This window comes from Antechinus flavipes, chromosome 1 (genome assembly GCF_016432865.1).
Source record: "Antechinus flavipes isolate AdamAnt ecotype Samford, QLD, Australia chromosome 1, AdamAnt_v2, whole genome shotgun sequence".
NCBI lineage: Eukaryota > Metazoa > Chordata > Mammalia > Dasyuromorphia > Dasyuridae > Antechinus > Antechinus flavipes.
The window spans coordinates 344081-416169 of NC_067398.1; the positions used below are offsets into that span (position 1 = coordinate 344081).

The 72089-nt window shown below is 40.4% G+C and overlaps 1 protein-coding gene across 3 annotated transcripts; it reads right to left on the reverse strand.

Moving 5' to 3' along the window:
- Positions 1-21725: 21725 nt before the first annotated feature.
- LOC127549222 (zinc finger protein 260-like) lies at positions 21726-38542 on the reverse strand. 3 transcript variants are annotated; one of them, XM_051977072.1, is made up of 5 exons: positions 38342-38542; positions 36707-36759; positions 30971-31097; positions 29998-30087; positions 21726-27051 (listed from the first exon to the last, which is right to left on the reverse strand). In XM_051977072.1, the coding sequence occupies exons 2-5, from the start codon at positions 36737-36739 to the stop codon at positions 25310-25312; spliced, it is 1992 nt and encodes a 663-aa protein (XP_051833032.1). In that variant the 5' UTR covers positions 36740-36759; positions 38342-38542; the 3' UTR covers positions 21726-25309. The 3 variants fall into 3 exon arrangements, with proteins under 3 accessions (XP_051833032.1, XP_051833042.1, XP_051833048.1); XM_051977082.1 differs by lacking the exon at positions 36707-36759; XM_051977088.1 differs by lacking the exons at positions 36707-36759; positions 38342-38542 and having other exon boundaries at positions 29998-30047; positions 30971-31068.
- Between the last annotated feature and the right edge of the window lie 33547 nt (positions 38543-72089).

The window sequence follows — 72089 nt, forward strand, 5'->3', positions numbered from 1 at the left end:
ATGTAAAGACCTTTGCACATTGGTTACATTTACAAGGTTTCTCGCCTGTGTGAATTTTCTGATGTACAATAAGACTTTGCTTATACCCAAAAGTCTCTCCACACTGCTTACATTCATAAGGTTTCTCTCCAGTGTGGATTCTCTGATGTGCAGTAAGAGTCCCATTTCTTGTAAAAGTCTTTCCACACAGGTTACATTCATATGGTTTCTCTCTAGTGTGGATTGTCTGATGTGCAGTAAGAGCTCCTATTTGCCTAAAAGCCTTTCCACATTGGTTACATTGATAAGGTTTCTCTCCAGTGTGAATTCTCTGATGTGTAGTGAGATTTGTCTTGTATTTAAAGGCTTTTCCACATTGGTAACATGCATATGGTTTCTCTTCAGTATGAATTCTCTGATGTACAGTAAAAGTAGTCTTATGTCTAAAGGCCTTTCCACACTGGTAACATTCATAAGGTTTCTCTCCAGTGTGGATTCTCTGATGTACAATAACATTGCCCTTTTTTGTAAAAGCCTTTCCACACTGCTTACATTCATAGAGTTTCTCTACAATGTGGACTCCCTGATGTCTAGTAAGAGCTCTCCTTTCTCTAAAGGCTATTCCACCTTGATTCTCTCCAGAGTTGATGACATCACGCATCACACAGATTTCTCTCCAGGGCAAGTCACGGGTACCATCACTCATGAATCTTTGCTTGTGACTTTCCACTACAGAAAGGCTTGGGTGTGCAGTAGTTTCCTTCATTTCAAGTCCCATCGTATCTTCTGAAACACAATAACAAAGAATAAAACAAATACAGACATGATATAGGAACATATATATTTATATCCCCTTCCCTTCATCAGCAGAACAGAAACTCAATTCTTTCTATTTTCCCAGGCAAAGACAAAAACCTAAATTGGACAGAACCAATCATTTTAAAATCCCATTAGTTTCATTCCAAGGATGACTGAATTTCTAAAGAGCTTTATGCACAATAACATTGGATTCCCACAATAAATCTGTGACAACACAGGATGTGCCTTCATTCTTATTTTAAGTACAACTCAGATGATCAGCTCAGAATGGTTGAGTGACTTGACCAAATCTCAGAAGCTCAGACTAGAATCAACACTTTTGAATGGGCATGTTCTGCCTACAATATCTGACAAATTAACTCCATTCTCCATTTTTCCCTTTCCAATTCATTATCAGCACTTTTAATCCTTTCTTCATAGACAGGTCATTGGCTGCATATATACTAAATACTCATATTGCATATATACTAAATACTAAATAATTATTTCATGACAATCCTACCAATAAGCATAACCAATTTCCCTTGTGAGCATTTTCCATTTCATTTTTTTTTTCTGTTATATGATTTGAGGTCACATTCAGAATGTTAACACTGTGCTTTTGTTTATCTGAGGGAGAAGTGATTTTGTTCGGATCCATTACTTTTTTTTTGAGACAGCTACTGCTCATTTGTTTTAGAAAAATTTATCATTATAGGCCCCCTGCATATCCTTGGAACAAGCACAATTATAAGAAATGGATGAAATTATCAACATTTGAAAATGTGTCTCATACAGAAAATGAAGTTCATCATCCTGTAGTATGGAAGGGCATGCTCCACTATTACAACTCTCTTCCTTTTAGAAATTTACAATCTCCTTGAAGGATTAAGAGAGCAATCCAAGGGATTTGACACACAAATTGGTTAATGGCACTTTAAGTGGTAAATCATTGTCTGATTTGATTATAAAGATAGTTATCCTCTCATGCAACATAGATGTGTATATTTCCTCCTCAAGAGCTCTCTTTCTGGAGTGATTTAAATCTATCATGATCAGGAATACACTGTATTGTGGGGATTGTGCAGTGATTACATTAAACTCTGACCAGTTCTAAGTGCAATATATTCCTCTGGTTTCTCAACTTGACATAAAATCTTTTCCAACATTCCAGGAAGGTAAGACTTTCATGGACAAATGGCCACAAGAGTGCAAAGACCCTCTAGGACTATCTCTTACTGGGCCAGAATAATTCTCTGACTGCTGGGTTACCTAGCAACTTCATCTCATCAAATCTCTAATCACCTGAGCAATATGTTACCTGAGCTTTCACTCTTGTAGCAGTGTTAGCAGGCTACGTGAAACCCAAGGCCAGGAGTCAGGGATAGCAGAGATTATGTAAACATCATGAGAGACCACACCCTTTCTATATTCTACCCTTTTAAAGGTTGTGGAAGGGACAGATTGGATGAGATGAAGTCTAATCCAAATAAACAAATAAATAAATCAGAATGCAGTTAGCTGTACAGTGGATAGAGCTTTTAATCATGAAAACCTGAGTTTTAATCCCACCTCATAAATGAGCTAGTCAATTTACAGGACCCCTGTTTGTCTCAGTGTCTTATTCTGTAAAATGAGCATAAAAATTGCACCTAATCCTAGGGTTCTCGTGAGGATAAAATAAGAGAACACAGTGCATGACACACAGTAGTCATTTGTAAAATGTTAGTCATTTGATTCCATTTTGACTATTCCATCCCCAGTTGTGCTCTCCTTCATTAACCATTATTATCTTCACTAATACATGATTAAGTGAGGCACTAAATTGATCCACTTTATCTGGCTCATGGTGGGTTTCTACATACTTGTTTGTATAGTGTGTGCTCTGCCAGTCTGTGGCCTCCACGAGAGCAAGGGATGACCCTTATATCTCTTGTTGTTCCTGGCATGCAGCAGGCACTTAAATCTTTGCTGACTTGAAGAAATTCTAGGAAATGTCTCACCTTGGAAAACCTAATCCTTTTTGGTACTTTCAGCAGAATTTCCTTGATCTAATTCCATACTTTTTATAGGGTCATAAATGATCACTGGAAGGAATCTACAGAGCCACAGAGCACAATCCACTTATTTTATAGATGGGAAACTGAGATTCAGTGACCCAGGAAGGTATTGTCAAAAAAAAATCTGAAAAAGAATTCCAATACTGGTCTTTCTCCCCCAAACCTATCAGTTATTTCTTAGTAACTTTTTTTTTTTGGTTGAGGCAATTGGGGTTAAGTGACTTGCCCAGGGTCACACAGATAGGAAGTGTTAAGTGTCTGGAGACAGATTTTAACTCAGATCCTACTGACTTCAGGGCTGATGCTCTATCTACTACACCATCTAGCTGCCCCTCTTAGTAAGTTCTAGAAGACTCTTATAACCAAAACTCACATACACCTGCTTCCACCTCACTCACCTGGAGGGCAGCTCCTCAGGCCTTCTTGGTCCAGCATCCATGGTGCTTCCCTTTGGTTAAAATAAAAGATCACATCTTCTCTGGGAAGTGGAAGTCCTGGGTATGGAAATCAGTTAGAGATGAAGATAGAAGTTTGTAATTTGCTTCTCTATTTTGAGATTCACCCCATCATGTTCACACATATCATTCTGTACTTACCTAGTAGTGCTTATAAAGCAAGTAACTCCAAATGGGATGTGTCACATTATCCTGTTGTCCTACTTGTTCTGAAAAAGAGCCAAACCTTCCTCCCCCCTTTCTCTGGATACAAATAGAATCTTTCCTCATTTGTTTTTTATTGTTAATTTAGATATTTAGAATAGTCAAAATAAGTGATCTGCTGGAATTTGTCATTAAACAATATTGTTGTTGCTGTATTTTAAAGAAATGACATGGCACAGAACCTGGAAAATAGTAAGTGAAAAGAAATGCTTATTCCCTTCCATTTCCTTCCCACCACTTGTGCTGGAATTGCAGGGAAGAAACATACTATAGTAGAGACAACAAAGTGCTTTGGGCTACAAATTGATGATTGTTAAAAAGATGAATATTCCAAATACTAGAGCCATCCCATAGAGGAACTGATTGTAAGGAAAAGCTGCCTGAGCAATTTTCAGAGCTTTGGAAGGCAAAATTTGCATCCAGATAGAGGTTAAATGAAATCACCTCTAAGATTATTTCAATGGTTGGGATGCTTCCATTCTGATTTGATCTTTGACATGCATCTGTTTAGATCTGGTAAGAGAGAGCTTCAGGAGCAACATAAGACACCCTCAGGGTCCTACCCAATAATGCAAAGACCAACACTTTCTGTTTCCTAATAACCTTCTCTCCCCCAAAACAAACTCAAGCAAAAACCCTGTATACTGGGGATTGAAGATATTCCCTTTGATTGTAGACTTGGAATTATCAGGGGAAGTATCCTTACCCAACGAGAGCAGGTTCCTGGCATTCTCCAGCATGACCTCCTTGTACAACTCCTTCTGAGAATGGTCCAAGAGGCTCCACTCCTCCTGGGTAAAGTGCACAGCCACATCCTTAAAAGTCACCACCTCCTAAACCATCAAAAGACCTAAGATGTAAAGCTGAAAAACACTTGAGAATTAAAAAGTCCAACCCCCCTCTTCAACTTACAGGAGGAAACTGAAACACAGAGAAGGAATTTGCCCAAAAGTCATCCCCTTTATGAGTGTCAGAGTCAATTCTTAAATCCTTGGTCACTAGAATCTGACTGAGTGTTGAGGAAAGCATTTTATAGGACCAGATAGAAGAAAGCTGAGAAATTATGGAATTATTATTATGGAGAATGGCTTCTGATGATTAGTGTCATAATGGAATGGCCTACTCGGGCCTCATAGCATATTCCTTCAATGGACTCCTCCAAACTCTTTTCCTTAGTAACCATATTGCTCTTCCAAGTCCATTTCATATTTCCCACTCCGTATGGCTACTTCATTTCTGCATTTTAGCAATAACTTCTTCTCCTAAATAAACCATCTTTTGTCAAAGGGAATGGTCATTGTGGATTTTTCACTTGTTTATGTTGAACTAGGAACTGGTTTCCCTGACCTTGTTAAGGTCTATGTAGAAGCCATATCTCACAGTTTATTTCCTTTATTTTATTATTTCACTTCTGAACAACTGAGTGTTAAAAGGCAATAACACTTTTGAGATTTCCAAGAAGATCACATGGATACTCGGGAGGAAGGTGCCAAGTTGGAAGAGGTGGAGCAAGGAAAGAGGCCTAACTTTGGAGGTGGATTCCACTGATTTATAGTCTATAAAAGATAAAGGACCACATCCCCAGGTATGGGGATTTAGGAGTTGTCACTCCAGAGAGGGAACTAGCACTTAGAGAAGTAGGATAGCATGGACATAGAGTAGAGAGATTTCTAGGAAAAAGCCCTGAAGTCAGAGGGATCTGAGTTCAAATGTTGTATCAGATACTTAACAGTTCAGAGCTGTGTGATGCTGGGCAAGTCACTTAACCCATAAAAAGAAAGGAAGGAAGGAAGGAAGGAAGGAAAGAAGGAAGGAAGGAAGGAAGAAAAGGAAGGAAGGAAGGAAGGAAGGAAAGGAAAGGAAAGGAAAGGAAAGGAAAGGAAAGGAAAGGAAAGGAAAGGAAGGAAGGAAGGAAAGGAAAGGAAAGGAAGGAAGGAAGGAAGGAAGGAAGGAAGGAAGGAAAGGAAAGGAAAGGAAGAAAAGGAAAGGAAATGAAAGGAAGGTGGGAGGCAGGGACGAAGAGAGGGAGGGAGGGAAGGAAAGAGGGAGGGAGGGAAGGAAATAGAGAGGGAGGGAGGGAAGGAAGAAAGGAGGGAGAGAGGAAAGAGGGAAGGAGAGAAGGAAAGGAAAAAGAGAAGAAGGGAGGGAGAGAGAGAAGGAGGAAGGGAGGAAGAGAAGGAGAGAGGGAGGGAAGGAGAGAGGAAAGAGAGAGAGAGAGAGAGAGAGAGAGAAAGAAACAACAGAGATTTCTAGGAAAATATAGAGGAAAAACAAAAGGACAAGACAAGATGAATATCTGGAGGGGATGGTTCCTGCTAAGAATCAATATTCCCCGAATCCAACCATTCTGGAGAGCAATCTGGAATTATGCCCAAAAAGTTATCAAATTGTGCATACCCTTTGACCCAGCAGTGTTTCTATTGGGCTTATATCCCAAAGAAATACTAAAGAAGGGAAAGGGACCTGTATGTGCCAAAATGTTTGTAGCAGCCCTATTTGTAGTGGCTAGAAACTGGAAAATGAATGGATGCCCATCAATTGGAGAATGGCTGGGTAAATTGTGGTATATGAATGTTATGGAATATTATTGTTCTCTAAGAAATGACCAGCAGGATGAATACAGAGAGGACTGGCGAGACTTACATGAACTGATGCTAAGTGAAATGAGCAGAACCAGGAGATCATTATACACTTCGACAACGATATTGTATGAGGACATATTTTGATGGAAGTGGATCTCTTTGACAAAGAGACCTAACTGAGTTTCAATTGATAAATGACGGACAAAAGCAGCTACACCCAAAGAAAGAACACTGGGAAACGAATGTCAACTATCTGCATTTTTGTTTTTCTTCCCGGGTTATTTATACCTTCTGAATCCAATTCTCCCTATGCAACAAGAGAACTGTTCGGTTCTGCAAACATATATTGTATCTAGGATATACTGCAACATATCCAACATATAAAGGACTGCTTGCCATCTAGGGGAGGGGGTGGAGGGAGGGAGGGGAAAAAAATCGGAACAGAAATGAGTGCAAGGGATAATGTTGTAAAAAAAAAAAAAATACCCTGGCATGGATTCTATCAATATAAAGTAATTATTAAATAAAAATTTAAAAAAAAAAAAAAGAATCAATGTTCCCTCTCACACCTGCTCTGATACACAGTATATTGAAAGGAAGATGTCTGTGGGGTTAGCTGACAGCCAGTGGCAGAAAGCACCCACAGCACAGAGCTCAGAATGGAAACCTTAGAGGTTAGATTGTATGTAGTATACAGGGATGAAACATAGAGAGGATGAGTAGAGAAGGTATGAAAGAGAAAACAAGAAAACAGGCAAAATAGAAAAAGAAGATAGACAATGAGTTTTGGAAGAGAAATCTTTTTTTAAAAAGTGGAGAAAAATGGATGAAATTAGAAAACTAATTAACAGGAGTAGTCAAAGAGCAAGAGAGGAAAGGGAATCTACAAGAGAACTAAAAGGACTAAAGGGGATGAAGAAATGTGGAATGGGATGAAAGCAAAAGAGATAACCAAATATTTTGAGAAAGTAGAGGTAAAAAGACTTCCGGCGTTTTCTTAATGGGATAAGAGAGGATGTGTTCTTTGGAACACATAGAACTTCTACAAAAATTCACTACTAGGATAGAGATCTTGCAGAAAAATGTAAAAAGGCAAAAATAATCATTGTTTCCTTTTATTCCTTAGTGAAACAAGAATGGAAACTGTTTTAGGGATCACCAACAAAAGATACAAACTTAAATGGAAATTTAACAGTATCATGTTAAATAATGGCTGAGTCAGAGAACAGATTTTACAAAAGATAACTTAGCAAAAGAGAATAAGAATGATTAATTAAATAATAAACAAGAATTTCTGGAATTCAGGCAAAGTAGTCTTTAGAGGAGAAACAAAGACTTACCATCACACATTAAGAATACAGAAAAAGAGAAGATTAATTGAATATGCATTATAAACATATTTGAAAAATAAACAAAAGTAAAGGCAGAAGAACAGATAGTGAAATTAGCAGGGAAAAAGATATATTGGAAGTAAAAAAATTAAAATGACAAAACTAAAAGTGGCTTCTTTGAAATGACTAATAAAATGGAGGAAACAGCTAATCTGTTCAAAAGGAAAGCAGAAAAATTCAGTAAATAAAATACCCAATGGCAAAAATAATATCAATAAAATTAGAAAAAATAAAAGGGATAATTAGAACATATACCATTTCATACTAAAGAAACTGAGAAATACAAGGGAAGAGAAATACTGCCAATAGCATGAAATATTCAAATTGTCAGAAGACAGGAAAATTCTATCCAATTTATAAAGAATTATTAGTAAGCACATTTTACCACTAATTCTCCCAAATAAGAAAGTATCCTTTTAAGAGAATCCTTTGAAGAGTCTAACAGACCCAATACTGAAACCAAGGAAAATCCAAACACAGAGAATAAATTACAAATCAACAAATAAACTTTGTCTCCACCCTCAAATTTTAAGCAATATCCTATCAAAACAGATAGAGAATTATTTAAGAAACCATTCTTTATGTTCAGGTGGGAATGCTATCAGGGTTGGAAGGATAATTGAACATTGGGAAAACAATGAACATAATCTCATTCTAAACCAAAATATCCAAAATCACACAGTCAATACAATAAAGAGAATGCTTTGGTCAAAGTACACCAGTCTTTGGTTAAAAATTTAATTAGGATTATAGACCTAGTGGAACCAGAATTCTTGGAAAAGTAAGAGCTAGAGTTAGACATGTTTATGAATGGAATAAGAATACTTGAAAAGAAACTAAATGGAAAAGAAACAAGTTTTATTTTTTTTTAATTTTATTTATTTATTTATGTTGTTGTTGTTGTTATCAAGAAACTCATAGTTTATTGCGAACAAGAAGAACCAAGTCTGTCAAAAGTGATCATCACAGGATCAGTTGGGGGCAGTCTTAGTGGGAAGAAACTAAGAAATTAATGAGGTATGGGAAAAGAGAAACAAGTTTTATTAAAGAAAGATCATTGAGCTCATAAAATCTTGACCACGCAACAAACTGTATACAAACAAGGAGTGAGTGAGGACATCTGATGCCTGAACCTCACTCAGGTAGACCAAGGAAGGATAAATACAACACAGAGCTGAACAGACAAATACAATTCACTCACAAGTGAAAAGGGGGGAAGGAGAAAAAGGGGAAGTGAAGTTAGAGGGAGGAACAATTAAGGGAGGGATTAGATCTTAGCAAAACAAACCCAAAGACTGTACAAAATTATATATTATTCTTTTTGAGATGGTAAAGGCAATCTGAGGGATTACCCACGAATGGGAAATGCATTAATAGGGCTATAAATGTAATGGAATATAAATCCTGAAGAACAATGTTGAAACATGCTGGTCTCTATCACTTAAAGATGTGAGGCTCTGGGGCACAATGAGAAATATGTTTTAGGACATAGGCAAGTTAATCATTATTATTATTTTATTTTTCAGACTGATTGAATGAAGTGTATAATGGGTTTGCTTTTATCTGTGTTTCCAATGGATATGGAACAGGTGAAAAAATGAGAAGATGGAACATGGTCAATACAAATGTGTATGTGTATACATACATGAGAACACTGACCAATTAATTCCTGAGGACTCAAGATGACATGTTGTCTACCCCTTGAGATATATTTAGATGACCAAGAAGAAATTATAGTTACCTTATATGTGGGCACATGAACATATAATCCCACGTATATGCACATGTGGCCACATACCCACACAACACACGTTTTTGTAAAGGCACGTATCATCACATAGCAACTCTGATCAATGCAATGATCTCTGAATTCCTGAGGCCTCTTGATGACATGCTGCCTACGTCTTGATAGAGAAGTGACATTCAGAGCACACATTGAGACAATGCTCTTTCAATATGAACAAGGAAAAATTTTTACTGAGCTTGACTACATACATCTCTGTGAAAGGGGATTGGTTTGTCTTGCTTTCTCAATGGGACAGCAAAGCATAAAGGAAAGAGAGAAGGCCAATTTTTGTTTATTAAAAAACAAACAAACCCATAGAGCACCAACCCTGAAGTCAGGAGTAACTGAGTTCAAATCTAGTTTCAGACACTTAACATTCCCTAGCTGTGTGTCCTTGGGCCAGTCACTTAACCTCAATTGCTCACCAAAAAAAAAAAAAAAAAAAGCAAAATTTGAATTTAATAAAGTAAATCAATACCACCCTGCCCCCACCCAATTTTCTGACTACTGGAGTAAAACTAAAATATGGATAAAAATTCCTCCCTTCCAGAGTTTTTGTGAGGATCACAGGAGATATTGGTAAGGTGCTTAACTTGTGTCTAGCACTCAATAGGTCCCTCAGAATAACTGCCAGTTTTCTTCTTCCAGGCAATCTTGAAATTAGGCTGACTACACAGGAAATAGCTATCAAAGGTAGCGCCCTCCCCATTGAACTTATCAGTCTTAGTGGAAGGGCCACCATTTCCTGGAGTTCTGTCTTTCCCCTGCCACATGGTTGGGTCAGTTTTGTTATTTACCCTGAAAGGTGACAAAGCTGCCCAGGAGTAGACTTACATAGTGGGCAAAGGCTCCATGTGCCTCCCTCCCAGAAGTATTCTGAGGGCCTCTGAACAAATTAGTACGGCTGCCTGGAGACCTAAAGACCTAAAGATCTGACATTGTGAATCCAGGGTCCTTCAGCTATGATAGACTTCCCAAGATGGCACATTGCCACCTCCTCCTCTGCTGAACACAGGAGCTCCCACATGGAAGCAAGAGGAGCCTTGTGTATTGAACCTAAAGAAGGTGTGTCCATACTAATTGCCCTTTCTAGGCCATACTCATTAATCTCCTTTTACCTGTAGAATGAATAAGAGTGTCTGATGGTTGCTGAACATTTAAACTAAACATTGGCTGGAGTCAGTTCCCTCCATTTCACTCTTCCAGGGAAACCCAGGACCTGCTGCAGCCTATGGCAGAGTCACAGTTTTTAGGAAACTGTCTCAAGTGTTGTGACACACGAATGTGGCTCTTTCAGTGCTTCCTTTTCTCCCTATTCTTCTCATTGTTTCTGCCAATTCCTGGCTCTCTGCACGAGGGAGCCCAAATTAAACTATCAGAAAACCAATTTGTATAGTACCAGGACATACAGTCTTGCTGCCCAGGAACAACAAAGGAAAGGAGAATCCCATCAGCCTCTTTGAAATGGTAGAGATCAGTCCCTGTGCCAGGTGGGTCTTAGAAGCACCAGAGTAGCAGGATGGCTCCAGAGCTCTTTGCATCAGAATTTTTTGGGTTGGACCTAAAGGTTTTCTCAATGCTTTTTGGCTAGACCAAGAAATGATCAAAGGGATTTGGGGAGACTTGAATAGGCTCAAGGGATCCAAGGCAGAAGTACATGAGCAGCCCCAGGAGGACAGTTCCTGCTCTGAAGAGCACACTGTCCAAGACAAAAGCTAGAGAAGCCTTCCAGGCTCTGCTCCCAGGCTACTCGGATAAGAGTCTGTGAAGGGTTTTCCAAAAGCTTCAAGGGCTACAAGGAGAGCTTGACCATAGGAAATCAAGAGGAGGGGGAGAGACTTTGGGAGGTAGTGGGGCAATGGTGGGCCCAAAGAGAGCAGATCTGATCCCAGTGGGATGGAGATTCACCACGAAGTGGTGGACCTGGTCAGTCTGTTGTAATGGGAAGGGCACCAATTTAGGGGGTGTATGTGGTGTGTGTCCAAGATACCAAGGGCCCAAGGAATCAGCTGGAAACATAGAAGGGCAGGGCAGAGTTAGACCTACTATGTTCCCCCGATTCCCCTTTTTGTACAGAAATAACCCACACACAAGGCCCTGCCAGCTTCACAGCCCATCCTCCATATTGATGGAAATGGTTGTGACCTGCTAAGGTTGGTCAGGTCTGTGGATGGACTGCACTCACCTGAGGAGGAGGTCCAAGGCTCTCAGGGCCCATTCCCTCTGGTTCCAGGCGCCCTGTGCAGGTAGCAAAGCAGCCAAAGTGACTCCATTTTGTCAAGTTCCTCCTTCTGGTCCCTGATTTTTATATTTGGGTCCTGTTGCTCCCATCCTTGAAGGACTCACAAAGTAGAAATAGCCAAAGCTCTTACTAGGAGAGGTCACACCTAACCATGGGTGGCTGTAATTCTAATTCTCTTTGAAAACCATGAGAAAGCCAGGACCCCCCAGGAAAATCCTTCCCTTTACCTCTGCATGGAAAAGCCCAACTTCCCCACTCCATCTTTTTAGTCCCAAGCTGAGTGTCTTGGTGTTCTTAGTCTGGGCGACTCTGATTTGGGGTTCTCACATTAAAACTGTTCTAATTTCAGTCCAATTTGGGTGTCTGCCTTTGACCCAATCCCTGCTTGGGCCAGGTTGGATCCTCAGAAGATGAAGCGGAGAGGGAGAAGCATCCCAGAGAAGGAGAAGACTTTCTCCTCTTTCCTTATGTGAGAGGTCCCAGGAGGTACAAAGGTCCTGGCCCTGTCCTCAGGGGAGAGATTCTACCCTACAGAAGAATGCAGGGAAGGTCAGGATTGGAAAGGAAGGTAGCTGAAGAGGCAGACAACTCCCCTTCCTCTTCTACTTCTTTCTCCCCATCCTTCTACAGAGACCTCAGAGGTACAGGGGGCTTTGAGATTCCAGATGGGAGATCAATCAGTACCTCAGTGGCTCCTGAGTCAGAGCTCACTCCCCCAATCTGGTCCTCTGCCCTCTCTCTGTCCCCTCTCCCCAACTACCACACACATCCTCATTCAGACAACAGATATAGGAAGGAGGAGAGCCAAGGGGACTGTGGGTTGTGGTGGGCTCTGGAATAAAGCCAGGGAATATCATCCTAAGAGATGACCCCAGGAAGCCTGAGCCAAAGAGACAAAATCCTGCCTGAGAATCAAGTCAGAGGAAAAGGCTAGGGAAGTAGTAGGTTTGGGGAGCAGGGGTAGGGTCTGGGAGGGAAAACAGACCTATGTAGGTCGTGGCAGGGAGGTCAGGGCCATTTAGGTGAGAGAAGTGCTCCAGGGAAACAGCTGAGCCTGGGAAAACAGGAAGAATACCTAGGAGCTGGGGGGATTTCTGGGACCCTCACATAGAGTTTAGTATTGGAGTCTCTAAAAGGAAAGTGGAGACAGAGAGCCCCATACTGGGATCTGAAAGGGAACCAGCTTAAGAACTATAGGTTCAGATAAGGGGGAACAGGAAAAAGCTTTGGTAATTGTGTTCAAGATGAGGTCTTGGGAGTAGGAAGGCAGGACTCTTGGATGCTTAAAGGGGATTGGGTCTGAAGGCAGGGCAGCTGAATTTCACACTTGCTTTTAGCGAAAAAGCTGAGAAACTAGAACATGTGAATCTCTAAACATGAGAGGGGGCCAGGGAGATGGGACGTCTGGGTCCTGATCAGAAGGCTGAAATCGAGACTCCTGGATTTCTATGGACAGTCTGAAGTCTGGAAAAGTGTGACCCAAATCTGGGAAGGGAATGGGAGTCTGGAAAAGGTTTAGGAGTGGGAGCTCATCCAGCAGGCAGGCTTGGTAGAAAGGTAGGCCTTGATAGACTTGGAGGACATTCACCGTGAGGTCAGGAAAAGGAGACCCAATGGCCAGGAAATATCAGGGGGAGGGGCGAGAAGGGGGGAGAAAGAGTGCTCCCTCAGTCCTACCTGGGACCTGCAAGCATGGGTCTGGCTTCCAGAAGACAAAGAGGTCGCAGCTGCAGCAGAAGGTACAGAGGTCTTAAATCAAAGGTTTCCTGCTTCCCAGCAGCTCACTCTGACAGGGTCTTCCTAGTCCCAAGAGCTCCGCCCTGTCCTTTCCCCAGGATAGATGGGCTCTTTCCTCCAATCACACCCAGGACCAGGACTTTAGGACTCTCACAGTCTCTCCTACATAAGCCCTGCCCCCCATCACTGAAAGATCCTTCTTCTGTCCTAAACTCCTTTCAAACTCCACCCCAGGACTCAAATTCCACCTGGGCCACCACTCCCCAGGCTGGTCATCTCTGAAAGCTCCTCCTCCCCACTGCCTCCACTAGCTCCCTCCCTCTCAGACTCAGCCCCTCATCCTTCAGAGCAGAGAGACTGCCCTACTAAAACTGCCTCACAGACTAAGCCAAAGTAAGGGACCCTATTCTTTGTGCAGGTAGCAGCAAGTGGCTCTTGGGAAGACTGGGATGCTCCATGCAATTTGTAACTGTTACTTCAGATTGGATTGCACTATTCTTTACTGGGGGACCAGACCTTAAGGCAAAAGATTCTGAAACTTCATCATTAAAGCAATATGATGAGAAACTGCAAAAATAAAAATTAAAGGCAATTTGAATACAATCTAGTGTAACAAATTGAGAAGTGGATGAAGAGACTTTTGTATATAAGATAATTCAGAAAGGAATGCATAGAACAGAATTGATATTGTTTACAGAATATGTTTCATTTTTTAAATCTGCAATGTTATTTATGATATATCAACTTTGGTTTCTTCTGCTGTTGCAATGTTTGGGAAACCATTGCTGAGAAATACAGGAATTTGTTTAAATGGTGATACAATTGTATTCTTGGAAGTTTCCTTTTGTGATCTGGATACTATGAAACTAGGAATTAAACTGTAAGCGTGTTATTAAAATGTTTAAAACTTCTTACATACTTTTTACTTGGATACATTTGGGAACTGCACTCCAGTAATAGTTATTCTATTCCAAAAATTCCAAAATGTTATTCAATTCAAATTATGAAATAATGAACTGTGAAAAAGTGTCATTACAATGTTTAAAAACTCTTCCACACTTACTGAGTATATTTTGAGGAAAATCCCTCAATAATACTGCCATGTTATTCCAGTCAAGTGGCATTAGTAATGTGTGTTATGATGCGGAAATATCACTAATATGTGTGTTTAATGAGATAATTCAGGCCAGTTCCAATGATGTTGTGATGAAGAGAGCCATCTACAACTAGAGAGAGAACTGTGGGAATTGAATGTAGATCACAATATAACATTTTCACTTTATTTGTTGTTGTTTGCTTACATTTTGCTTTCTTTCTCATCTTTTTCCCTTTTTGACATATTTTTTCTTGTGCAGTGTGATATATGTGAAAAAATGTACAAAAGAGTTGCACATGTATTACATATATTGGATTACTTGCCATCTAGGGGAGAGGGAGGGAATAATTTTGTACATAAGGTTTTGCAAGGGTGAATGTTGAAAATTTACCATGCATATATTTTGAAAATGGAAAAAAGAGAGAGGAAACCAGAGAAAGCCAGAGAGTGAAAGAGAGGGTGAGATAGAGAAATAGAAACAGAGTCCGAGAAACATGAGAGAGTGAGAAAAAGAAATAGAAACAGAGTCAGAGAGAGATAGAAGAGACAGAGACAGAGACAAAGACAAACAGACAGAAAGAATATTCCAGAGGAAATAGAGAGGAAGGGAACAAAGAAGATAAATCAAAAAAGAGAATCAGAGAAAGTTAGAGGGACAAAGAAAGATAGACACAGAGATAAAGAGAGCAAAGGAGTGAGAGAGAGATTAAGAGGAAAAAAAGATGAGACAAAGATACAAAGACAAAAAAAAGCAGAGGAAGTCAAAAAGTGAGAAAGAAAGAAAAAGAACAATTAAAAGAGACAGAGTGAAAAAGCGACAGAGAGAGACACCTCTAGAGAAAGTAGGAAAGACTACAAGTGCCAGAGAGAGCCAGAATAAGACAATTTAAAACTGAAACAAAAATAATAAGAGTAAGAGAAAGAAAAAAAAAAAGACAGTAAGAGGAACATAGACAGAGAATAACAGAGTAAGAAATAAAGAAAGTGAGAGAAACAGTCACACAGAAAGAGAAAAATAAACAGACAAGCAGAGACAGTGATAGAGAGAAGTAGAGCAAGTAGGAGAGAAAGTATCAGAGGGAGAGAAAGAGAGTCAGAAAGGCATAGGCGAAAGAGTGGGGGGGGGGAGAGAAAAAAACAATGTGAGAGAAACAAAAAAAGAGACAGAGTCAGAGAGAAAGAGTGACAGATAGAAAAACAGTTGGGGGAGAGAGAGAGAAAGAGAAAGTTATATACAGAGAGAGGCAGAGAGAATGAGCCAGCATAAGCCAGAGATAGAAAGAGTGAGTGAATGAATGTGTCAGAAGGAGCAATGGAGAAAGAGAGAAAATCATTGACTGAGAGAAAGAGAGAGAAAAAAGAACTGTGAAGAGAGATTCAGAGAGAGACAGAAAAACTAATGGAAACACATGGAGAGAAGCCAGAGAGTGAGAGAAAGGGGGTGAGAAAGATAGAAACAGAGTCAAAGAAAATGAGGGAGAAACAAAGGTAGAGACAGATAGACAGAAAGAAAGAATAAATCTAAGACTGAGAAAGAGACAACAAAAAGGAACAATTAAGAGATTGGGTTAAAAAGAGACAGAGACATAGACAGTAAGAGAGAACAAAGCAGATCTAGCCAGAGAGAGAGAAAGGGAAAAAAAGAAAAAGAGTATCAGAAAGATGTAAAAAGACAGAGTGAGGGAGAGAAAAAGAATCAAAAATAAGAAAAAAGGGTAAGAGAAATGGAAAAAGAGAGAGAAACAGAGATGGAGGGGAAGACAGAGGGGGAGAGACGGAGGGGGAGAAATGGAGGGAGAGAGAAAAACTGTGAAGAAAGATAGAGACAGAAAGACACAAACAGAAACACATGGAGTGGGGAAACCAGAGAGTGAGAAAAAGGGAGTGAGAAAGACAGATAGAAAGTAAAAAAAAAAAAAAAAAAACAGGGGAAGGGGAAAAAAACCAAGAGCCAAAATCAGAGAAAGACAGACAAAGAGTAAGAGAGAGTGAGAAAGAAGGAAAGGAAAGATTAATAGAGATTGATTGAAAGAGACAGAGTCAAAGATAGCAAAACAGACCTAGCTAGAGAGATAGAGAGGGAAGGAGAGAAAAGGTGTCAGAAACATATAGAGAGAGGCAGAGTGAGGGAAAGAGAAAAAGTAAAAAAGAGAAACAGTGTGAGTGAAACAGAGAAAAAGAGAGGAACAGAATCAGAAAGAGACAGACAGAAAAAGAGAGGGAAAGAGAGACAGCGTCAAAGGTATAGAGAGAGAGAAGCAGAGAGAATGAGTCAACATGAGCCAGAGAAAGGGAGTGAATGTGTCAGAAGGAGCAATAAAGAGAGAAAAACAGCAACAAAGAGAGAGAGAGAGAGAGAGAGAGAGAGAGAGAGAGAGAGAGAGAGAAACTGTGAAGAGAGATATAGAGATAGAAAGAAAGAGGAAATACATGGATAGGGGAAGCCAGAGACTGAGAGAAAGAGACTAAGAGAGATAGAAACAGAGACTCAAGAAAAAGGAGGGATGGATAGAGACAGAGACAAAGATAAACTGACAGAAAGAATAAGTCTGAAAGTGAGTGAGAAAGAGATAAAGAAAAGAAACAAAGATAGACAATAAGAGATAGCAAAACAGACCTAGCCAGAGAGAGGGAGTGTGAAGAAAAGAAAAAGAATGTCAGAAACATGTAAAGAGATAGTGAGGGAAGGAAAAAGAATGAGAAAGAAAGAAGGAAATAGAGAGTGAGAGAGAGAAAGAGAGAATCTCAAAAGTACATATAGAAAGGGGGAAAGAGAACGAACCAGCATAAGCTAGACTCTTAGAGGAAGGAGAATGAATGTGCCTAAAGGAGAGAGAATCAATAAGTGAGAGAGTGAGAAAGAGAAAAGGAAACTGCAAGAGAGAGAGATACAAAGAGCCAGAATGACAGAAAGACAAGACAGAAACACAGGGTGAGGGGAAGCCACAGAGTGAGAGAAATGGAATAAGAAACAGAGTCAAAGAAATTGGGGAGGGGGGGGGAGAGATAAACAAAAAGAGACAGACATAAAGAAAGACAGAGATAAAGTCAGAGAGTGAAAGACAGTGAGAAAGAGAGAAGGAAAAAGAACAATTAAAAGAGATTGAGTGGAAAAGAGACAGAGAGAGAGCCAATGGCAGAGAATAGACAGTGAAGCAGAGAGAGAGGAGAAAAAGGAAACACCAGACTGAGAGATTGAACCAAACAGTGAGAAAGAGAAAGAGAGAATATTAAAAAAAAATAAAATAAAATAAAAAAGGAGAAAGAAACAGAATCAGAGAAATAGAGAGTCATTCAGAGAGATTAAGCAAAAGAATGAAAAAGAAAAAGACAAAGAAAAACAGACATAAGAGACAGACAGAGAAAACAAATCACAGAAAGCCAGGTATTGGGAAAAAGAGTGAAAAACACAAAAAGAAAACTGAGAGGCAGAAAGAAATGTCAAAGAGAAAGAAAATTTAATCCACTTCTCCACTGTGACTTAATTAGATATATCTTTTAGCAATTTAATTTAGCTGTTCTTACAAATTGCTACCACTGGAGGGAGAGTCACTTTTTGACATTTAGCATAATCCACAGACTTCTATCTTAAACAAGAAGGGAGACACCTGTGATTTTAGTTTTTTTTTTTTTTTTTTTTTTAATTTGATTTTTGGCATCAGCGATTGCATCAGAGACAACTTATTGTTTATGTTGAGGGATTCTTTGAAAAAGAGCAAGAAAGACATTACAGAGCTAGAGAACCCTAAAATAGATGGAGAGAAAAAGAAGAAAAGAATCAGAGAAAAAGAGAAAGACAAATAGACAAAAAACAAAAGAGAGAAGCCAGAGAATGAGAGAGAGAAAAAGAAAGTAAAAGAGTCTAAGGAACAGATATAAACAGAAAGAGAGAGGAACACAGAAAAGGGAAACAAAGAGAAAGAGAATGAGAAGAGAGGAAGCTAGAGAGATGGACACAGAGAAAGACAGAGACAGACAGAACCAGAAAGAAAGCAGGAGCTAGAAGTTGAGAGTGTGAAAAAGGGAGAGACATTAAAAAAAAAAAAGATTAAAAGAGATAGAGAGAAGAGACAGCAAGAGACAGAGGCAGAGCAAGATACTGCAAGCCAAAGAGAGAGTAAGCAAGACAAGAGAGGGAGCGAGGGTGGGGGGGGAGAGAGAAAGTTCAACAGATGGACAGATACCAAGACAGTCAGAAAAACACAGAGGGGAAGCTAGAGACTGAGAGAGAAAGAGAAAGAATGATTAAAAAACATAAAGAGAAAAAGAGACAAATAGGGACAGATCCAGAACCAGAGAAAACAAGAGAGAGCAAATCAGAGAAAAGAAAAAAAAGGAGAAAATGGAAGTGCCAGATGGAGAGAGAAGCCAGAGTGTGACAGAGAGAGAACTTAAAGAAGAAAAAGAAACAGAGAAAGTAAAAGAAATGGAGAAAAAGAAAGAAAAAGGAAACAGAGTGTCAGAGAGAAAAGGAACAGAGAAAGAAAGTGAAAGAGTAAGAAAGAGAGAGAGAAACAGAATCAGAGAGAAAGAAAAAGGCAAACAAACAGGCAGGAACAGTGAGAGAGAAAACCTGATAGAGCAAACAGAGAGGAAGAGAGAAAAGGAGAGAAAGTGCCACAGGGAAAGAGACAGAGAGGGAGAGAGAGAAAGAGAAAAAAAAAAGTCAGAGAGACAGAAAGACAGTGACTGATACAAAGATGGGAAGAAGGAGGGAGGGACAGAGGAAAGTAGAGATAGAGAGAGAGAGAGAGAGAGAGAGAGAGAGAGAGAGAGAGAGAGAGAGAGAGAAGGAGGGAGGGAGAGAAGAAAGCCCAAGAGTGAAAGAGAGAGTGAACAAAGAGAAAAAAAAATAGTCAGCAAAAGAGAGAAACAGAGAAAGAGTGAAAGAAACTGGTATGAGAGAGAGCCAGAGAAAGAACCAAAAAAGAACCAAAGAGACAAAAATAGATAAAGAGAGAAGGAAAAGGAGGAAAAGACAAAGGAAGGAAGGAAGGAAGGAAGGAAGGAAGGAAGGAAGGAAGGAAGGAAGGAAGGAAGGAAGGAAGGAAGGAAGGAAGGAAGGAAGAATGAGAGTGGCAGAGAGACCCAGAGAGACAGAGACAGAGAGGGAGGGAAAAGACAGAGGCAGACATGAGAGAGAGACAGAAACAGAGGGTAATGGGAACCAGATAATAAGAGAGTGAGAAAGCGAAATAAAAAGGGCAATTTAAAAAGGCAGAAAGAAAAAAGAAACACAGACAAATAGAGACAAAGATTTGGCCAGAGAAAGCAGGTCAGAAAGAGCAGTGCAAGAGATCAGGAGACAAGGAAAATGCCAGAGAGAGGAAGAAAGCTAGAGTGTGAAAAAGAGAAAGTAAAAGAGAGAACCAGAAAAACAAATATAACAGAAAGGGGAGAGAGAGTAAGAAAGAGACAAACAGATAGAGACAGTGAAAGAGAGAGAGAGAGAGACAGAGCCAGATAGACAGGAAAAGAGTCTCAGAAACAGAGAAAAAGTGAGAGAGAGGATCAGAGTAAGAGAGAAATAAGTACAGAGACAGAAAAAGACAGTGAGAGCGAGAGAGCAAAGGCAAAGAAACAGACAGAAAGACAGAGACAGAGACAGACAGACAGAACCAGAAAGAGAGCTGGAGCTAGAGGTTGAGAGAGTGAAAAAGAGAGAAAAGAAATGATTAAAAGAGATAGAGAGAAAATGAGATAGAGAGAGAAAGAGGCAAAGAAAAAGACTGCAAGCCAGAGTGAGTCAGAGAGCAAAAAAAAGAGAGAAAGGAAATGCCAGATGGAGAGACAGAGATAGAGACACAGAGAGAGAGACAGAGAGAGACAGAGAGACAGAGAGAGAGAGAGAGAGAGAGAGAGAGAAGAGAGAGAGAGAGAGACAGAGACAGAGACAGAGAGACAGAAAGAGACAGAGAGACAAAGAGAGAGAGAAAGCAAGATAGAGATACAGAGAACAAGAGTGACACAGAGAGCAAGAGCGAGAGCATGAAAAAAAGCCAGAGTGAAAGAGTAAGAAAAAGACAAAGAAAATTGAGTTTTAATCATAGCTCTGCCACTTGATGCCTATGGGATGTTCACCAAGATATTTAACCACATCTGAGGTTAAATGAGATCTAAGACCTCTCATCTTTAAAATGAGTCCAGGGGACAAAGCTAAATCCCCTTCCAGCTGTAATTCTATGATTTGATATTAAGCAAATGCAGTTTGCCTGCAATTTTTATGTCTGACTTTGGAAGTATATCAAAAGGCTGTGTTCTTTTTGCAGAGACATGCTTTAAAATGGAAATTATTTTTAAATTTACTTGGCTATTTCTGAGGAGGAGGGATATACTTTTATATATTTTACCCTTTAAAAATATCTCAGTTGGGTTATTCACTGAACACCAACTCAAACAGAAATAGAAAAAACAAAGTTTCCATAATCCTCAATTTCTTCCTCTAAAATAAAAGGTTTTATCTAAGAGGGCCCAAAACAGAAGCTCAGATCCAATGTGAAGCCAAGTACTGATAGCAGTATCTGTGGTAGCGAAGGACTAGGGACAAAAGGAGTGTCCACTAACAGCAGAATATTTGAAAAAATCATGATATACGAATGCAATGGGATCTTCTTATTCAGTGACAAATAATATGCACATGGGAGAAATATGGGAAAGACCTAAGCATATATCTCTAAATACACATATATGGTGATACATGCACATACACATATAAATGTGTATCATCTATGCATTATACATATATAATGTATATGTATACATTACAACAACGGGGAACACACATATGGAAGTACCTACATATATACATACATATGGGAATTTGTGCGTATAAACATATATGTGTGAATGTATATAGGAATATGCAATTGAAAATATACATATGCACATATACATCCATGTGAAAAATTTGTATAAACCAATTTAGAATGAAAATAGGGACCAAATGAACACTATGCACAATGAATGTAACAAAAGGAAATCAAACATTGAGTCATCAGCCTCAGACACTAATTAGCCTGTAATCCTGGGCAAGTCATTTCACCAAACCAAGGACTGAGTAACCAAAATCCACAAATATCCTAGAAAACAGATAAAGAAGCCCACCTACCTCCTCACTGAGGAGAAATAGGGATCCTATCTATATTTTCAGCAGCAGAACACTATTTATACTGTCAGATGCAGGTATTGTATCCAATGTTTTTGATTAGCTGTGTGTGTTTGTTTTTTATGAGAGAATTTAGCCTAAGGGAAAGATTCAAAGATTTATATATGATATAAATACAAAAAATTTCAGTAAATAAAATTTTAGAATAAAAAACTGAAATTAGTGGGTTTAGACTACATTGATCCTGTGGTCTCTTCCATAATGCCGGAGAAATTGAGCAAGATAAAGACTAGAGAGTATTTAATAATTTATTAAAAAGGAGAGATTTACTGGGACCAAATGGATCCATGGTTTGGTCCCAGGGCTGAATGAGACTGGGATCTCAAAGAATCCAGCAGCGAATGACAGATACAAAATTCTTTTATAGGGTAAGAACAATGACATAATGAGGGAGGTACCTAGATAGGGATGACCTAATGGGGGGAGGCACCTAGAATGACATAATGAGGGGTACTGGAGAGGCTCCAGATATTGTAAGGACATCTAAATGGGATAAAGACCTTTATCCCATCAAACATTAAGAAGGAATGATTACAGCCTGAAGTCTAAGATATAAGATATTTATCCTAGCAAACATTATGAGGGAATGGTTATAACCTGAGGCAGAGTAACTGAATGGGACAGTTAGGGAAATTGTGTCAGGACATTAAAAGAGAACTGTAGCACAATACTTCTAGGCTCTTAAATTTCCAAGTTTTTACTTAAACAAGAAATGGAAATCCTCAGGGAATTTTATGTGCTATGGTGAATAGTGCCAAGTTCTGTGTCAGAACATTATATCAGAATTCTGAAATAGGAATGAAGCAGACCAAATCTAGAATCATAGAGCCTGGCCCGTGCTGGCTTCCTTCCTGTGCATGCTCTACAATTTATCCACACCTTGTGGTCACAGAGGTTGATACAAGTTTCAGATCTGGTATTGACATGATTTTGTAGCCCCCTGATTTGAGGGGGAAGGGGGTTTTGTTCTGGCAATAAGTAAAGTGATGCTAGATTTTCTGCCTCAGGAAAACTCCTAAACCCAACCTGTCTGATTCTGATCCCTTCTTAGTATAACTTCTGGCCTCAGGAAACTCCCACAGAGCAAAATCCTGAGACAATGATGGATAAGACCACTCCTCAATTCACTGCTGACTGATAATCTCCTCAGTTATAATTTGATCAATCAAGAACCACTCCTTGCTACCTATGAGCCACAGAATTAGCATATCTTTGATTGAAAGCTGGATAAATGATTCTCCTTGCCTGTTTCTCTGCTGAATTCCCTTAGAATTCCAGCCCACTTTGTAAGAAAGTTACTTACAGTAAAGCTTTGCCTCTTGACTAGGAGAAGGGTTCCAGCCTGCACATTGTTTTGAGAATCCTTGCACTACTGGTCTGTGTTAGGGACCACACCTGAGTTCAAAACCCAGAAAGCCTGTAAAGGGCTAAAGAAGGCTGTACTATTAGGAGTGGGTTGACTCTCCCAAAGCCCCCACAGCTTTACTGAGGCAGAAGTTGCTGGTGAATTGGGAATGAAATAAATGGGAAACAAGAGGGAAGAGGAGGAAGGCCAGAGAATGCAACTGCCTCAGTCTCCTTGTAGTGTTATCAACCTGTCACATGAAGAGATCTATTTTGCTGGTGAGAATGAGATTCCAAGCAGCCACTAGCTCTGTAATACCCAGAATCCACTAGCAGGTGGCTCTTGTTTATGCCCTCCATCTCCACTCCATATGTGCTAAGTATGTGCCCCATGGGGCAGCACGAATAACTTGCTATTGTATCAGATTGAAACAAAGTATTGTCCTGTATTGAAACTCTCCCTTTAAGAAGTTCACAATTTCCTTGAAGGATTGAGACAGTGATCCAAGGGATTTGACCCAGAAATTGGTTAGTGGCACTTTAAGTGGTAAGTTATTGTCGGATTTGATTATAAAGATAGCTGTCCTCTCAGACAACATGTACGTGCACATTTCCTCCTCAAGAGCTCTCTTTCTGCAGAATACACTGTTTAGGGGGATTGTGCAGTGATTGCATCAAACTCTCACCAGTTCTAAGTGCAACATATTCCTCTGGTTTCTCGACATGAATGTTTCCAACTTTCCAGGAAGGTTGGATTTTCATGGGCAAATGGCCATAGACATGCAAAGACCCTAGGGGACTGTCTCTCACTGGGCCAGAATAATTCTCTGACTCCTGGGTTACCTAGCAACCCCATCTCATCAAATCTCTAATCACCTGAGCAAGATGTTTCCTGGGCTTTCATTCTTGCAGCATTGCTGGCAAGCTACCTGAAACCCAGGGCCAGGAGGCAGGGACAGTAAAGATCATGAAATCATCATGCGACACTAATATTTTTCTCTAAAATGTAATGTTCTCTGGGAGCAGGTTTCTTGGGGGGCTTCTGGGAGCAGCCTTCCTTTCAGTTTTTTAGAGGCCTTCTGTGGACTTGGTTCCAAAAGATTGAGTTCTGGCTTCTGAATCTCCCCAACTGAATCCTGGTTGAGGTTCCTAGCTTTTATATTCTCTCCTAAAGATATGATTGTTGTGGAACTATAACAAGTACTAAGTACATGTACTGAACTAGAGAACTGTTAAGCACCATGCTAAATAACCATTGTCTCTATCAATTCCACCGATTTAGCGTCTCGTTTCAAGTTCTGGCCCATAACACGAGACCACAAGCTTTGTAGAAAAACAGACCTTCATGTGCCACTCATTGAAATCTGTAAGGTTGTGTTCTAATGGGAACTTATCCTCTGTTTATGTTACACTTCTTCTGTCTGGCAGTTTCTCAAAAGAATTGATTGGCTACATGGGTTGGTCATTCAGTAGGGTTTCAGTGAGACTATAGCGACTTTACCAGTGGTAGAAAAAACAAACTTAAATCTGAAGACATTCTATCCTTTCAAAGATTGTGAAGGGGACTGATTAGATGAAGTTTTCTCAGTTTGAGTCAAAGTCACATGATCCCTATTCCTAGGCCTTGAACCCTGGAATGCAGGAAGTCACATTAAGTTAGTGAAATTACAGGAATTGACATGACCCTCGGGAAGCAGATGCTATCCAATGAAAAAGCTTGGGTCTTTTCCTATTTAACAGGGTGTTCTACTTCCTGCTGGTCAGGTAGAGCACATGTCAGGAACTGGGATGTCTCCTGGGTGTGCTGGGCCTCTCCCTGCAGGGACTAATAAATGGGACTTTGTCCAATTGTCTAAAGATTTTCGACCCCATACATGTGTGATCATTTTTCCTCATATTTATTTCAGAATCAGAATGCAGTCAGGAGCACAGGAGTACAATCTGGCCTCGGACACTTAACACTTCCTATTTTTGTGACCCTGGGCAAGTCATTTAACTCCAATTGTCCCACCAAAAAATAAATCAGAATGGATTAGTAGTACAGTGGATATAGCTTTTAATCATGAGAACCTGAGCATTAATCCCATCTCATAAACTGACTGGTCAATTTCCAAGACCCCTGTTTGCCTCAGTTTCTTAGATTGTAAAATGAGCAATCACACTTAATCCTAGGATTCTCATGAGGATAAAATGAGAGAGCATAATGCATGACACACAGTAGGTACTATGGAAATGATAGTCAACTGATTCCATTTTGACCATTTCCTCCCCAGTTGTTCTCTCCTTCATTAACCACTGTTATCCTCACTTACAAATGATTTAGTGACGCACTAAATTTATCCTCTTTATCTGGCGTGTGGTGGTTTTCTACATAGTTTTTGGTGTAGTGTCTGCGCTGCCAGTGTGAGGTTTCCAGGAGAGCAGGAGAAGACCCTTATAGCTCTTTAGTCTCTCCACATGCCTTACATTCCTAAGGTTTCTCTCCAGTGTGGATTTTCTGATGTGCACTAAGATAAGTCTTATGTCTAAAGACCTTTGCACATTGGTTACATTCATAAAGTTTCTCTCCAATGTGGATTCTCTGATGTCTAGTAAGACTTCTCTTTTGTCTTAAGGCCTTTCCACATTGATTACATTCATAAAGTTTCTCTCCAGTGTGGATTCTCTGATGTATAGTAAGATTTCCTTTAAGACTAAAAGCCTTTCCACATTGCTTACATTCATAAGGTTTCTCTCCAGTGTGGATTGCCTGATGTGCAGTAAGATTCGTCTTACATCTATAGGTCTTTCCACACTGCTTACATTCATAAGGTTTCTCTCCAGTGTGGATTCTCTGATGGGCAATAAGGATTGCCATTTGTCTAAAGGTCTTTCCACATTGATTACATTCATAAGGTTTCTCTCCAGTGTGGATTCTCTGATGTGCAGTAAGACTTTGCTTATATATAAAGGCCTTCCCACATTGGTTACATTCATAAGTTTTCTCTCCAATGTGGATTCTCTGATGTGCAGTAAGACTTTGCTTATATATAAAGGCCTTCCCACATTGGTTACATTCATAGGGTTTCTCACCAGTGTGGATTGCCTGATGTGCAGTAAGAGTTCCTATTTGCCTAAAGGTCTTTCCACACTGGTTACATTCATAAGTTTTCTCTGCAGTGTGGATTTTCTGATGTGCAGTAAGAGTTCCTATTTGCCTAAAGGCCTTTCCACATTGGTTACATTCATAAGGTTTCTCTCCAGTGTGGATTCTCTGATGTGCAGTAAGAGCTCCTACTTGACTAAAGGCCTTTCCACATTGGTTACATTCATAAGTTTTCTCTCCAATGTGGATTCTCTGATGTGCAGTAAGACTTTGCTTATATATAAAGGCCTTTCCACATTGGTTACATTCATAAGGTTTCTCTCCAGTGTGGATTGCCTGATGTGCAGTAAGAGTTCCTATTTGCCTAAAGGCCTTTCCACATTGGTTACATTCATAAGTTTTCTCTGCAGTGTGGATTCTCTGATGTGTAGTAAGAGTTCCTATTTGCCTAAAGGCCTTTCCACAATGGTTACATTCATAAGGTTTCTCTCCAGTGTGGATTCTCTGATGTATAATAAGAGCTCTCCTTTTTATAAAACCCTTTCCACATTGGTTACATTCATAAGGTTTCTCTCCAGTATGGATTCTCTGATGTGCACTAAAACAACTCTTAAATCTAAAGACCTTTGCACAATGGTTACATTTATAAGCTCTCTCTCTAGTGTGGGTTTTCTGATGTGCAGTAAAACTTTGCTTATATATAAAGGCCTTTCCACATTGGTTACATTCATAAGGTTTCTCTCCAGTGTGAATTTTCTGGTGTGTAGTAAGATCTATCTTGTATTTAAAGGCCTTTCCACACTGATAACATTCATAAGGTTTCTCTCCTGTATGGATTCTCTGATGTACAATAACATTGCCCTTTTTTGTAAAAGCCTTTCCACACTGCTTACATTCATAGAGTTTTTCTCCAATGTGGAATCCCTGATGTCTAGTAAGAGCTCTCCTTTCTCTAAAGGCTATTCCACCTTGATTCTCTCCAGAGTTGATGATATCACGCATCACACAGATTTCTCTCCAGGGCAAGTCACGGAGACCAGCACTCATGAATCTTTGCTTGTGACTTTCCACTACAGAAAGGCTTGAGTGTGCAGCAGTTTCCTTCATTTCGAGTCCCATTGCATCTTCTGAAACACAATAACAAAGAATAAAACAAATACAGACATGATATAGGAACATATATATTTATATCCCCTTCTCTCCATCAGCAGAACAGAAACTCAATTCTTTCTATTTTCCCAGGCAAAGATAAAAATCTAAATTGGACAGAACCAATCATTTTAAAATCCCATTAGTTTCATTCCAAGGATGACTGAATTTCTAAAGAGCTTTATGCACAATAACATTGGATTCCCACAATAAACCTGTGACAACACAGAATGTGCTTTCATTCTTATTTTAAGTACAACTCAGATGATCAGCTCAGAATGGATGAGTGACTTGACCAAATCCCAGCAGCTCAGACTAGAATCCACACCTTTGAATGGGCATGTTCTGTCTACAATATCTGACAAATTAACTCCACTCTCCATTTTTCCCTTTCCAATTCATCATCAGCACTTTCAATCCTTTCTTCATAGACAGGTCATTGGCTGCATATATAGTAAATACTCAAATTGTTTCATGACAATCCTACCAATAACCACAACCAATTTCCCTTGTGAGCATTTTCCTTTTTTTTTTTTTTTTTTTTGGCTACATGATTTGATGTCACATTTAGAATGTTAACATTGTGCTTTTGTTTATCTGAGGGAGAAGTGATTTTGTTCTGACCCATTACTTTTTTTGATACAGCTATTGCTTATTTGTTTTAGGAAAAAAATATCATTAAATGCCCCCTGCATATCTTCGAAACAAGCACAATTATAAGAAATGGATGAAATTATCAACATTTGAACATGTGTTTCATACAGAAAATGAAGTTCATCATCCTGTAGTATGGAAGGATACAGCATGCTCTACTATTGCAACTCACTCCCTTTTAAAAGTTCACAGTTGCCTTGAAGGATTGAGACAGTGATCCAATGGATTTGACCCACAAATAGAGTAATGACCTTTTAAGTGGTAAATCGTTGTCAGATTTGATTACAAAGATAGTTCTCCTATCAGACAACCCCAAAGCTCTCTTTCTGCAGCGATTTCAATCTATCATGATCAGCAACACACTGTTTTGGGGGGATTGTGCAGTGATTTGATCAAACTCTGACCAGGTCTAAGTGCAACATATTCCTCTGATTTCTCAATTTGACATGAAATCATTTCCAACATTCCAGGAAAGTAGGACTTTCATGGATAAATGGCCATGGGAGGGCAAAGACCCGCGGGGACTGTGTCTCATTGGGCCACAATAATTCTCTGACGTCTGGGTTACCTAGCAATCCCATCTCATCAAATCTCTATTCACCTGAGCAAGATGTTACCTGAGTTTTCATTCTTGCAGCAGAGCTGGCAGGCTACTTGAAACCCAGGGCCAGGAGGTAGGGACAATAGAGATTATGAAAACATCATGAAAGACCACAACCTTTCTATAGTCTACTCTATCAAAGGTTGTGAATGGGACAGAAAGGATGAAGTTTTCTCTGTTTGAGACTAAGTCACATGATCCCTGTTCTCAGACCTTGAACCCTGGGATGCAGAAGGTCACATTAAGTTAGTAAAGTTACAAGAAGTGACATGACGCACAGGAAGCAGATACTATCCAATGCAAATCATGAGTCTTTTCCTAATTAATAGGCTGTTCTACATCCTGCTGCTCAGGTCTAGCACATGGCAGGATATAGATGACTCCTAGGAATGCTGGGCCTTTTCCTGCAGGGACTAAATAAATGCTTTCTCTTTGTATCTGAAGATATTTCCAATTAGTTCATTTGGGAAAGGAGGTCTTGCACCCATCTCACATAGTTGTGACTAAATAAATATTAAAAACATCATAAAGCAATATTTGCAATTGTCCCTCAAATACATTTGTCAAATAATGACATGTTTGTCATGAGCCATTAGAAATATAAATCTTTTTAACTATAATCAAAAATTTCTTTTTGACTGGATAGAGTTTAAAGAATGGGAGCTTGTCCAACTCTCTCCTATTTTTGACCTCATACATGTGTGAGCATTTTCCTCATATCTGGTTCAAAATCAGAATGCAGTCAGGAGGACTTGAGTTCAAATGTGGTCTCTGACATTTAATACTTCCTAGCTGTGTGACCCTAGGCAAGTCACTTAACCACAACTACAACAGAAATAAACAAATAAATAAATCAGAATGCAGTTAGCTATACAGTGGATAGAGCTTTTAATCATGAAGACCTGAGCTCATAAATGAGCTAGTCAATTTATAGGACCCCTGTTTGTCTCAGTGTCTTATTCTATAAAATGAGCATAAAAAATTGCACCTAATCCTAGGGTTCTCATGAGGATAAAATAAGAGAGCACAGTACATGAAATACAGTAGATGCTGTAGAAATGCTAGTTATTTGATTCCATTTTGACTATTGCCACACCTTTGTGTGGTCTCTCCTTTACTAACCATTATTATCCTCACTAATAAATGATTTAGTAAGGCACTAAATTGATCCACTTTATCTGGCTCATGGTGGGTTTCTACATAATTGTTTGTATAGTGTGTGCCCTGCCAGTCTGTGGCCTCCAGGAAAGCAGGGGATGTCCCTTGTATCTCTTGTTGTTCCTGATCCTTAACTCAGGGACTGTCATGCAGCAGGCACTTAAATGTTTGCTGACTTGAAGAAATTCTAGGAAATGGCTCACCTTGGAAAACCTAATTCCTTTTGTCCTTTCAGCAGAATTCCCTTGATCCAATGCCAAACTTTTTATAGGGTCACATAAATAATCATTGGAAAGAATCTAGAGAGCCACAGAGCACAACCCACTTATTTTATAGATGTGAAACAGATTCAGTGACCCAGGAAGGTACTGTCAAAAATTATCTGAAAAAGAATTCCAAGACTGGTCTTCCCCTCTCCTCCCCCCGCCCCCAACCTAGCAGTTATTTCTTAGTAACTTCTAGAAGTCTCCTGTAATCACAACTCACATACACCTGCTTTCACCTCACTCACCTGGAAAGCAGCTCCTTAGGCCTTCTTGGTCCAGCATCCATGGTGCTTCACTTTGGTTAAAATAAAAGATCATACATTTCACTGGAAGTCCTGGGTATGGAAATCAATTAGGGATGAAGATGGAGAGAAGTTTATAATTTTCTTCTCTATTTTGAGATTCACCCCATCATGTTCACTGCTCTTACCCAGTAGTGCTTATAAAGCAAGTAACTCTAAATGGGATGTGTCACATTATCCTGTTGTCCTACTTGTTCTGAAAAAGAGCCAAACCCTCCTCCCCCCTTTCTCTGGATACATAGAATCTTTCCTCATTTGTTCTTTATTGTTAATTTAGATATTTAGAGTAGTCAAAGTAAGTTATTTGCTGGAAGTTTTCCTTAAACAATATTTTTGTTGCTGTATTTTAAAGAAATGACAAAGGCACAGAACCTGAAAAATAGTACTTGAAAAGAAATGCTTATTCCCTTCCATTTCTTTCCCATCAGTTGTCCTGGAATTGCAGGGAAGATTAGGAAGAAACATCCTATACTAGAGCCAATAAGGTGCTTTAGGTGAAAAATTGATGATTGTTAAAAAGATGAATATTCCAAATACTAGAGCTATCCCATAGAGGAATGGGGTATAAAGAAAAGATGCATAAGCAATTTTCAGAGCTTTGGAAGGCAAAATGTGTATCCACATACAGGTTAAATTAAATCACTCCTGAGATTACTTCCATGGTTGAGATGCTTCCATTCTGATTTGATCTTTGACATGAAGCTGTTTAGATCTGGAAAGAGAGAGCTTCAGGAGCAACAAAAGACACCCTCAGGATCCTACCCAACAATGCAAAGACCAGCACTTTCCCTTACCTAATTGATAACCTTCCCTCCTCTCCCCACCCCAAACAAACCCAAGAAAAAACCTGCCCACTGGGGATTGAAGATAATCCCTTTGATTGCAGACTTGAAATTATCAGAGGAAGTGCCCTTACCCAGAGAGAGCAGGTTCCTAGCATTCTCCACCATGACTTCCTTGTACAACTCCTTCTGAGAATGGTCTAAGAGGCCCCACTCCTCCTGGGTGAAGTCCACAGCCACATCCTTGAAAGTCACCATCTCCTGAAGTCATAAGATGTAGAGCTGAAAAACACTTCAAAATTATAAAGTCCAGCCCTCTTCAACATACAGGTGGAAACTGAAACACAGAGAAGGGATTTGCCCAAAGGTCATCCCCTTTATGAGTGTCAGAGTCAACTCTTAAATCTTTGGTCACAAAGAATCTGAGTGTTGAGGAAAGCATTTTATAGGACCAGTTAGAAGAAAGCTGAGAAATGATGGAATTATTATTATGGAGAATGGCTTCTGATGAGAAGTTTCATAATGGAATGGCCTACTCAGGCCTCATAGCATATTCCTTCAATGGACTCTTCCAAACTTTTTTCCTTAGTAACCATATTGCTCTCCCAACTCCATTTCATATTTCCCACTACCCATGGCTACTTCATCTCTGCATTTTAGTAATAACTACACCTAAATAAACCATCTTTTGTCAAAGAGAATGGTCATTGTGAATTCTTCACTTGTTTATGTTGAACCAGGAACTGGTTTCCCTGACCTTGTTAAGGTCTATGTATAAGCCAGATCTCACAGTTTATTTCCTTTATTCTCTTATTTTTCTTCTGAAAAAACTGAGGAATTTATTGCTTTTTTTTTTTTACACTTTTGAGATTTCCAGGGAGAAGACAGCATAGATACTCAGGGAGAAGAGTGCAAAGTTAGAAAAAGTAGAGCAAGGAAGGAGGCCTGACTTTGGATTCCAATGATGAATAGTCTTGTAAAAGATAAAAAACCATACTCTAAGCCATGGGGATTTAGGAGTTGTCACTCCTGGGAGGGAACTAGCACTTGGAGAAGTAGGATAGCGTAGACATAGAGTTGAGATTTCTAGGAAAAAGCCCTGAAGTCAAAAGGATCTGAGTTCAAATATGACCTCAGATACTTAACAGTTCCTAGCTGCGTGATGGTGGGTAAGTTACTTAATCCAAATTGCCAGGATGGATGGATAGATGGGCGGATGGATGGAAGGAAGGAAGGAAGGAAGGAAAGAAGGAAGGAAGGAAGGAAGGAAAGAAAGGAGGGAAGGAAGGAGAAAGAGAAAGAGAGAGACAGAGACAGAGACAGAGACAGAGACAGAGACAGAGACAGAGAGAGAGAGAGAGAGAGAGAGAGAGGAAAAAAGAAAGACAGAAAGAAGGAAGGAAAGAAAGAAAAAAGATAGAAGGAGAGAAGGAAAGAAAAAAGAGATTTATAGAAATATATAGAGGAAAAACAAAACAACAATAAGACAAGATGAATATCTAGAGGGGATGGTTCCTGCTGAGAAGCAGTGTTCATTCTGACACCTGCCCTGATACACATTATTCTGAAAGAAAGGTGTCTGTGGGGTTTGGCTGACAGCCAGTGGCAGAAAGCACCCACAGCACACAGCTCAGAATGGAAACTTTAGAGGCTTTAACTGTATGTAGTATCCAGGAATGAAACATAGAGAAGGTGAGTAGAGGAGCTCCAAGAATAATAGAAAAAGAAAATGGACAATGAGGTACAGGAGGAAAATGTTTGTTTAAAAGTAGAAAAAAAAATGGATGAAATTAAAAAACTAATTAACAGGAATAATCAAAGGGCAAGAGAGGAAGGGAATCTACAAAAGAACTAAAAGGAATAAAGGGCATAAAGAAATGTGGAATGGGATGAAAGCAGAAAAGATGACCAAATGTCTTGAGAAAGTAGGGGTAAAAAGACTTGTAGCATCTTCTTAATGGGATAAGAGAGGATTATGCATATTTCTTTGCAACACATGGAACTCCTACAAAAATGCACTACTAGGATACAGAAATCTTGCAGACAAATATAAAAGACAGAAATAATCAGTTTCCTTTCATTCCTTAGTGAAACAAGAATGGAAACTGTTTTAGGGATCACCAACAAAAGATACAAACCTAAATGGAAATTTAACAATATCATGTTAAATAATGGCTGAGTCAGAGAACAGATTTTACAAAAGATAACTTAGCAAAAGAGAATAAGAATGATTACTTAAATAATAAACCAGAATTTCTGGAATTCAGGCAAAGCAGTATTTAGAGAAGAAACAAAGACTTATCATCACACATTAAGACTACAGAAAAAAAGAAGATTAATTGAATATGCATTATAAACATATTAGAAAAATAAGTAAAAGTAAATGCAGAAGAACAGATATTGAAATTAGCAGGGGAAAAGATATATTGGAAGTGAAAAAATTAAAATGACAAAACTAAAATTGGCTTCTTTGGAATGACTAATAAAATGAAGGAAGCACTTAGCTAATCTGCTCAAAGAGAAAGCAAAAAAAAAAAACAGTAAATAAAATAGCAAATGGCAAAAGTAATATCACAATAAGTTAGAAGAAATAAAAGGGATATTTAGAACATATACCATTTTATACTAAAGAAACTGGGAAAGACAAGGAAAGAGAAATACTGCCAATAGCATGAAATATTGTCAGAAGACAGGAAAATTCTATCCAATCTATAAAGAACAATTAGTCTGCTCATTTTACTACTAATTCCCCCAAATAAGAAAGTAACCTTTTAAGAGAATCTATTAAAGAAACTAACAGACTGAAAGCAAGCAAAGTCCAAAGACAGAGAATAAATGACAAATCAACAAATAAACTTTGTCTCCCCCCCTTCAATTTTAAACATTATCCTATCAAAACAGATAGAAAATTATGCAAGAAACCACTCTTTATGATCAAGTGGTAATGCTACTAGGGTTAGAAGTATAGTTGTTCATTGGGAAAACAATGAACATAATCTCATTCTAAACCAAAATATCCAAAACCACACAGTCAATACAATAAAGAGAATGCTTTGGTCAAAGTACACCAGTCTTTGGTTAAAATTTTAATCAGGACTATAGACCTAGTGGGACCAGAATTCTTGGAAAAGTAAGAGCTAGAGTTAGACATGTTTATGAATGGAATAAGAATACTTGAGAAGAAACTAAATGGAAAAGAAACAAGTTTTGTTAAAGAAAAATCAAGGATATCATAAAACCTTGCCCACACAACAAACTCCATACAAACAAGGAATGAATAGGGTCATCTGATGCCTGAACTTCACTCATTTAGATCAAGGAAGGAAGGATAAACACAACACAGAGCTGAACACAAAAATACACTTTACTCACAAGTGAAAAGGGGGGAAGGAGAAAAAGCGGAGGGGAAATTAGAGAGAGGACAGATGAAGGGAGGGATTAGTCCTAACCAAAACAAATCCAAAGGCTGTACAAAATTATATTTTTTTTCTTTTTGACGTGGTAAAGGCAATCAGGGATTTCCCATGAATGGGAAATGCATGAATAAGGGCCATATACGTAATGGAATACAAATCCTGAAGAACGTTGAAACATGCTGGTCTCTACCACGTAAAGATGCGAGACTCTTGTGCACAATGAGAAATATGTTTCAGTACAAAAGCAAGTGGATTATTATTTTTTTTAATTTTTCACACCGATTGAATGAAGTATGTAATGGGTTTGCTTTTATTTGTGTTTCACATGGATATGGAACAGGTGAAAAAATGAGAAGATGGAACTTGGTTGATACAAATATATGTTTGTGTATACATACATGAGACTACTGATCAATTAATTCCTGAGAACTCAAGATACATGTTGTCTACCCCTTCTTTCAACATGAACATTGAGAAATTTTACTTAGCTTCACTACACACATTTCTGTGAAAGAGGGTTAGTTTTTCTTGCTTTCTCAATTGGAGAGCACAGTATAAAGGAAAGAGAGAAAAGGCTAATTTTTGTTTAAAAAAAAAAAAAGCCATAGAGCACCAGCCCTGAAATCAGGAGTAACTGACTTCAAATCTGGTCTTAGACACTTAACATTCCCTAGTTGTGTGACCCTAGGCAGGTCACTTAACCTCAATTACCTCAAGCCAAAAAAAAAAGCCAAAATTTGGATTTAATAAAGTAAATCAATACCAGCCTTCCCCCACCCAATTTTCTGACTACTGGAGTAAAACTAAAATATGGATAAAAACTCCTCCCTTCCAGAGTTTTTGTCAGGATCACAGGAGATATTGGTAAGGTGCTTAACTTGTGTTTAGCACCCAATAGGTCCCTCAAAATAATTGTCAGTTTTCTTCTGGCAGTCTTGAAGTTAGGCTGACTACTTAGGAGATAGCTATGAAAGGTAGTACCCTCCCCATTGAGCTTATCAGCCTTGGTGGAAGACCACCTCCTGGAGTTCTGTCTTTCCCCTGCCACATGGTTAGGTCAGTTTTGTTGTTTACCCTAAAAGGTGACAAAGCTGCCCAGGAGTAGACTTACATAGTGGGCAAAGGTTCCATGTGCCTCTCTTCCAGCAGTATTCTGAGAGCCTCTGGACAAATTAGTATGGCTGCCTGGAAACCAAAAGACCTAAAGATCTGCCATTGTAAAACCAGGGTCCTTCAGCTATGACAGACTTCCCATTGCCACCCCCTGCTCTGCTGAACACAGGAGCTCCCACATGGATGTAAGAGGAGCCTTGTGTATTGAACTAAAGAAGGTGTGTCCATAATGAATGCCCTTTCTAGGCCATACTCATTAATCTCCTTTTACCTGTAGAATAAATAAGAGTGCCTGATGTTTGCTGAACATTTAAATTAAACATTGGCTGGAGTCAGCTTCCTCCATTTTACTCTTCCAGGGAAACCCAGGACCTGCTGCAGCCTGTGACAGAGTCACAGTTTTTAGGAAACTTTCTCAAGTGCCGTGACACACAAATGTGGCTCTTTCAACGCTTCCTCTTCTCCCTATTCTTCTCATTGTCTCTGCCAATTCCTGGCTCTCTGCACGAGGGAGCCCAAGTTAAACCTCCAGAAAACCAGTTTGTATAGTACCAGGGTACACAGTATCGGTGCCCAGAACAAAAGAGACAAGGAGAATCCCAGCAGCCTCTTTGAAATGGGAGAGATCAGTCCTTGTGCCAGAGTGGGTCTTCAGAGCATCAGAGCAGCAGGATGGTCCCAGAGCTCTTTGTACTGGAACTCCAGGGTTTATACCGAGGGCCTTTTTTAATGCTTATTGGCTGGACCCAAGAAGTGGTCAAGGGGAGGGATTGGGGAGATCTAGGAAGGCCTATGGAACCTGAGGCAGAAGTTCATGAGCAGCCCCAGGAGGACAGTTCCTACTCTGATGAGCACACTGCCCAGGACAAGAGTTGGGAAGTCTTCCAGGCTCTGCTCCCAGGCTGCTGCAACAAGCGTCTATGAAGGGTTTTCCAGGAGTTTCAAGGGCTACAAGGAGAGCTTGGCCATAGGAAATCAAGAGGAGGGGAGAGACTTTGGGAGGTAGGGGGCAATGACAGGCCCAGAGAGAGCAGATTTGATGCCAGTGGGATGGAGATTCACCATGAAGTGGTGGACCTGGTCAGTCTATTGTAATGGGAAGGGCACCAATTTAGGGGGAGGGGGGAGGGGTTGTGTGTCTCAGATACCAAGGGCCCAAGGAATCAACTGGAAACAAAGAAGGGCAGGGCAGTGTTGGTCCTACTGTGTTCCCCTGATACCTCTTATTGTACAGAAACGACCCACACACAAGGCCCTGGCAGTTTCACAGCCACTCCTCTACGTCTATAGAAATGGCTGTGACCTACTGAGTGGACAGGTCTGGGGATGGACTGCACTCACATGAGGAGGAGGTCCGAGGCTCCCAGTGCTCATTCCCTCTGGCTCCAGGCTCCCTGTGCAGGTAGCAAAGCAACCAAAGTGACTCCATTTTCTCAAGTTTCTCCCTCTAGTCCCAGGCTTTTATCTCAGGACCCTGCTACTCCCACTCTTGAAGAACCCACAGAGTAGCAACAACCAAACTTTTATTGAGAGAGATCACACCTAACCAAGGGGGGCTTTAATTCTAAGTCTCTTTGAAAACCAAGGGAGAGCCAGGAGGCCCAAGGAAAGTTCCTCCCTTTATCTCTGCATGGAAAAGTCCAGCTTCCCATCTCCATCTTTTTAGTCCCAGGCTGAGAGTCTTGGTGTTCATAGTCTGGGCTTGGGTCCTCAGAAGATGAAGCTGGAGAGGGAGAAGCATCCCAGAGGAGGAAAGGACTTTCCCCTCTTTCCCTATGTGGAAGCCTAGGCTACAGGGATTCAGGGAGTGAGGTCCTAGGAGTTATAAAGGCTCTGGCCCTGTCCTCAGGGGAGAGACTCTACCCTACAGAAGAATACTAGAAGGGTCAGGATTGGGAAGGAAGGTGGGCTTAAGAGGAAGACTACTCCCCTCCCTCTTTTACTTCTTTTCTCTCTCCCCATCCTTCTACAGAGACCTCAGACGTACAAGGGCCTTTGAGACCCAGATGGGAGACCAATCAGTACCTCAGTGACTCCTGAGTCAGAGCTCTCTCCTCCCACCTGGTCCTCTGCCCTCTCTGTGTCACCTCTCCCCAACTATCACACACATCATCATTCAGACAACAAACTGCTTGATATAGGAAGGGGGAGAGCTGGGGGACTAGGGGATAGGGTGGGCTCTGGAATGAAGCCAGGGAATATCATCCTAAGTGATGACCCCTGGAAGCTGAGCCTAAGGGGCAAAATCCTTCCTGAGAATCAACTCTGAGAGAAGAAAGGGCTAGGGAAGTAGCAGGTTTGGGGAGCAGGGGTAGGGTCTGAGAGGGAAGACAGACCTATGTAGGTCGTGGCAGGGAGGTCAGGGCCATTTAGGTGAGAGAAGTGCTCCAGAGAAACAGCTAAGCCTAGGAAAACAGGAGGAATACCTAGGAGCTGGGGAGGACTGCTGGGACTGCTCCTAGAGTTTAATATTGGAGTCTCTAAAAGGAAAGTGGAGACAGAGAGCCCCAAGACTGGGATCTGAAGGGGAACCAGTGCAAGAACTATAGGTTAGGATAAGGGGGAACAGGAAAAAGCTTTGATAACTGTGTTCAAGGTGAGGTCTTAAGGTTAGGAAGGCAAGACAGCTGGTTTTAGCCAAAAAGCTGAGAAACCAGGACATGTGAATCTCTAAACATGGGATGGAGACAGGGAGATGGGATGCCTGGTCCTGGTCCAAATGCTGAAATCGGGACTCCTGGATTTCTACGGACAAAGTCTGAAGTCTGGAAAAGTGTGACCCAAATGTGGGAAGGGAATGGGAGTCTGGAAAAGGTTTAGGGGTGGGAGTTCATCCAGCAGGCAGGCTTGGCAGAGAGGTAGGCCTTGGCATACTTGGAGGACATTCACCACGAGGTCAGGAAAAGGAGACCCAATGGTCAGGAAATATCGAGGGGAGGGGTGAGAAGGGGGAAGAGGGCGCTGCCTCAAACCTACCTGGGGTCGGCAAGCAAGGGTCTGGCTTCCAGAAGACAAAGAAGTCTCAGCTGCAGCGGAAGGCAGAGAGATTTCAGCTCAACGGTTTCCTGCTTCCCAGCAGCTCACTCTGACAGGGTCTTTCTAGTCCCAAGAGCTCCGCCCTGTCCTTTCCCAGGCTAGATGGGCTCTTTCCTCCAATCACACCCAGGGCCAGGACTTTAGGACTCTGTCTCTCCTGTCTAAGCCCTGCCCCCTGTCACTAAAAGATCCCTTCTGTCCTAAACTCCTTTCAAACTCCTCCCCACCTGGAGGAGGGGCCACCTGAGCCACCACTCCCCAGGCTAGTCATCTCTGAGAGCTCCTCCTCCGCACTGCCTACACCAGCTCCCTCCCTCTCAGACTCAGCCCCTCATCCTTCAGAGCAGAGAGACTGCCCTGCTAAAACTGCCTCACCAGACTAAGCCAAAGTAAGGGACCCTATTCTTTGTGCAGGTAGCAGCAAGTGGCTCTTGGGAAGATTGGGATGCTCCACGCAATTTGTAACTTAATCCAGATTGGATTGGACTGAGTTGTTAAATGGCTGATCTTTAAGCTTCTACAAGGGGCCAGATCTTAAGGCAATATACCCTGAAACTCCATCATTAAAGCAAAATGGAACTGCAAGAATAAAAATGAAAGGAATTGGATAAGAACGACTCTATTCTATTTTGAATGCAGTTTGGAGTAACATGAGAGATGAATGAAGTGATTTTTCTATATAAAATAATTCAGAATGCACAGAACAGAATGGATATTGTTTAGAGAGTGTTTCCTGCTTGAAACCTGCAGTGTTGTTTCTGATATACCGACTTCAATTTGTGCTACTGTTGGAATGTTTGGGAAATCACTGCATGAGAAATACCAGAATTTTTTAAAATGGTGATACATTTGTATTCTTAGATGGTGATACAATTGTATTCTTCGAAGTTTCCTTTTGTAATCTGGATACTATGAAACTAGTAGTTAAACTGTAAGAGTGTTATTAAAATGTTTAAAACTTCTTACATACTTTTACTTGGATACATTTGGGAAATCCATGCCAGCAATTTTTATTCCATTCAAAACATTGCAAAATGTTCCATTCAAATTATGAAACTATGAACTGTGAGAAAGTGTCATTCTGATGTTTAAACACTCTTCCCCACTTAACTGGGTAGATTTTGAGGAAAATCCCTCAATAATACTGCCATGTTATTCCAGTCAAGTGGCATTAGTAATGTGTGTTATGATGGGGAAATATTACTGGTATGCGTGTTTAAGAACATTAAATCTTGACTAATCAATAATCCAGCCTGTGGCAGAGTCACAGTCTTAAGGAACTGTCTCAAGTGCCCTGACACACTAATATATCTCTTTCAATGCTTCCTTTTCTCCCTGTTCTTCTCATTGTTTCTGCCAATTCCTGGTTCTCTGCACAGGGAGCCCAAATTAAACCTCCAGAAAACCAGTTTGTATAGTACCAGGACACACAGTATTGGTGCCCAGGAACAAAAGAGGCAAGGAGAATCCCAGCAGCCTCTTTGAAATGGGAGAGATCAGTCCCTGTGCCAGGGTGGGTCTTAGAAGCACCAGAGCAGCAGGATGGCCCCCGAGCTCTTTGTACTGGAACTCCAGGGTTTAGGGCCTTTCTCAATGCTTATTGGCTGGACCCAAGAAATGATCAAGGGGAGGGATTGGGGTGATATGGGAAAGCCTGTGGGACCTGAGGCAGAAGAACAGGAGCAACCTCAGGAGGATAGTTTGTATAGTAACTTGTAGCCCAGGAACAACAGAGACAAGGAGAATCCTGGGAGTCTCTTTTAGACAGAAGAGAGATCAGTCCCTGTGCCAGAGTGGGACTGAAATAGACAAAACACTGCGCCCCTCATTCCTGGGTCAACGGGCCTCAGGTTTATAGGAAAATGTTGCTTAAACTACATAAAGGGAAGTGGGTTTTTTTTTGTTGTTGTTGTTTGTTTGGTTTTTTTATGTCCAGACAGAATGCTTGCCTAACAATGTCAGACATCCTGTAAGCTCCCCAGCATCCTGCTTCTCGAGCGAGAAGTCGAGTCACTGTTGTAACCACAAGACAGGACAAGAATTGCTTATAAGCCTGTCTCTTACTTGGGTTCCAGAAGATACTTTACTCAGAGTCCGCCTGGCCAGTAAATATACAATAAATGATTTCTAAATTGCAAACACTTTGGCTGTCCTGCATTTTATTATCTGGGCTATTTCCGGGCTTAGACACACCAGAGCAGCAGGATGGCCCCAGAAATCTTTGCACCAGAACTCTTGGGCTTGGACCTAAAAGTTTTCTCAATGTTTTTTGGCTAAACCAAGAAATTGTCAAGGAGAGGGATTCAGGGAGACCTGAATAGGCTCAGGGTACCTGAGGTAGAAGTATATGAGCAGCCCAGGAGGACAGTTTCTGCTCTGATGAGCACAATGCCCAGGAAAACAGCTGGGGAAGCCTTTCAGGCTCTGCTCCCAGGTGGCTGCTATAAAAGTCTGTGAAGGTTTTACAGAAGCTTCAAGGGGTACAAGGAGAGCTTGGCCATAGGAAATCAAGAGGAGCCAGGAGGGACTTTAGGAGGTAGCGGGGGTGATGACAGGCCCAGACAGAGCAGGCCTGATTCCAGTGGGATGGAGATTCACCATGAAGTAGTGGACCTGGTCAGTCTATTGTAATGGGAAGGGCACCAATTTAGGTTGTGTGTGTGATGTGTGTCTCAGTGCTCAAGATACCAAGGGCCCAAGGAATCAGCTGGAAACAAAGAAGAGCAGGGCAGTGTTGGTCCTACTGTGTTCCCCTGATACCTCTTTTTATACAGAAATGATGCACACACAAGGCCCTGCCAGCTTCACAGCCCATCCTCCATATTGATGGAAATGGTTGTGACCTGCTGAGGTTGGTTAGGTCTGGAGATGGACAGCACTCACCTGAGGAGGAGGTTCGAGGCTCCCAGGGCCAATTCCCTTTGGCTCCAGACTCCCTGTGCAGGTAGCAAAGCAACCAAGGTGACTCCATTTTGTCAAGTTTCTCCCTCTAGTCCCAGGCTTTTATCTCAGGGCCCTGCTGTTCCCACTCTTGAAGGACCCCCAGAGTAGCAAAAACCAAAGATTTGATTAATAGAGGTCACACCTAACCAAGGGGAGCTTTAATTCTAAGTCTCTCAGAAAGCCATGAGAAAGCCAGGACCCCCCAGGAGAGTTCCTCCCTTTACCTCTGCATGGAAAAGCTCAGCTTCCCCACTCCATCTTCTTAGTCCCAGACTGAGAGCCTTGGTGTTCTTAGTCTCAGAAACTGCTATTTGGGGCTTCCACATTAAAACTGTTATAATTTCACTCCATTTGGGGTGTCTGCTTTTGATCCAGTCCCTGCTTAGGCCATGCTTGTGTTCTCAGAAGATGAAGCTGGAGAGGAAGAAGCATGACAGAGGAGGAGAGGACTTTGCCCTTTACCTATGTGGGAGGCCAGGCTACAGAGATTCAGGGAGTGAGGTCCTCCAGAAGGTACAAAGGCCATGGGTCTGTCCTTTTGTGAGAGACTCTACAGAAAAATTCAGGGAAAATCCAGATCAGAAATGAAGGTATTATGGGGAGAGGAGGGCAGAGAAGAGAAGAAATAAAAGAGGGAGGGCCTCTTTTATTTCTTCTCTTCTCTGCCCTCCTCTCCCCATCCTCTTATAGAGACCCCAGGGGTAGAAGGGAGACTTTGGGATCCCAGAAAGGATGAGACCAGTCAGAACCTCAGTGGCTCCTGAGTCAGAGCTCTCTCCCCGCACCTGGTCCTCTGCCATCCCTGTGTCCCCTTTCCCCAATTACCATACACATTCAGAAAATAGACTGCTTATTGTAGGAAGCAGGAGAGCCAGGGAAGTGGGGGATGAAGAAAACCTTAGAATTAAGCCTTTGGGTGGTGACCAGTGGAAGCCTGAGCCTAGGGGACAAAATCCTGTCTGGGATTCCACTATGAGGGTTCTGAGAGAAGAAAAGGCTAGGGAAGTAGGAAGTTTGAGGAGCAGGTTTTAGGATCTCACGGGGAAGACAGACCAGTATAGGTTATGGTAGGAGGTCAGGGACACTCAAATGACAGAAGTGCTCCAGGGGAACAGCTAAGCCTGGGAAAACAGGAGACCATCTCATAGTTTATTCTTGGAGTCTTTAAAGGAAAAGGGGAGACAAGGAGCCACATGCCTAGGAGTTGATGTGCAACAACCCCAAGAACTATAAGATGAGATGCAGGAAAGAGCTTTAGGAACTATGTCCAAGGTGAGGGCCTGGAGGTAGCAAGGCAGGACTCCTGAATCCTTAAAGTGGGCTAGATTTGAAGGGAGGACACTTGAATTCTATACTTGATTTTAGACAATAGGCTGGGAAGCCAGGACATGTGAATCTCTGAACATGAGGTGGAGACAGGGAAATGGGACCCCTGGATCCTGATTAGAAGGCTGAGATAGAGACTCCTGGATTTCTATGGACAAAGTCTGAAATCTGAAAACAGTGTGACCCAAATCTGGGAAGGGAATGGGAGTCTGGAAAGGTTTAGGGGTGGGAGCTCATTGAGCAAGTAGGCTTGGTAGAAAGGTAGACCTTGTTAGACTTGGAGGACATTCATCACAAGGCCAGGAGAAGGAGACCCAATGGCCCGGGCAGTCAGCTGAAACTAGGAAATGTGGGGGGCACTGCCTCAGACCTACTTGGGATGTGCAAGCAGGGATCTAGCTCCCAAAAGACAAACATGTTCCTAGTTGCAGTGGAAGGCATAGATTTATACATGTAGTAGCCTTCTAGAGGCCCCTATTAGGGTGCCAAAACATAGTGTCTGGACTAGCTTTCTGGGAGATCTTGGGACCAGTCTTGTTCTTGGATAGAGGAATGAATGAGGCAGGAGAGCCAACCAGGAAGATCTCTGTCTCTGTCTCCATTTTCTTCTGAGTCTGTTCTGTGTCTCCTCAGTATCTGCTCTGTCTCGGAGTCCTTGTTTGGGTCTACTCTGAGTTCAAGCTCTGAGTCTCAGTCTGAGATCTCTCTGAGTTTTCTCTGTCCTCCAGTCTCTAGTCCTCTCAGCTCTTAAATATCTCAGTATAATTGCATCATTACATCACACTAAGTATATGCCAGTGATCACATCATTATAGCACACTAAATAAAGGTGAACTAGATAGAGAACCATTATCTCATGAATCACACAGAGTAAGTGCTAACTATAAGCACCCTGCTGGAAGTATCCTTGCTTCAAGGATAGGAGGTGAAAGGAAGGGATGTAAAAATTCCAAAGGGAAAATGAGGAGCCAAAGCAGATATTGTTAGCAGGTTTCCTCTGGGCTGAAGGATCCTCTATGTCATTCAGAGCTCCCTCACTAGCTGTAGCCCTCTACATCCCAGATCAAGGATTGTCTGCTTCCCAGCAGCTTGCTCTGATTAGTCTTTCTAGTACCAAGAGCCCAGCCCAGTTCATTCTGAATGGAAGAGATCATTAGCCCCATCCCACTCCAGGGCCAGGACTTTAGCACTCTTATGGCCTCTTCTGCTAAACCCTGCAACCCACTGCTTAAAAATCCCCTCTTCTGTCCTAAACTTCCAAACTCCACTCAAATTCCTTCTGGGTCACTTCCTCCCCACCAACCCCACCCCAGTCATCTCTGAGAGGAGGAAGGAATTTGTGACCAAAGAACTAGAGATCATTATTAATCTCTAGAAAATTATAGAAATTATAAAAAATTTTGATTATATCAAATTAAAAAGTTTTTGTACAAACAAAACTAATGCAGACAAGATTAGAAGGGAAGCAATAAGCTGGGAAAACATTTTGACAGTCAAAGGTTCTGAAAAAAGCCTCATTTCCAAAATATATAGAGAATTGACTCTAATTTATAAGAAATCAAGCCATCCTCCAATTGATAAATGGTCAAAGGATATGAAAAGACAATTTTCAGATGAAGAAATGGAAACTATTTCTAGCCACATGAAAAGATGCTCCAAGTCATTATTAATCAGAGAAATGCAAATTGAGACAATTTTAAGACAGAGAGAATAAGGCAGAGACTGAAAGATAGTAAGAAAGAGAGAAGGAAAAAGAACAATTAAAAGAAATCGAGTGGAAAAGAGACAGAGAGGCAGACAGCAAGAGATAGCAAAACAGACTTATCCAGAGAGAGGGAGAGGGATGAAAAGAAAAAGAGCATCAGAAAGATGCAAAGAGAGTGAGAAAAAGAATAAGAAAGAAGTGTAGAGAGAAAAAGGAGAGAGACTTATAGAGACATAGAGAACAAGACAGCATAAGCCAGAGGGAGGAAAGCATAAATATGCCAAAAGGAAAGAGAGCCAGTGAGTGAAACAGAGAGGGAGAAAGAGAAAAGGAAACTGCAGGAGAGAGATACAAAGAGAGCTAGAATGACAGACAGAAACACATCGCGAGGGGAACCCAGAAAGTGAGAGAGATAGAGTAAGAAACAGAGTCAAATAAGGGGAAGAGAGAAACAAAGACAGAGACAAGAAAAGAAACACAATGTTAGTGAAAGATAGTGAGAAAGATGGAATGAAAAAAAAAAAAAAACAGGGTGAGGGGAAGCCAGAGAGTGAGATGGAGAAACAGAGAAAGAAACAGGGTCAAAGAAATAGGGGGAAGAGAGAAACAGAGAGAGACAAAGACAAGGAAACACAGAGAATTGTCAGAGAATGAATAATCATGAGAAAGAGAGAAGAAAAAAAAAAGATTGAGTGGAAAAGAGACAGAGACAGAAAGGAAGAGATAGCAAAACAGACATAGCCAGAGAAAGGGAGAGGGAAGAAGAGGAAAAAAATGTCAGAAAGATATAAAGAGACAAAGTGAGGGAGAGAGAAATAATGAGAAAGAAGGAAACAGAGAGCTTAGAGTCTCAAAAGTATATATAGAGAAAGGCAGAGAGAACAAACAGCATAAGCCAGGAGAAGAGAGTAAATGTTCTTGAAAAAGAGAGAGTCATTGAGTGAAATAGAGATTGAGAAATCAAAATGGAAACTGCAAGAGAGAGATACAAAGAGAGCCAGAATGACAGACAAGAAGACTGGGAGAGAGGAAGCCAGAGAGTAACAGAGATGGCGTAAGAAACAGAGAAAGAAACATAACCAGAGAAATATGGGGAGAAAAGAAATAAAGGGTGACAGAAACAAGGAAAGTCAGAGAGAATAAGTCAGAAAGGGAAAGATAGTGAAAAAGATGGAAGGAAAAAGAACAATCAAAAAAGATTTAGTGGAAAAGAGACAGAATGAGATAGCAAAACAAACCTAGCTAGAAGGGAGAGGGAAGAAGAGAATGAGTGTCCGAAAGATGTAAAGAGACAGTGAGAGAGAGAAACAGAGTGAAAAAGAAGGAAGCAGAGAGAAAGTCTCAAAGGTACATATAGAAAGAGTCAGAGAGAACAAGCCATCATAAGTCAGAGGGAGGAGAGAGTGAATGTTCCTGAAGGAGAGAGCCAGTGAGAGAGAGAGAGAGAGAGAGAGAGAGAGAGAGAGAGAGAGAGAGATACAGAACCAGAATGCAGACAATGAGAAACACAGAGAGAGGGGAAGCCAGAGAGTGGGACAGATGGAGTAAGGAAGAATCAGAGAAGTAGGGGGAAGAGAGAAACAAAGAGAGATAGAGACAGGAAAAGACAGACAGAAAGAATAAGTCAGAGTGAAAGATAGTGAGGAGAGAAGGAAAATAACAATTAAAAGAGATTGAGTATAAAAAAAAGATAGCAAGAGATAGCAAAATAGACCTAGCCAGAAAGAGAGAGCGAAAGATGTCAGAAAGATGTAAAAAGACAGAGCGAGGGAGAGAAAATGCATAAGAAAGAAGGAAAAAGAGAGATTAGAGATAGATTAGAGAGTCTCAAAGGTATATGTAGAGAGGGAGAGAGAACAAGCCAGCATAAGTCAGAGAGAGGAGAGAGTGAATGTGCCTGAAGGAGAGAGCCAGTGAGTGAAATAGAGAGAAAGAGATAAGGAAACTTCAAGAGAGAGAGAGATACAAAGAGAGCCTGAATGACAGACAGACAGAAACACAGGGTGAGAGAAAGCCAGAGAATGAGAGAGATGGAATAAGAAACGAAGTCAAAGAAGTAGTCTGGGGAAGAGAGAAACAAAGAGAGACTGACAAAAAGAAAGACAGAGATTAAGTCAGAGAGTGAAAGATAGTGAGAAAGAGAGAAGGAAAAAGAACAATTAAAAGATTGAGTGGAAAAGAGACAGGGAGAGCCAGAGCCAGAAAGAGTAGAAAGTGAAGCAGAGAGAGAAGAGAAAAAGGAAACACCAGACTGAGAGATTGAACCACACAATGAGAGAGAGAATATTAAAAAAGAAAGAGAGAAAGAGAATCAGAGAAATTGTATCAGTCATAGAGATTAAGCAAGAGAATGAAAAAGAGACAGTCAAAGAAAGAGAAACAAACATGAGAGACAGAGAAAACAAGTCACAGAAAGCCAGATATGGAGAGAGTGAGAAACACAAAAAGAAAACAGAGAGAAAGAAATATCGAAGAGAAAGAAAATTTAATCCACTTCTCCACTAGTGACTTAATTAAATGTATCTTTTAGCAATTTAACTGCTCTTACAGATTGCTACCACTGGAGGGAGAAAGTTACTTTTGGACATTTAGCACAATCCACAGACCTCTATCTTAAACCAGAAGGGAAAAACCTGTGGTTTTAGTTTTTTTTTTTTTTTTAAATTTGATTTTTGGCATCAGAGATTGTGTCAGAGACAACTTATTGTTCATGTTTGTGAGAGATGTAGAAGACACTTACCCAAAATGACTACTCAGAGATCACTCAGTAGAAAGCAGAAAAGTTATTTATTAATAAATTCTCATGAGAATGAGCAATTCCACTGCGAGGAGGGAAAGAGAGAAAGCTCACAGTAGAAGAGCTAAAAATTTAGGAAAGATATACATGCTAAGTGAAATGAGCAGAACCAGGAGATCATTACATACCTCAACAATACTTTTGAGGATGTATTCTGATGCAAGTGGATCTCTTCAATAAAGAGAGCTAATTCAGTTTCAATTGATCAAGGATGGACAGAAGCAGCTACACCCAAAGAAAGAACACTGGGAAATGAATATAAACTGCTTGTATTTTTGTTTTTCTTCCCGGGTTATTTTTACCTTCTGAATCCAATTCTCCCTGTGCAACAAGTAAATTGTTTGGTTCTGCACACATATATTATATCTAGGATATACTGTAACCTAATCAACATGTAAAGGACTGCTTGCCATCTGGGGGAGGGAATGGAGGGAGGGAGGAGAAAAATCGGAACAGAAGTGAGTGCAAGGGATAATGCTGTAAAAAATTACCCTGGCATGTGTTCTGTCAATAAAAAGTTATTTAAAAAAAAAAAAAGGAAAGATATAGTTTTTATAGGTTTGGTTACAGAGGATTACATCATAGGTTGGGGAGCATTGAGAAATAGGTGCCCTCTCCCCTAATTGAATGTTAAACATTGGTGCCAAAGGCAGATTAGAACAGAATGCTAATTCCGAGAGGAATCATCAGTCAGACCTTCAAACTTCAGATTACTGAGTTTACAGCATCTAATAATCTAAATATTGATAACATTGAACAAGAATAAATGTCATCATTTCTGGTTATGTAAATATATTTCTAACTGGCCAAGGCTCAAGTAAATATGAGCCTGCCCATATTATACAGGTCATAGGGGAAACACAGAAATAATGAAAATAAAATACAGAAAAAGAATTCATACATTCCTGTAAGTTCTTCACCTCATCTCTCTCTATTCCATACATGTTGAAGGATTTTTTGAAAAAGAGCAAAAAAAAAAAAAAGAAAAAGAAAGAAATGATGGAGCTAGAGAGATAGAAAACAGATGCAGAGAAAAAGAAGAGTCAGAGAGAAAGAGAAAGATAGAGAAAAACCAAGAGAGAGAAGCCAGAGAGTAAGAGAGAGGAAAAAGAAAGTAAAAGAGTTTGAGAAGTAGATATAAAGAGAAAGAGAGGAACAGATAAAAAGGAAAGTAAGAAACAGAAAGAGAGTGAGAAAGAGAATGAGAAAGTGAGAGAGATGGAGACAGAGGCAGACAGACCCAGAAAGAAAGCAGGGACCAAAAGCCCCATCACTTCCCTCAAACAGCCCTCCAGCTTTATCTTTCCCTTACTACTTGTTTTCTCTTCTCTCAGCCTACCTCTTTCCTTTCCCACTACCTTAAAAAGTGAGACAAGTTTCTCCGTGAAAAGAAATATGCCCAATATTCTCTTTGAGCCAAATCTGATGAGAATAACAATCATAAAATGTTCACCCTTCTTCCTTTTTCCCCTGAATTATAATGGTTCTTTCTTACTTCTTTATGAAATGTAATTTCCTCATTTTATCTCCATTGTCCCCTTTTTCCAGTGCAATCCCCTTTTCACCTCTAGTTTCTTTTTATATGATCACAATAAATAAAATTCAACCCTGTGCAACTCTGGCATTTTTATCAGAAATAAATTAAATTCACCTGTATCATTGAATGTCCATTTTCTTCCCTGAAAGATAGTGCTCAATTTAGCTGCAGAGTTGACTCATGACTGCAATCCTTTGCTTTTTAGAACATCAATTGCCAGGCCCTTCAATCCTTTAAGGTGGAAGCTGCTAGGTCCTGGATAATCTTGATTGTGGCTCCTCAGAATCTGAATTGGTTCTTTCTGGCTGCTTGCAATATTTTTTCCTTCACCTGATAATTCTGAAATTTAACTATGCTATTCCTTGGAGTTTTCATTTTGGGGTCTCTTTCAGGAGATGAAAAAAATCAAAGTAAATTTGACCAAACTAAAACTCTTCAATGTTAGTGTAGCTTAAACTAAACTTTATGCCTTGCAGTGGGGTCTCTTGTGTCACAAAAGATGGGCATTTGATCATCTTTTAATAAATCTTAATATCAAATGATTTTTTACAATAGCTGGACCAATTTATACTTACATACATTTATTATGCCTCTAGTCCTGTACACCTTTAAACCTATTTGCAACTTTTGGGGTCAACATTACCAATTTGATGGATGTGAGCTGTTATCTCAGAAGTGAAATCTTTAATTCTTAAAAGCACCTTAATTAAACATAATTCTTTGCCTGAATGAAAATGGCAAGACATCTATTACAGGAATTGCAGGGTTGTTTACTTGATCTAGGTTTACAATTCTTCATATCTTTCTGCCTCTCCAAATTCTTCATATGCAGAAGGCTTAGTGAACCTGAACTTATTAGCTCTAATCTGAAGCTAGTGACCCAGAAAGAATTGGCAGAAGGAGTAGATTTCACCTTCAAGCTGTTCTTTGAATTGCCACACAGAATTTAGAATCAGAAGAGACCCTAATTCTTAAATACCCCAAGTCACATTAAATGAAATTACTTTGCTAAAAAACACAGAGGTACAGAACCCAAACATCAACCCATGTCTTCAGAATCCAAATCTAGCTATCTTTACATTCCACCAGATTGCCCTTCAAATAGGGTGACCAGGTGGAGAAGAAGGATCCAACATGCATAAGAACCTATCTGCTATCTCTAGTCATCTTTTATGTTTTCTTCCTCCCTATGTCTTTAGGATTATGACTAGAGAAGGCTAAATATAGAAGTCATCAGTACCCCCACATCTGCTCCCAATATACCTTCTTATTTTAATGCATTGACCTTCAGATCTGGTTCCAGCCAGATTTTTATAAAGTCCTTTCCTTATTAGAGAGATTTATAAGGATTCGCGACTGTGTGAACTTTCTGATGGGAAGTAAGACTTGTCTTGTACCTAAAAGTCTCTCCACACTGCTTACATTCATAAGGTTTCTCTCCAGTGTGGGTCCTCTGAAGTCTAGTTAGACTTCCTCTTTGCTTAAAGGCCTTTCCACATTGGTTACAAGTATAAGGAATCTCTCCAGAGTGGACTCTCTGATGGGAAGTAAGACCTCCCTTTTGCCTAAAAGCCCTTTTACACTGGTTACATTCATAAGGTTTCTCTCCAGTGTGGATTCTCTGATGTTCAGTAAGACTTTTCTAATATATAAAGGCCTTTCCACATTGATTACATTTATAAGGTGTCTCTCCCGTGTGAATTTTCTGATGTACAATAAGACTTGGCTTAAACCGAAAAGTCTCTCCACACTGCTTACATTCATAAGGTTTCTCTCCAGTGTGGGTTCTCTGATGTACAGTAAGACTTTTCTAATATATAAAGGCCTTTCCACATTGATTACATTTATAAGGTGTCTCTCCCGTGTGAATTTTCTGATGTACAATAAGACTTGGCTTAAACCGAAAAGTTTCTCCACACTGCTTACATTCATAAGGTTTCTCTCCAGTGTGGACTCTCTGATGTGCAGTAAGAATTCCCATTTGTGTAAAGGCCTTCCCACATTGGGAACATTCATAAGGTTTTTTCCCAGTGTGGATTCTCTGGTGTCCAATAAGACTTCTCTTATATGTAAAAGACTTTCCACTTTGGTTACATTCATAAAGTTTCTCTCCACTGTGCATTGCCTGATGTGTAGAAAGAGATGCCTTTTGCCTAAAAGTCTTTCTACATTGGATACATTCATAAGGTTTTTCATCAGTGTGGATTCTCTGATGTACAGTAAGATTTTTCTTATATCTAAAAGCCTTTCCACATTGATTACATTCATAAGGTTTCTCTCCAGTATAGATTCTCTCATGTTCAATACTTTTCTTATATATAAAGGCCTTTTCACATTGGTTACATTTATAAGGTTTCTCTCTCGTGTGAATTTTCTGATGTACAATAAGACTTGGCTTATACCGAAAAGTCTCTCTACACTGTTTACATTCGTAAGGTTTCTCTCCAGTGTGGATTCTCTGATGTACAATAACATTGCCCGTTTTTATAAAAGCCTTTCCACACTGCTTACATTGATAGAGTTTCCCTCCAATGTGAATGCCCTGATGTCTAGTAAGCGCTCTCCTTTCTTTAAAAGGCATTCCACATGACCAGCAGGATGAATACAGAGAGGCTTGGAGAGACCTACATGAACTGATGCTAAGTGAAATGAGCAGAACCAGGAGATCATTATACACTTCTACAATGATATTGTATGAGGATGTATTCTGATGGAAGTGGATTTCTTTGACAAAGAGACCTGAGTTTCAACGGATAAATGATGGACAGAAACAGCTACACCCAAAGAAAGAACACTGGGAAATGAATATGAACTATTTGCATTTTTGATTTTCTTCCCAGGTTATTTTTACCTTCTGAATCCAATTCTCCCTGTGCAACAAGAAAACTATTCAGTTCTGCATACATATATTGTACCTAGGATATACTGCAACATATTTAACATATATAGGACTGCTTGCCATCTAGGGGAGGGAGTGGAGAGAGGGGAAAAATCGGAACAGAAGCGAGTGCAAGGGATAATGTTGTAAAAAATTACCCTGGCATGGGTTCTGTCAATAAAAAGTTATTATAAAATAAGATAAATTAAAAAAAAAAAGAATAAGAAAGAAATATAGACCATGAACCCCAAGATAGCTGAAATAGATAATTGCCAAAATATTTTTGAATTAAAAAATATACATGAATCTTTTTAACTGTAATCAGCAATTCCTTTTACTGGTTAGAGTTTAAAGAATGGGAGCTTGTCCAGTTCTCCTCCTAATTTTGACCTCATACATGTGTGAGCATTTTCCTCATATTTGTTTCGAAATCAGAATGCAGTCAAGAGGATTTGAGTTTAAATCTGACCTCAAACAATTAATACTTCCTAGCTGTGTTGCCCTGGACAAGTCACTCCATCCCAATCAGCAAATAATAATAATAATAATAATAATAATAAATGAATAAATAAATAAATCAGAATGAATTTAGCAGTACAGTGGATAGATCTTTTTACCATGAAGACCTGAGTTTTAATTATACCTCATAAACGGGCTAGTCAATTTTCAGGACCCCTGTTTGCCTCAGTTTCTTGTTCTGTAAAATGAGCATAACAATCACTCCTAATCTTAGGGTTCTCATGGGGATAAAATAAGACAGCACAGTGCATGACACACAGTAGATATTGTAGAAATGCTAGTCATTTGATTCCATTTTGTCTATTTCCTCCCCAGTTGTTCTCTCCTTCATTAACCATTATTATTCTCACTAATAAATGATTAAGTGAGGCACTAAATTTATCCACTTTATCTGGCTCATGTAGATTTCTATATAGTTGTGGGTATAGTGTCTGAGCTGCCAGTATGTGGCCTCCAAGAGAGCTGGAGAAGACCCTAGTTCTCTTTATGTTCCTAGTCCTTACCCCAGGGCCTGCCATGTAGCAAATACTAAAATCTTTGCTGACTTAAAGAAATTCTAGGAATAGTTCACCTTAGAAAACCTAATTCCTTTTGGCACTTTCAGCAGATTTCCTTTGATCCACTTCCAAACTTTTTATAGGGTCATAAATGATCACTGGAAGGAATCTATAGAACCACAGAGCACAACTCACCTATTTTATAGATGGGGAAATTGAGATTCAATGACACAGGAAGGCACTGTCAAAAAATATCTGAAAAAGAATTCCAAGACTGGTCCTTCTGCCCCAAACCTATAAGTTATTTCTGAGTAACTTCTAGAAGTTTCTTGTAACTATAACTCACATACACCTGCTTCCACCTCACTCACCTGGAGGACAGCTCCTCAGGCCTTCTTGGTCCAGGATCCATGGTGCTTCCCTTTGGTTAAAATAAAAGATCACATCTCTGGGAACTGGAAGTCCTGCGTATGGAAATCAGTTAAGGATGAAGATAGAGAGAAGTTTGTATTTTGCATCTTTATTTTGAGATTCACCCCATCATGTTCACCCATATCAATCTGTACTTACCCATTAGCTCTTATCAAGCAAGTAACTCCAAATGGGATGTGTCACATTATCCTGTTGTCCTACTTGTTCTGAAAAAGAGCCAAACCCTCCTCCCCCCTTTCTCTGGATACAAATAGAATCTTTCCTCATTTGTTCATTATCGCTAATTTAGATATTTACAGTAGTCAAAATAAGTGATCTGATGGAAGTTGTCTTTAAAAAATATTGTGGTTGCTGTATTTGAAAGAAGTGACATGGCACAGAACCTGGAAAATAATACTTGAAAAGAAATGCTTATTCCCTTCCATTTCTTTCCCACCAGTTGTGCTGGAATTGCAGGGAAGATTAAAAAGAAACATCCTATACTAGAGACAACAAGGTGCTTTGGGCTACAAATTGATGACTGTTAAAAAGATGAATATTCCAAAAACTCCTATAGTGGAATGGGTTGTAAAGAAAAGTTGCCTGAGCAATTTTCAGAGCTTTGGAAGGCAAAATTTAAGTCCTGATAGAGATTAAATGAAATCACCTCTGAGATTACTTCCATGGTTGAGATGCTTCCATTCTGATTTGATCGTTGACCTGAACCTGCTTAGATCTGTTAAGAGAGAGCTTTAGGAGCAACAGAGTCCTACCCAACAATGCAAAGACCAGCACTTTCCTTTCCCTAACTGATAACCTTCTCTTCCCCCCAAAAAAATCCAAACAAAAACCCTGCACACTGGGCACTGAAGATATTCCCTTTGATTGTAGACTTGGAATTATCAGGGGAAATGTCCTTACCCAGACAGAGCAGAGTCCTGGCATGCTCCAGCATGACCTTCTTGTACAACTCCTGAGAATGTTCCAAGAGGCCCCACTCCTCCTGGGTGAAGTCTACAGCCACATCCTTGAATGTCACCACCTCCTAAACCATCAAAAGTCATAAGATGTAGAGCTGAAAAATACTTCAGAATTAAAAAGTCCAACACTCCTCAATTTACAGGAGGAAACGAACACAAGGAAAGGATTTGCCCAAAGGTCATCCCCTTTATGAGTGTCAGAGTCAGCTCTTAAATCCTTGGTCACTAAGAGTCTGACTGAATATTGAGAAAAAGCTTTTTATAGGATCAATTAGAAGAAAGCTGAAAAATGATGGAATTATTATTATGGAGAATGGCTTCTGATGAGAAGTGTCATAATGGAATGGCCTATTCAGGCCTCATGGCATGTTCCTTCAGTGAAGTCTTCCAAATTCCTTTCCTTGGTAACCATATTGCTCTCCCAACTCCATTTCATATTTCCCACTGCCCATGGCTACTTCATCTCTGCATTTTATGAATAACTTCTCCTAAACAAAACATCTTTTGCCAAAGGGAATGTCATTGTGAACTTTTCACTTGTTTATATTTAATTAGGAATTGCTTCCCTGACCTTGTTGAGGTCTATGTATAAGTCATATCTCACAGTTTATTTCCTTTATTCTATTATTTTACTTCAGAACAACGGAGAAGTTTATTGCTTTTTTTTTTTTTTTTTTTTTACATTTTTGAGATTTCCAAGGAGAACACAGCATAGATATTCAGGGAGAAGGGTGGAAAGTTGGAAAAGGTGGAGCAAGGAAGGAGACCTGACTTTAGGGATGGATTCCACTGATGAATATTCTTAAAGGCAATAAATGACCCTACTCTGAGGCATGGGGACTAGACCCTTGGAGAAGTAGGACAGCTTGGACACAGAGTTGAGATTTCTAGGAAAATGTAGAAGAAAAATGAAAGGACAACTAGACAAGATGAATATCTGGAGGGGATGGTCAGAGCTAAGAAGCAGTGTTTGCTCTGACACTTGCCCTGATACACAGTATTCTGGAAGGAAGTCATCTGTGGGGTTGCCTACAGCCAGTGACAGAAAGCACCTACAGCACAGAGCTCAGAATGGAAACCTTGGGGGCTTTGATTGTATAAAGTGTATAGGAACAAAACATAGAGAGGATGAGTAGAGGAGCCATGAAAGAGAAAGAATCTAAGCAAAACAGAAAGAGAAGATGGACAAAGAGGAGAGGGAGAGAAATCTTTGTTAAAAAGAGGAAGAAAAATGGATAAAATTAGAAAACTAATTAGCAGGACTAGTTAAAGAGCAAGAGAGGAAGGGAAATCTACAAGAGAACTTAAAGGAATAAAGGGGGATGACGAAATTTAAAATGAGATGAAAGTAGAAGGGATGAGCAAATATCTTGAGAAAGTAGAGGTAAAAAGACATATATGGTATCTTCTTAATAAGATAAGAGAGGAATATGCCTATTCCTTTACAACACATAGAACTTCTATAAAAATTAACTATTAGGATACAGAGATACTGCAGACAAATGTAAAAAGGCAGAAATAATCATTCTTTTCATTCCTCAGTTAAATGAGAATGGACACTGTTTCAGGGATCACCAACAAAAGATACAAACCTGTATGGAAATTTGGCAGTATCAGGTTAAATAATGACTGAGTCAATGAACAAATTTTACAAAAGAGATTAAGAATGATTATTTAAATAATAAACCAGAATTTCTGGAATTCAGGCAAAGCAGTCCTCAGAGGGAAACAAAGACTTACCATGACACATTATGAATATAGAAAAAGAGAAGATTAATTGAATATGCAGTAGAAAAATAAATAAACAAAACTAAATACAGAAGATTAGATAAAATTGGCAGGGAATTGATTGATTGATTTAATATTAATAAATTGGAAGTAAAAAATCAAAATGACAAAACTAAAATTTTCTTTTTTGAAATGACTAATAAAATGGAGAAAGCATTTAACTAATCTGATCTAAGGAAGAGAGCAGAAAAATCCAGTCAATAAAATAGCCAGTATCAAAAAGTAAAATCACAAGGACACTAGAAAAAATAAAAGGGATAATTAGAACATATTACACTCTTTTATACTAAAGAAACTGGGAAAGACAAGCAAAGAGAATAACAGCCAATAGCATGAAATAGTCAAATTGTCACAAGACAGGAAAATTCTATCCAATTTACAAAGAAGAGTTAGTATCCAGAATTTACCACTTATTTCTCCAAATAACAAAGTATCCTACAAGAATTCTTTTAGGAGTCTAACAAACCCAATACTGAAACCAAGGGAATTACAAACACAGAATAAATTATAAATTAAGGAATAAATTTTGTCTTCTCCCTCCAATTTTAAACAATATCCTATCAAGACACTACAGAGAATTATTGAAGAAACCATTCATTATGATCAAGTGAAAATGGTAGTAGGGATGGAAGGATAGTTGGACATTGGGAAAACAATGAATACAATCTCATTTTAAACCAAAATATTCAAAACCACACAGTCAATACAATAAAGAGAATGCTTTGTTCAAAATACAACAATCTTTTGCTAAAAATTTAATTAAAAGTATAGACATAATAGGACCAGAATTCTTGGAAAAGTAAGAGCTAGAGTTACACATGTTTATGAATGGAATAAGAATACTTGAGAAGAAATTAAAAAGTTTTTTTAAAGTTTTGTTAAAGAAAGATCAAGGAACTCATAAAACCTTGCTCACACAACAAACTCTATATAAACAAGGAATGAGTGGGGACATCTGATGCCTGAACCTCACTCAGGTAAGACAAGTAAGTTTAGATACAACACAAAGCTGAACAAACAAATACAATTTACTCACAAGTGAAAAGGGGAGAAGGAGGAAAAGGGAGGGGAAGTTAGAGGGAGGACAGATTAAGGGAGGGATTAGTCCTAAGTAAAACAAATCCAAAGGCTATACAAAATTATATATTGTTCTTTTTGAAGTAGTAAAAGAAATCTGAGGGATTACCCATAAATGGGAAATGCATGAATAAGGGCCATAAATTTAATGGAATACAAATCCTGAAGAACAATGTTGAAATATTCTAGTCTCTACAACTTAAAGATGCAAGGCTCTGGGGCACAATGAGAAACATGTTTTAGGACATAGGGAAGTGGAATTTTTTTTTCAGACATTTTGAACATTATGTGTAATGGGTTTGCTTTTATTTGTGTTTCCAATGGATATGGAACAGGTGAAAAAAATGAGAAGATGAATTTTGATGGATACAAATGCATATGCATATATATACATAAGAACACTGATCAATTAATTCCTGAGAACTCAAGAGGACATGTTGTCTACCCCTTGAGATATAATATTCTTTCAACATGAACAATGAGAAATTTTACTTAGCTAGACTACATACATTTCTGTGAAAGGGGATTAGTTTTTCTTGCTTTCTCAATGGGAAAGCACAGTATAAAGGAAAGAGAGAAGGCTAATTTTTGTTTACAAAAAAAAAAAAAATCCATAGAGCACCAGCCCTTAAGTCAGGAGTAAATTCAAATTCTGGTCTCAGACACTTAACACTTCCTAGCTGTTTGACCCTGAGCAAGCCACTTAACCTCAATTAACTCAGCACAGGGGAAAAAAAGCCAAAAATTGAATTTAATAAAGCAAATCAATACTGGCCTGCCCCAACACAATCTTTTTCTGACTACTGGAGCAAAATAAAACGTGGATAAAAACTCGTGCCTTCCATTGTTGGTTGTGAGGATCACAAGAGATATTGGTAAGCTGCTTAACATGTGTCTTGCAAAAGGTCCCTCAAAATAATTGCCAGTTTTCTTCTTTCAGGCAATCTTGAAATTAGGCTGATTACACAGGAGATGGCTGTCAAATGTAATACCCTCCACATTGAGCCCATCAGCCTTGGTGGAAGGGCCACCTTCTCCTGGAGTTCTATCTTTCCCATGCCACACGATTGGGTCAGTTTTGTTATTTACTCTGAAAGGTGACAAAGCTGTCCGACTTAAATAGTGAGCAAATGCTCCATGTACCTCCCTCCCAGCACTATTCTGAGGGCCTCTGGACAAATTAGTGTGGTTGCCTGGAAACCAAAAGACCTTAAGATCTACCATTGTGAGTCCAGGGCCCTTCAGCTATGACAGATTTCCCAAGATGGCACATTGCCACTCCCTGCTGTGCTGAGCATAGGTGCTCCCTCATGGATGCAAGAGGAGCCTTGTATATTGAACCTAAGGAACACATGTCCATACTGAACACCCTTTCTAGGCCATACTCAAGTAAATCTCCTGTAGAATGAAGAATGTCAGATGGTTGCTGAACATTTAAATTAAACATTGGCTAGAGTCCGATCCCTCCATTTTACTCTCCCAGGGAAACCCAGGACCTGCTGCAGCCTGTGGCAGAGTCACAGTTTTCAAGAATCTGTCTCAAGTGCAGTGACACATTAATGTGGCTCTTTCAGGGCTTCCCTTTTCCCCTGTCCTTCTCATTGTCTCTGCCAATTCCTGGATCTCTGCAAGGGGGAGCTCAAACCACCAGAAAACCAGTTTGTATAGTACCAGGGTACATAGTCTTGCTACCCGGGAACAACAGAGGCAAGGAGAATCCCAGCAACCTCTTTGAAATGGGAGAGATCAGTCCCTATTACAGGATGGGTCTTAGAAGCACCAGAGCAGCAGGATGGCCCCAGAGCTCTTTGTCCTGAAATTCCAGGGTTTAGAACTTAGGTTTTCATAATTACTTGTTGGCTGGACCCAAGAAGTGGTCAAGGGGAGGGATTGGGGAAATCTGGGAAGGCCTGTGGGACCTCAGGCACGAGAACAGGACAGCCAGGAGGACAGTTTGTATAGTAACTTGCAGCCCAGGAACAACAGAGGCAAGGAGACTCCTGGGAGCCTCTTTGAAACAGAAGAGAGATTAGTCCCTGTGCCAGGTCGGGCATAGAAGCACCAGAGCAGCAGGATGGCCTCAGAGTTCTTTGCATCAGAACTTTTGGGCTTGGACCTAAAGACTTTCTCAAAGCTTTTTTGGCTAGACCAAGAAATGATGAAGGAAAGAGATCCAGGAAGACCTGAACAGGCTTGGGGGACCTGAGGCAGAAGTACATGAGCAGCCCCAGGAGCACATTTCCTGCTCTGATGAGGACAAGAGTCTGTGAAGGATTTTCCAGGAGCTTCAAGGGCTACAAGGAGAGCTTGGCCATAGGAAATCAAGAGATGGCGGGGAAAGACTTTGGGAGGTAAAGGGTGATGGCAGGCCCAGAGAAAGCAGATCTGATCCCAGTGGGATGGAGATTCACCATGAAGTAGTGGACCTGGTCAGTCTTTTGTAATGAGAAGGGCACCAATTTAGGGGGGTGGGGGTGGTGTGTGTCTCAGTGCCCAAGAAATCAGTTGGAAACATAGAAGGGCAGAGTGTGTGTGTGTGTGTCCTACTGTGTTCTTCCTAATGCCTGTTTTTGTAAAGAAATGACCCACCACAAGGCCCTGCCAGCTTCACAGCCCATGCTTCAAGTCTATAGAAATGGCTGTGACCTGTCTGGGGATAGACTGTACTCACCTGAGGAAAAGGTCCAAGCCTCCCAGGGCCCATTCCCTCTGGCTCCAGGCTCCCTGTGCAAGTAGCAAAGCAACCAAAGTGACTCCTTTTTGTCAAGTTCCTCCTTCTGGTCCCTGGTTTCTATATCTGGGTCCTGATGCTCCCATTCTTGAAGGACCCACAAAGTAGAAATGGCCAAAGCTCTTACTAGGAAAGGTCGTACCTAACCATGGGCGGCTTTAATTCCAAGTCTCTTTGAAAACAATGAGAAAGCCAGGAGCCCCCAAGAGAGTTCATCCTTTTGCCTCTATGGAAAAGCCCAGCTTCCCCACTTCATCTTCTTAGTCCCAGCCTGAGTGGCTTGGTATTCATAGTCTGGGAGACTGCTACTTGGGGCTCCCACATTAAAATTGTTCTTTTCATTCCACTTTGGGTGTCTGCCTTTGACCCAATCCCTGCTTGGACCAGGCTCGGGTCCTCAGAAGATAAAGCTGGAGAGGGAGAAGCATCCCAGAGGAGAAGAAGACTTTCCTCTCTTTCCTTATGTGGGAGGCCAGACTACAGGGATTCAGAGAGTGAGGTCCTCCAGGAGGTACAATGGCCCTGGGCCTGTCCTCAGAAGAGACTCTCTACCCTACAGAAGAATGCAGGGAGGGTCAAGATTGGAAATGAAGGTGCACTGAAGAAGACTACTCCCCTCCTTTTACTCCTTCTCTTCTTCTCCCTTTTCTCCCCACCCTCCTACAGAGACTCCAGAGATATAAGGGACTTTGGGATCTGAGATGGAATGAGACCCAGTCAGAATCTCAGTGGTTCCCGAGTTAGAGCTCTCTCCCCACCACCTAGTCCTCTGCCCTCTGTGTCCCCTCTCCCCAACTACCACACACATCCTCACTCAGACAACAAACTGCTTGAACTTAGGGAAGGGAACTCTGAATGAAGCTTTAGGTGGTGAACAGGGGAAGCCTGAGCCTAGGGGACAAAATCCTGCCTGGGATTCAACTCTGAGGGCTCTGGGAGAAGAAAAGTAGAAAGTTTGGGGAGCAGGTTTTAGGGTCTGGAAGGGAAGACAAACCAATATAGGTCAAGTCAGGAGGTCAGAGACACTCTGAGACAGAAGTGCTTCAAGGGAACAGCTGAGCCTGGGAAAACAGGAGGTCTACTTAGGAGCTGGAGAGGACTGCTGAGACCATCTTGTAGAATTTATTCTTGGAGTCTCTACAGGGAAAGAGGACAGAGGGAGCCACATGCCTAGGAGCTGATGGGCAACAAGCCCAAGAACTATAGGATCAGATAAGAAAGAACAGGAAAGAACTTTAGGAACTGTGTCCAAGGTGAGGTCCTGGAGGTAGCAAGGCAGGACTCTTGAATCCTTAAAAGGGGCTGTGTCTGAGGAGAGGATACTAGAATTTAACACTTTATTTTAGATAAAAGGCTGGGGAGCCAGGACATATGAATCTGAAAACATGAGGGGGAGACAGGGAGATGGGACCCTTGGGTCCTGATTAAAAGGCTGAAATCAGGATTCCTGGATTTCTGTGGACAAAGTCTGAAATCTGGAAAAGTGTGAGCCAAATCTGGGAGGGGAGAGGGAATCTGGAAAAGGTTTAGGGATGGGAGCTCACCTAGCAGGCAGGCTTGGTAGAAAGGTAGACCTTGGTAAACTTGGAGGACATTCACTACAAGGTCAGGAGAAGGAGACCCAATGGCCAGAGTAGTCAGCTGAAACCAGGATATATGTGTGTGTGAGGTGGAGGGTGGGGAGGTAGGAAGGAGGGAAAAGGGAGAAAGTGGGGAGAGGATTGAAGGGGGAACTCTGCCTCAGACCTACCTGGGACCTACAAGCGCAGGTCTGACTCCTAGAAAACAAATTGGTTCGCAGCTACAGTGCGATACCAGATCAAGGATTTTCTGCTTTCCACCAGTTCACTCTGACCAGATCATAGTCCCAAGAGCCCCACCCAGTCCATTTCCAGATGGTTGAGCTCACTCCCACCCATCTGAGGGCCAGGACTTTAGGACTCATAGTTTCTCCTACCTAAGTCCCACAATCTATCACTCAAAGATTCCCTCTTCTGTCTTAAATTCCTTCCAAACTCCATTCACCCTTCTAGGCCAAACCCAGCCCACTCCTCTCCCACTCCAGGCTGGCCATCTCTGAGAGCTCCTCCTCCCCATTGCCTCCACCAGCTTTCTCCTTCTCAGACTCAGCCCCTCATCCTTCAGAGCAGAAAGACCACCCTGCTAAAACTGCCTCACAATATTAACCCAAAGTAAGGGACCCTGTTCTTTGTGCAGGTAGCAGCAAGTGGCTCTTGGGAAGATTGGGATGCTGCATGCAATTTGTAATTGTTAATGGGGATTGGATTGCACTGTTTTTAAACCTTTACTGGGGAATCAGACCTTAAGGCAAAATATACTGAAACTTCATTAAAGAAATATGATGAGAAACTGCAAAAATAAAAATTAAAGGCAATTGGATAAGAATTACTCTATTCTATTTTGAATGTGATCATTTTAGTGTAACAAACTGAAAGATGGATGAAGTGAATTTTGTATATAAGGCAATTCAGAAATACACAGAACAGAATGGATACTGTTCAGCGATTGTGTTTCATGCTTTAAATCTGCAGTGTTGTTTATGATATACCAACTTCCATTTGTGTTATTGGAATGTGTGAGAAACCTTTGCATGAGAAATACAAGAATTTTAAAAATGATTTCTAGATGGTGATATAATTGTATTCTTAGAAGTTTCCTTTTATGATCTGGATATTATAAAACTAGGAATTAAACTGTAAAAAGTGTTATTAAAATGTTTAAAACTTCTTACATACTTTTATTTGAATACATTTGGGAATTGCACTCCAGTAATAAGTTATTCCATTCCAAATTATGAAATGATGAACTGTGAGAAAGTGTCATTCCAATGTTTAAAAACTCTTCCCCACTTAACTGGGTACATTTTGAGGAAAATCCCTCAATAATACTGCCATGTTATTCCAATCAAGTGGCGTTAGTAATGTGTCATGATGGGGAAATATCACTGGTATGTGTGTTTAAGAACATTAAAGTTTGAATAACCAATAATCCTTTCTATTGTCAATCTCTTTCCCTTAATTATTGGTTTGAGGCCATTTATCAAATAACTTCACACTTCACCTTTTTAAAGACCATCTTAGTTCACTCATCTCTTGAAATGCCTCATTTTTTACTTATTTTCAAGTGCAAGTTGTAACCATTAGATCTACTACAATGTCCTGAGCAGGTAATTTCATTCAGGCAGCAAGCAAAATCATTGCCTCTAGAGATCCCAGAAGAACAAGTATCTAGAATTTTCACTATTCTTAAGCAATGGTGATGAAGGAAATAAAATTAGTCAATAATCATGAAACCAGAAACTAGAAGAAATTCAATAAGAACTCTGAGGAGTCAAGTACAAGCGGAGAATTGGAGGCACTGATTCTCAGAGTTAGAAGGGAATTCAAAGGTTGTCTGATCCAAGGTGAAACCCAAAGAGAGATACCTTTACCTCTTGAAGTAGACAACTTCATAACTGGAAAGCTAAAATTCTTAGAAAGTTTATTTATGTATTATTTTTTGTAAGCTGAAAAGTGAATCTGTTTTGGCCCCCTCCTTCCCCCATTGCTTCTTATTCTGGTCATCCTGAGTCAGACAGGAAAAGTCTAAGAAGACTGGGTAAGATTTCACATGTTTGAAGAGGGTAATCATGGTTCTGAAACAAATTTAGATTCTAACAGGTCTCCTAACTAAAGCTCCTTAGTTCTTCCAAATGATCCTCAAGGTACAGATTTAAGGATCTTTACTATGCTGGCTTCCTTCCTGTGGATGCTCTATAATTATCCACATCTTATGGTCACAGAAGTTGATGCAAGTTTCAGATCTGGTATTGATATAATATGATTTTGTGGCCCTCTGATTCTAGAAGGGTTGCTGTTCTGACAATAAGTAAGTGATGCTAGATTTTCTGCCTCAGGAAACTCCTAAACCCAACCAGTCTGATTCTGACCCCTCCTTAGTCAGATAGCTTCTGGCCTTAGGAAACTCCCATAGATCAACCTCCTGAGACAATAGTGAAAAAGAACACTCCTCAATTCACTGCTGACTGATAATCTCCTCAGTAATAACTGATCTATCAAGAACTACTCCTTCCTACCAATGAGCCATAGAATTAGTATATCTTTGATTGAAAGCTGGATAAATGATTCTCCTTGCCTGTTTCTCTGCTGAATTCCCTTAGAATTCCAGCCCAGTTTGTAAGGAAGTTACTTACAGTAAAGCTTTGCCTCTTGACTAGGAGAAGGGTTCCAACCTGCACGTTCTTTTGAGAATCCTTGCACCACTGGTCTGTGTTAGGGAATACGCCTAAATTTGAAACCCAGAAATCCTGTAAAGGGCTAAGGGAGGCTGTACTATTAGGAGTGGGTTGGTTCTCCCAAAGCCCCCACAGCTGTGAATCATATATACACTTGAAGGAATTGCAAATCAGCCTTTACTGAGGCAGAAGTTGTTTGTGAATTGGCAATGAAATAAATGGGAGGCAAGAGGGAAGAGGAGGAAGGAGAGAGAATGTTATCAACCTCTCAGATGAAGGCATCTATTCTGCTGGTGAGAATTAGATCCCCAGCAGTCACTAGCTCCTGTAACACCCAGAATCCACTAGCAGATTGCCCCAGTAATGGGTCTGGGACCCCAAACTTTTGGGTTACCCCATTCCCAACCTCAGTATTTGGTGGTCTGCTCCGGAGAGAGTCTGGCCTCCCCTAGCTTCATTCTTTCCTTGTCAATGTAAGACTCCCATTTTTTTTTTTTTTGCCCACAATCCTATAGTGTCACCCCAAGCCACTGGGAGAAGGCTTGTCTGAATTGTCATGAGCTCCATGCATAGCAAGTTTTCTTTGACTGGGGACACCCAGACTGGAAAACTCTTGCAATTTTTCAACAAAGTTCCTAGGAAACCTTTGCCACCCTCTTCTCTGAGACACCAGGGGGAGGTAACCCCTGCACATGGGCAGTATGGGTTTGATGATATTTTGATTTGCAGCCCCACCCCAGAGGCTTCTCTGCAGCCACACACACACACACACACACCCTTAACTTACAGCCCCTTCCCCCTCTCCTGTTGGAGTTCTTGTTCTTCTTTATAAATAATAATATATAGATGGTTCTCTCTGGGGGAGAGAGCAGGTTTCTTGGGGGAGGTTTTCTGGAGGCAATCTCAGTTGCAATTGAAAGTAATAATCACCCAAATGCAGCCAGCTGGTAAAAATGCAAACATTTATTTTCTCCTTCCAAAGTAGCCTGGTTAGTTGAGGCCTATCTCTCTGCTTGGTTCCAAGAGCTCTTGCAGATTTCCTTTGCTTCTGCCTCTGCTTTCTTCAGCCACCAGCCAGCTCCACTCTTCATGTAATTCCGCTGAAATCTCCCCAAGAGCCTCTGTCTGTTTCTTTTATACAAGAGAGAGGAATTGTGGGATATGAGAGAGAGGGATTATGGGTTTCTCCCATAGTGCTCTCTGGCCCCAGAAACTTCAAGGGAGGTGTGAATTCACAAAGTTACACAGTTAACTTTGTGAATCTCCCAAACTTGTGAACTCTGATGAGTAAATGTGTGAACACAAGCATTGTATCAATTAGTTCTACTTAGTACCTTGTTTCAGGTTCTGGCCCAAAACATCTCTTGTAAGATCAGATCAATCAACTCTATGAGTTAGCAGTTTGTAAAGATTCCAACACCCTCCTCCCACAGGACTATGAAGTTTTTTGTTTAAAGGCCCAACACATCACTTTGTTAAAACCCTGAAAGCTCAACTAATCTCTTGCTCCTGCCTTAGCCCTAACTAATGAAAGGTGGGGGCCAAGCTGAGACCACTTACTTCTCAAAGAAAGATGGGTGACCTCCTTGGAATTAGCTGCCACAGCCCCTCTAATTGGGGAAGCCTCTAGGCTCAGCCTAGGCCAACCTTCCCACCAGGTTGCGAGCATTTTTGCCCTCATAGAGTTTCAGAATTAAGGAAAGGAATGAGAGTGGACATATATACAGCCTCCAGGTGTGCTTTGAATATTTTCAGGCTCATGGCTTTATACAAAAAGAAAGCGGGGTTTGGAGAGCAAAAAGTTTTCCTATTAAATATGCAAGGGGAAGAGATTTGCAGATTCAGCTGCCTGGGCAGCTTCCCATTTGCACATGCAAATGGCCCTCTCTTTCTCACTTTCATTTTCTGCCTTTCCCCATCTGTCAGTCTGTCTATCTGTCTCTGTATCTAATAATTTCTCCTCATTCTCTTTCTCCCTCTCATTCTCTGCCTCTCTGTCTCTCACTCCCCCCCCCCTTTGTTTTGTTCTCTCTGATTCAGTCTCTTTCAGGCTCTCTCTCTGTCCCTTGGAATCACTAACTCTTCTCATCTCAGAATTGTAGGGAAATTCACATTCTGCCTCACCTGCAGAAAGAGTGGGAGTCTCTCTACATTGCTTAAATTCAAAAGGTTTCTCTCCAGTGTGGACTCTCTGATGCCCAGGAACATTGCCCCTTAGTTTCTTTTTTTGAGATAGTTACTGCTCATTTCTTTTAGAAAAAAAATTATCATTATAGGCCCTCTGGAACCTCCATGAATAGCAAGTTTTCTTTGACTGGGGACACCCAGACTGGGAAACTCTTGCAATTGCGATGGAATAGGAACAAGCACAATTTTAAGAAATGGAGGAAATGATCGACATTTGAAAATGTGTCTCATGAATAAAACAAAGTTCATAATCCTATAGGATGGAAGGGTAGGGCATGCTCCATTATTGCAACCCTTTCACTTTTAATAAGTTAACAACCCTCTTGAAGGATTGAGACAGTTATCCAAGGGATTCAATCCACAAATCGGTTAATGGCAGTTGTGGTAAATCAATGTCGGATTTGATTATAATTCCTCTCAGACAACATGTATGTGTACATTTCCACCTCAAGAGCTTTCTTTCTGAAGTGATTACAATCTATCATGATCAGGAACACACTGTTTTTTTGTTGTTGTTGTTGTTGTTGTTTGTTTGTTTGTTTTTTTTAAAATAATTTTTTATTGATAGAACGCATGCCAGGGTAATTTTTTACAGCATTATCCCTTGCATTCATTTCTGTTCCGATTTTTCCCCTCCCTCCCTCCACCCCTTCCCCCAGATGGCAAGAGTCCTTTACATGTTGAATGGGTTGCAGTATATCCTAGATACAATACATGTGTGCAGAACTGAACAGTTTTCTTGTTGCACAGGGAGAATTGGATTCAGAAAGTATAAATAACCTGGGAGGAAAAACATAAATGCAAGCAGTTTATATTCATTTCCAGTGTTCTTTCTCTGGGTGTAGCTGCTTCTGTCCATCTTTGATCAATTAAGGCTCTCTTTATCAAAGAGGTCCACTTCCATCAGAATACATCCTCAAACAGTATCGTTGTTGAAGTATATAATGATCTCCTGGTTCTGCTCATCTCACTCAGCATCAGTTCATGTAAGTCTCGCCAGTCCTCTCTGTATTCATCCTGCTGGTCGTTCCTTACAGAACAATAATATTCCATAACGTTCATATACCACAGTTTACTCAACCATTCTCCAATTGATGGACATCCTTTCATTAGGAACACACTGTTTTGAGGATTGTGCATTGATTACATCAAACTCTGACCAGTTCTAAGTGCAACATATTCCTCTGGTTTCTCAACTTGACATGACGTCATTGCCAACATTCCAGAAAAGATGAACTTTCAGGGACAAATGGTCACAAACATGCAAAGACCCTAGGGGATTGTCTCTCACTGAGCCAAAATAATTCTCTGACTCTGGGGTTACCTAGCAACCCCATCTCATCAAATCTAATCACCAAGATGTTTCCTGGGCTTTCATTCTTGTAGCAGAGCTGGCAGGCTACTTGAAACCCAGGGCCAGGAGGCAGGGACAGTAGAGATCATGAAACCATCATTGGAGACCACAAACTTATTAGAAAAAAAGACATTCAAGTAACACTCATTGAAATGTGTAAGATTGTGTTCTAATTGGAACTTACCCTCTCTTTATGTAACATTTCTGTCTGGCAGTTTCTCAAAGGAATTGGTTGGTTACATGGGTTGGTCATTCAGTAGGGTTTCAGTGAGATTATAGCGACTTTACCAGTGGTAGAAAAACAAAATTAAATCTGAAGACATTCTATCCTTTCAAAGGTTGTGAAAGGGACTGATTAGATGAAGTTTTCTCAGGTTGAATCAAAGTCACATGATCCCTATTCCCAGGCCTTGAACCCTGGAATGCAGGAAGTCACATTAAGTTAGTGAAATTACAGGAATTGACATGACCCTCAGGAAGTAGATGCTATCCAAGGAAAAAGCTTGGGTCTTTTCCTATTTAACAGGGTGTTCTACTTCCTGCTGGTCAGGTAGAGCACATGTCAGGAACTGGGATGTCTCCTGGGTGTGCTGGGCCTCTCCCTGCAGGGACTAATAAATGGGACTTTGTCCAATTGTCTGAAGATTTTTGACCCCATACATGTGTGATCATTTTCCTCATATTTATTTCAGAATCAGAATGCAGTCAGGAGGAGCAGAGTTCAAATCTGGCCTCAGATACTTAATATTTCCTAACTTTGTGATCCTGGGCAAGTCACTTTTTCCCCATCAAAAAAATAAATAAATAAATCAGAATGCAGTTAGTGGTACAATGGATAGAGCTTTAAATCATGAAGACCTGAGTTTTAATCCCACCTCATAAACAGGCTAGTCAATTTTCAGGAGTCCTGTTTGCCTCTTAAATTGTAAAATGAGCATAACAATCACACTTAATTCTAGGCTTCTCAAGGATAAAATGAGAGAACACAGTGCATGACATGCATTAGGTGCTATAGAAATGGTAGTCATTTAATTCCATTTTGACTATTTCCTCCCCAGTCATTCTCTCCTTTATTTATAACCACTGTTATCCTCACTAATAAATGATTTAATTAGACACTAATTTATCCACTTTATCTGGCTTGTGATGGTTTTCTACATAGTTCTTGGTGTAGTATCTGCCCTGTCAGTCTGGGGCCTCCAGAAGAAGAGATGACCTTTGAATTTCTTTAGTGTCTCCACACTGCTTATATTCAACTCTCCAGTGTGGATTCTGGTATGGGCAGTAAGAGGAGCACTTTGCTAAAAGCCTTCCCACATTGCCTACATTCCTAAGGTTTCTCTCCAATGTGAATTCTCTGATGTCTAGTAAGTCCTCCCCTGTACCTAAAGGCCTTTCCACATTGGTTACATTCATAAGGTTTCTCTGCAGAGTGGACTCTCTGATGTCTAGTAAGACCTCCCCTTTGCCTAAAGGCCTTTCCACATTGGTTACATTCATAAGGTTTCTCTCCTGTATGGATTCTCTGATGTCCAATAAGACTGTTACTATATATAAAGGCCTTTCCACATTGGTTACATTCATAAGGTTTCTCTCCAGTGTGGATTCTTTGATGTTCAGTAAGACTTTTCTTATATATAAAGACCTTTCTACATTGGTTACATTCATAAGTTTTCTCTCCTGTGTGAATTTTCTGATTTAGAATAAGACTAGTCTTATACCCAAAAGTCTTTCTACCCTGGTTACATTCATAAGGTTTCTCTCCTGTGTGAATTTTCTGATGTACAATGAGACTTTTCTTATACCGAAAACTCTCTCCACACTCCTTACATTCAAAAGGTTTCTCTCCAGTGTGGATTCTCTGATGCGCAGTAAGAGTCCCATTTCTTGTAAAAGTCTTTCCACACTGATTACATTCATATGGTTTCTCTCTAGTGTGGATTGTCTGATGTGCAGTAAGAGTTCCTAGTTGCCTAAAAGCCTTTCCACATTGGTTACATTCATAAGGTTTCTCTCCAGTATGTATTCTGTGATGTGCATTAAGATTTGTCTTGTATTTAAAAGCCTTTCCACATTGGGTACATTCATAAGGTTTCTCTCCAGTGTGGATTCTCTGATGTACAGTAAGAGATGCCCTTTGCCTAAAGGCCTTTCCACACTGCTTACATTCATAGAATTTCTCTCCAATGTAGATTCCCCGAAGTCTAGCAAAAGCTCTTCTTTTTCTAAAAGCTATTCCACCTTCCTTCTCTCCAGAGTCCATGATCTCACTTGTCACACAGATTTCTCTCCAAGGCAAGTCACAGGGACCATCACTCATGAATCTTTGCTTGTGACTTTCTGCCACATAACGGCATAGGTCTGCAGCAGTTTCCTTCATTTCAAATTCCATTGCATCTTCTGAAAAACAACAACAAACAATAAAATAAATACAGACATGATATGGGCACATCTAAATTTTCTCCCCTTCCCTCCATCAGCAGAACAGAAACTCAATTATTTCTATTTTCCCAGGCAAAGAGAAAAATCTAAAATGAGCATTTTAAAATCCCATTAGTTTTATTCCAAGGATGACTCAATTTCTGAGTTTCATGCACAATAACAATGGATTCACACAATCACCCTGTGGCAACACAGAAAGTGCCTTCATTCTTATTACAAGTACAACTCAGACCATCAGCTCAGAATGGCTGAGTGACTTGACCAAATCCCAGTAGCTGAGACTAGAATTCATACCTTTAAATGGGCATGCTCTGCCTACAATATCTGATGAATTAACTCCTCTCCATTTTTCCCTTTGCAATTCATTATTAGCACTTTCAATCCTTTCTTCATAGACATGTCACTGGCTACTTATATACTGAATACTCAAATCATATCATGACAACCCTACCAATAAGCAAAACCAATTTCCCTTAAGAGCATTTTCCATTTAATTTTTCTTTTTTTGTTACATGATTTGAGGTCACATTCAGAATGTTAATACTGTGTTTTTGTTTATCTGAGGTAAACCTGAGATTTTGTTCTGACCCATTACTTTGTTTTATTTTTTTGAGACAACTATTGCTCATTTCTTTTAGGAAAAAATAGTGTCAAATGCCCTTTGCATATCCCTGGAACAAGCACAATTTTAAGAAATAGATAAAATTATCAACATTTGAGCATGTGCCTCATACAGAAAATGAAGTTCATCATCCTGTAGTATGGAAGGGCAGGGCATGCTCCACTTTTGCAACTCTCTCCCCTTTAGAAGTTCACAATCCCCTTGAAGGATTGAGACAGTGATCCAAGGAATTTGACCCACAAATTGGTTAGTGGCACTTTAAGTGGTAAGTCTTTGTCTGATTTGATTATAAAGATAAATGTCCTCTTAGACAACATGTATGTGCACATTTCCACTTCAAGAGCTCTCTTTCTGCGCTGATTTCAATGTATCATGATCAGGAAAACACTGTTTTGGGGGATTGTGCAGTGATTACATAAAATTCTGAATTCTAAATGCAACATCTTCCTCTAGTTTCTCAACTTGGTCTGACATTGTTTGAAACATTCCATGAAGGTTAGACTGTCATGGACAAATGGCTACAATCCCAGAGGGTCTTTGCATGTCTGTCTCTCACTGCACCAGAATAATACTCTGACTCCTGGGTTACCTAGCAATCCCATCTCATCAAATCCCTAATCACCTGATTAAGAGGTTTCCTGGGCTTTCACTCTTGCAGCAGTGCTGGCAGACTACTTGAAACTCATGGTAAGGAGGCAGGGACAGTAGAATTTATGAAAACATCGTGGGAGACCACAACCTTTCTACATTCTACCTTTCAAAGGCTGTGAATGGGACTGATTGGATGAAGTTTTCTCAGTTTGAGATTAAGTCACATGATCCCCATTTCCAGACCTTGAACCCTTGTTAAGGGACAGGTCAATTCCCTGAGAGCCTCCACAGCTGTGGATCATAACATCTGAAGGAGCTGCAGATCAGCCTTTACTGACACAGGTGTTGCAGACTGGGAATGAGATAAGTTGGAGGCAGAGGGAAGAGAAGAGAAGTCAGGCAACACAACAGTCTCCCGGTCAGAGAGGTTGGAGAACAGCCACTGCCTCTCAGTCTCCTTGTATCATCCTCTCACAAGAGGAGATCCATTCTGCAGGTCTGTGTTGGATCTCCAGCAGCAGGTGGCTGCCATGTATTCCAACAGCTCCTGTGTATTACAACAAACCCTGGGATGCAGAAAGTCCCATTAAGTTAGTCAAAGGACAGGAAGTGACATGACCCACAGGAAGCAGATACTATCCAATGCAAATCTTGGGTCTTTTCCTAATTAACAGGATATTCTACTTCCTGCTGCTCAGGTCTAGCACATGGCAAGATCTGGAATGCCTCCTGGGAATGTTGGGCCTGTCCCTGCAGGGACTAAATAAATGCTTGCTCTTTGTATCTGAAGATGTGTCTGAGTAGTTAAATTGGGAAAGGGGGTCTTGCACCCATCCCACAGAGATGTAACTAAATAAATATTTAAAAATATCATGAAGCAACATTTGCAATTGATGCTTGAGTACATTTGTCAAATAATTACATATTTGTCATGAGCCATTAGAAAAATAACTCTAACTATAATCAGCAATTCTTTTGACTGGTTAGAGTTTAACAAATTTGTCCTCTTATTTTTGACCTCATATGTGTGTGAGCATTTTCCTCATAT

What these genes read in the sequence shown, in the direction of transcription:
- LOC127549222 (XM_051977072.1), bottom strand. Translation starts at nt 36,739, where the DNA reads ATGAGCACTGGGAGCCTCGGACCTCCTCCTCAT. An exon ending in GCCTCGGACCTCCTCCTCAT is followed by an intron (nt 31,098 to 36,706) that starts GTGAGTGCAGTC and finishes TTATGACTTCAG; the next exon opens with GAGATGGTGACTTTCAAGGA. An exon ending in CCTAAGGAGCTGCTTTCCAG is followed by an intron (nt 27,052 to 29,997) that starts GTGAGTGAGGTG and finishes ATTGTGTTTCAG; the next exon opens with AAGATGCAATGGGACTCGAA.